The sequence below is a fragment of the Hyperoodon ampullatus genome, assembly GCF_949752795.1.
Source record: "Hyperoodon ampullatus genome assembly, chromosome: 12".
NCBI lineage: Eukaryota > Metazoa > Chordata > Mammalia > Artiodactyla > Ziphiidae > Hyperoodon > Hyperoodon ampullatus.
Window position 1 is genome coordinate 64,988,594 of NC_136925.1, and position 72,089 is coordinate 65,060,682.

At 39.1% G+C, this 72,089-nt stretch overlaps 1 protein-coding gene across 1 annotated transcript; it reads right to left on the reverse strand.

Annotated features, from left to right (window-relative positions):
* Window positions 1-7,311: 7,311 nt before the first annotated feature.
* Window positions 7,312-43,585, reverse strand: TXLNB (taxilin beta; the record flags this gene model as incomplete). The annotated part of the gene is made up of 10 exons (XM_079716632.1): window positions 43,472-43,585; window positions 40,807-41,259; window positions 34,168-34,259; window positions 28,683-28,853; window positions 24,527-24,721; window positions 22,528-22,647; window positions 18,703-18,777; window positions 11,789-11,881; window positions 9,569-9,664; window positions 7,312-8,319 (listed from the first exon to the last, which is right to left on the reverse strand). Exons 2-10 carry the CDS (start codon window positions 41,243-41,245, stop codon window positions 7,312-7,314), a joined length of 2,289 nt encoding a protein of 762 aa, XP_079572758.1. The 5' UTR covers window positions 41,246-41,259; window positions 43,472-43,585.
* Between the last annotated feature and the right edge of the window lie 28,504 nt (window positions 43,586-72,089).

The window sequence follows — 72,089 nt, forward strand, 5'->3', positions numbered from 1 at the left end:
ATGGCTGGTCTTTGTGAATTTCCCCAGACATACCCATAGCCTTGCCTGAGGATGGGACTTGTGAGTCAGTGGTGGCCGTCACCTTGGGCTGGTGGTGTATGCACGTATTTCATGAATAGCTGCCACTACCACTTACAGCCTCACCCACCTGCATGTTTGTTCAGAGGCAGATTGTCAGCCAAAAAAGAATGAGCCCTGTGACACTGCAAGCAAAAAAAGGATTAGCTGTGCAAACAGAAGTCTGCAACAAGACATGATCCTATGAAAAACAAGCTAGCTACATGCCTAAAACCTCATCTATAGTATTTCAGCTTTTCCGTTCCCAGCCTCATCGTGCACACACCATTAACTTGCACACGCCAGAAACTCTCACACAGCCACACACTTATGTAGGCTCACGTCAACTTATTATGCAGAAATATAGTCACATACAATTATAAACATTCACATAGAACTACATTCATACCATACACCTGCACAAAACTACACACATACACTGATACATGTTGCACATGCATCCTCATACATGCCCTCACATTCAGGTACGCACTCACACACATTATACATACACACACATTTCATATAACCTTCCTTCTCTACCAGGAGCACACACTTTCTCACCTGGAGATCTGGGTAGCATTTGTAATAAAAATGCTCCCAGAAGTTTCCTTCCTGCTGTTTGGCTGCTGAAATTTGTGAGACAAGTAGTGGGAGGGACACTCAGGCCTGAGTCAGATGACCAGGTGCTCTGACTGGGAGCTCTGACTGGTGCTCTGACCAGGGGTGATCACAAAACCTCACACATAGAAAGACTTCAATATTTATTGAGAAAAATCAAAGAATTTGTGATTTACCCATTAACCTTTTCTTTGTCTAAATTTTAAAATTAAAAACAACTTTTTATTAGAGTAATTTCTTGTCTCTTTCCCCTTGCCTAACTTCTAACAGACATGCCCAAGGTGATATGCAGATCTCTTATACTAAAACCCTCTCTGGAGAGTAGAAAACCCACATAACTTCCTAAGTCTTTTGAGAATTTATTCGGAGCTGTCAGAAACTTAGAGCTCATCTAATCCAAGGCTGTCATTTTATAGATGAGTGAACTGAGGCCCAGAGATATTAAGTGATTTCTCCAAAGTCACCCTGCTGGTCGGTAGCAGAACAGGGACAAGGGACTCAACAGCCTGATTCCTGGACCAGTGCTATCCTACACTTTTCACTTTGGACTTGACTGATTTTATTCCAGGGAATAACTTCTTGATAAGACTATTAAGAAAACAAGTCTTAACATATAATATACACTATATTACAATAGTCTATGAGGAATTATACTGGTTTGGGTAGAGCATTAGCTGTATTCTAATAAATCTTGCTTATACTATCACCCTGCTAGTCCTCCAATCTGACATATGTTTAACCTTGTGACTTTAGATGTGATGAAAGCATCCCTGTTGTACTATTTCTATAAATTTCAACTCTGACTTTCTTAGTATATGGGATCCCTGAATATTCCATGGTTGGTTGCATCTGCCTGGTAGTTATTAGAGCAATCTCAGGTCACAGCAGTTTTTAGCCTGGCCCTACTTAATAGATATGCTATAGCTAGTGATGGTGACCATCATTTCATTAGAGCAACAAAGCCACTAACTGTCTCATTAACTTTAAAGAGATTAGATTTGTTTTAGATCATTGACCTTTATTTAGCCAATGTAATGATTTATGGTATTATCATATGTTTCCTGTCACTTCATAAACTGGAGTTGGACTTTTTTTTGTTTTGTTATTTAAGGCATTTGTATTTCTCTAGAGTTGGTTTTTGATATTTATATAATTTTTTGAGCTGTGTTAAGTTTAGACGTCTTACTCTAGCCCATGTCCAGTAGGTTTACTTGGAAATTTGTATATGTGTGGTGGAACGTTTAAGTGCATTGCATGGCATAACTTTTTCAAACAACATATAAGTGTGCTGTGTATCTGTATTTGCACAGTCATGCTTATTCTAAAAATAGTATAATATGCTTCCATGTAAGCATATAAAATTTGAATACACAGTGTGAACGCACAAAGCTGGCAGCTATTAACAGCTATTACTCTCACTTGAACTACTGCACCCTCCCCCAAAGACAAACTAACACAACGTTAAATAAAAAAGATAGGTAATTTGGGCTTCCCTGGTGGCGCAGTGGTTGAGAATCTGCCTGCTAATGCAGGGGACACGGGTTCGAGCCCTGGTCTGGGAGGATCCCACATGCCACGGAGCAACTAGGCCCGTGAGCCACAACTACTGAGCTGGTGCACCACAACTACTAAAACCCTCATGCCTAGAGCCTGTGCTCCCCAACAAGAGAAGCCACCATGATGAGAAGCCCACGCACTGCAATGAAGAGTGGCCCCCGCTCGCCGCAACTAGAAAAAGCCTGCACGCAGCAACGAAGACCCAACGCAGCCAAAAATAAATAAATAAATAAATAAAATAAATTTATAATAAAATAAAATACACTATTATATAGCGAATGCTGACAGTGGTTGTTAGGGTGATAGAGTATTGGGTAAATCTTCTCCTTTCTCTATTTTCTAAATGTTCTATAATTGTAGTATTTTAATACTAAAAAGACCACATTTATTATTTTAAAAGAAAGGCACCAAGAAGGAAGACAATAAAACAACAACACTGAGAAACATGTTTGTAAAAATTTCCCCAAGTTGACATTACAGTGTGGAGGTGTGTGAATGTCATTATGGTTCTTGCCCTTCATTATAATCCTGCTTTCACAGAAGGGACCACCAATTGATGTGCCACTTCCTTTATTGCTCTTAATAGTCTTAAAGTTTCATCTTTTTATTTTTTCTTTTATATAATAGCTCTCTCTCCTTCTTTCTTCCCCTCTCTTAACCTATGTCTTCTTGCTTTTCTTGTTATGGTGGTTTTGTGTTATTTGTTATGTCATCCATTGACTGTCAGTTCTGAAATAATGAATCTGACACCTAGGTATCTTTTAATTATGATATGAGGTAATTGAACATTATGATATGCCACTTTTAAAAATTCAAAGTTAAAATATAAAATATAGCCAATATTTTATAATAACTGTAAATGGAAAGTAACCTTTAAAAACTGTATAAAAATTTTAAAAAGTGGATTTAATTAAAAAATTAATTTGGGGTTAAAAAAGAGTAAAAAAATTTTAAATATAATAAACAGTTCATTCATTCATTCAAAAATATTTGCATATATTGCAAATAAATAAATTAATTAAATGGGATCAACGTCTATGTTAACAGAAAGTCTGAGGCTCTAATATCCAGCAGGAAGGACTTGCATTCAGATTTTGCCAAGGTTGATTGTCCTGCTGAAGTGATTTATCTTGTTTCTTATGTCCTGCTAGAGTGAAACAGCTTCTGTGAATAGTTTTTTTGCCATGGATTAATGAATTTGTAGGCTTCTTTTGCTAGTTAAATGTTTCTGTCAAATATCCTTATTCATGAAGAAAATGATCCCTTTTTATACTTTGCCCTTGTCAGGAAACATGATAGTAGGTATCCTTTGAAAATACCGGTGTAAAGACTCACCTATAGGAACAGAATTAAATCTATGTCAAATTTTATACATGTGTGTTGTGTGCATGTGTGTGTGTACATTCACACACATGTGCATCAGTAACTAGCATTTGTGGAAATTCTATCAGGGAATACCACCAAGCAGACTCGACCTCAGGTATTGAGGATACAACTGAACAGTATTGAGGAAAACCTTTATTGCTATCACTTATGAATGTTTCTATTCTCACGGAATGCTCTCATGGTTGATCTAATGATAACTTTAATTTTCAGTTTCAGAAACGGAAATTAGTTAAGCCTTGTGAAAATTTAACCTATAAACTCTACTTGCCTACTTACTTCCTAAATCCCACTTGCCAGTTTATGATGGGAACAAATTTTAGAGACCGGAGTTATCATTTTTATTTCATATCTTCTTTTAGTGAATCCTTTACATTTTAATTACTTTCACTTTTTCTAAATACTGGATTTAACTACTGGTTAGAGCAGGGGCTAAGGAAATTTTCCTGAAATGATCTCTCTCCTCGCTATCTCTTAGTCTTATTGAAAAGCAGCTTCAGTTTTGCAACAAACACATAATACTTTCATTATTTTTTTTAAAAAAAGAGCTATTTAAAAAATGTGTATCTATACCATATGAAAAAAGCAAGGTTTAATCTTCTTTTTTTTCATTCTAGCTAAGCAACCCTCTTCTCCAAGCATGCTAGGAAATGCTGCGTTCCAGAAGCTCCTCCCGGATCAAGATGGGTTGGGGAGAGGGAATAAGCAAAAGGCAGAACAGTGGGCCTCTTCCGGTCTTGTTAGAGAAAAGTCTTGAAGCAGGTAGAGAAAGGAAAATAAGCTGACACCTTCTACACTCCCTCCCTTACTCCTCAGAATATTTCTGAGAGGGCACATGCCAGAGAAGTTTGTGGAAACATGGTCTCACGGGAGACTGGAACTGAAGTGTGATAGGTCTGCAGCAGCGGATGGCCAGGCCAAGGAGCCTGGGTTCTGCTCTCTCATTAGGCCTGGGCCGTCACATTCTCTCTCTCTCTCCCTTCCTCCTTCCCTCTTTTCTCTCACCAAGCACACGCGTGCGCACACACCCACACCAAGATTTTCAAAGTGTTCATTCCATGTACATTCTACTCATAGACCAAAAATTCAACCAAGAGAATATAACCACAAACTTTGTTAGGTATTGTTGAAACATAGAAGTAACATAAGTAAAAATAAATATAAGTGAAAAAATTTAAAATAAAACCACTACTGGAGCATTTGGGAAGAGAAGCGCCTTTTTAGTAAATACATAAATTATAGTTATTTAATTTAGAAAACACCAATAACTTCAGTGTTTCTGGAAAGTAGACTTGGCATCTCTAGAAATAGTTATATGACCTTGATAAAGAACAGAAATTCCTTACTCTTTTGGGCCTTATGAGTTATTGTTATAATTAGTAAGGCCAAAGGACTATAATAAAACATTCTTTGAATATTAAAATAATTCTTCCAAAGCCTATATTAAGCCTTGCAAATTTCAGGCAAGTTATTGTATCTGAAAATCTGCCCAAGATATACACCATAGTGAGTAACGTGTTGCTATGAAAGCTTTTGGATTAAAAAAAATGAACTTTTTAGAATATTTATTAGAATACTTGATTTACTGGATTTCAGCTCGTCTCCTGCCTGTTTCTCTTGCTGAACATTCAGAGTGAGACTTTACTATGATTATCTAATCTTACCCCATTCTTGGAAGTTCAGCCTCTGTAAATAATGGGAAAGGAGACCCTCCTGGATTGTTGTAGTGCATATTTGGCTCTGAATTAAATGAATGTTTAAATAGCTAAGATTTTCAGTTAATGTTGAATTTGGCTGGATACCCTGTGGTTATAAAATTTTAAGCCTTTAAAAATACATGGGTTCTCAAATAGCATATGCCTTTTTCCTGATTTTTTTTTCCTGACTAGCATTTTGTTACTACCCTCACTGTCTGCTTCAAACAAATATTATGTAGTTTATAATTCTTATAGCATATGGTTGCTGCCTACAAGCACTTTGTGTGCTTTAGCAGACAGCCACATGCAACACTGAAAAATGATTTCTTGGATGAGTAGTAGAGAATCTTGCTTTTAACCATTTTTCTACTTGAGTTCAACTTTTAAGGTAGGGTTGGGTTAGATCTGTTTTTTCCCTCCCTCCCTCTCTTCCCTCCTGTTTCTTTGTTGCAGTCTCTCTTTACTCTAGATAGAGTAATTCATGCTGTCAGTATTATTAGAGGTTCTTGTCACGCAATAATAATGTAATACTCATGTAGACAACCCCAGGTGTTTCTAGCTTTTGCGTCTCCTAAATCCTCACCTATTTTTCAAGTCATTTTGAGTAGGGACCCACTTGTCTTTTGCTTTGAACTTCTGGCTGTACAGAATTCATCAAAGCAGAAAATGTGTTGGTTTGCAAGCCTCATCACTCATATTTAAACCCTGTGTGGATTTGTTTTGGAAAAATAATAGCTTTTACTAAGCCATAATTGAGATGAGGGCTGAATGTAATTTCCTGCTGCCAAGGAGAGGGTTGGAAAGAAGGAGCAGAAGTTTGAGAATATAGACTAACTAGGGCAGTGACAGCAGGAGGTGGTGAGGAAACCCTCGGGAGAGAGTGGTAGACAACAGGGAGGCAACTGAAGAGTTGGCAGGGCCAGGTGAATATGCTCTCTCCAGACCTCTAGCTCAAAAGCCGGGGTACCAGAGCACAGACTCTCAGCCTGAGGGCGCTCAATTCCTCTATCCCCACCTCCCTTTCCCACTTCCAACCCTTTCCTTGCAGGAAGCCGTGAGTGGGCTGCTTCACCACATGAGGGTGTTGCAAGGCAAGGGGCCGAGTTGTGTAGGAGAAGCAGCTGCAAGAGGTGAGCAGTCTACTGCTGTGATTGTTCCCCCATTTTTTAGGGCCTCTTTTGGCCATCTTTGTGTCTATGTGCTCTGTATAACCTTGCAATCTAACCCAATGCTGTTCTGTCATTTAATCCATTGGTTGAGTTTATTGACCTACCATTGGGTTACTTATTTTTACCCAACATTATGTAGCCTAATATTTGTGTTCTGAACCTATTTCTAATTCACAGAGCATTAGTCTACTGTACTCCCAGGTGCAAGTAAGAGATAATTTTTTTGATAAGCATCTAAATATTCTGCATGAGAGAAAGCCAAAAAGAGATGATAGAAATGTATGTGTAATATATATTTGCATACATGTGTATAAAATATACATGTATATATAAGTGCATAAGCACATATATGTATATATTCATACATATATATATACACACACACACAATGTATATAATGTTTAAATGGAACCTGGTCATCCATTACTTACTATGGCACTTATTAAACTCTATGGAAATAAATAATGCATCACATTTTCAGTATTTATATACTGTGATGGGAGTCTTTAAACACCAAATTTTACTGTTGATTAAGAAATTGAATTAAGTACCATATTAATGGCAAATTAATATAAATTTGCTACTCATATGTTTTGTTGCCATTTGAGAAAATTATCCTATCAGTGTTAAATAGAAAAGCTCCAAATCAGTTATAAATTGAGAACAAATAGCAAAGGCTGAAGGTACTCCGCATAACATATTAAAATGTCTTGATTCTAAATAAGTCTCTTCCATTAGACGTCCCCAGCCCTTAATGCCTCTTTCAGGAGACAATCTGTTAGGACGATGGAAAGTCGGGAAGAACAGCCTTAGAAGGCAGAGGAGGCTTAGTCGACTCCTTCCAGATTGGTGTCGGCCACTTCGGGCAGCGGGGGCCCAGCTGAGGCCCCTCCTGGCAGCCCTTCTGCTGCTGCTGCTGGGGGCTGCCTCCTGGGCTCATATCTAGACTCCCCAGCTGGCACGTGCTCTCCCGCTGCAGGCAGCGTGGCACGACCGTCAGCCTCCATCACCCATAGAAAGGCCTCTGCCTCAGGCTCCGGGGCCTGGCCGGAAGCTGCTGCCTCTGGCTTCCGGGGCTGCGCGTTGGCCTCCATCTCCCGTAGAAACGCTTCTGCCGGGGGCTCCGGGGCCTGGCTGGAAAATGCTGCCTCTGGCTTCCGGGGCTGCGCGTTGGCCTCCATCTCCCGTAGAAACGCTTCTGCCGGGGGCTCCGCGGCCTGGCTGGAAAATGCTGCCTCTGGCTTCCGGGGCTGCGCGTTGGCCTCCATCTCCCGTAGAAACGCTTCTGCTGCCTCTGGCTTCCGGGGCTGCGGATCAGCCTGTGGTCCAGCAGGGGGACCATTGCCTTGGGCCTGTGCTCCTGACCCTGATCTGAGGGGAGGTTCTGCCTCGTTGCCTCCCTCCGCCTCAGCCTGAGAACTTGGGGGTTGCAGGGGACTCCCTGAATGGCATGCTGGGCTCAGAGGGGCTTGTTCCAGCCCCGTGAGAGCCGTGCCGCCGCCCCCTTGAGGACTGCTGACTTCTGTTTGGATTCCTTTGGACGCCTCGAGGGTTGACTCTGGACGATGAATGACCATGAAGGCTGCGGCCAGATTTTGCACAGCATTGTGAACAACGTTGGCTTCCTCCGCATCAGCCTCTTCACCCACGGAGGTACTTGACTCTGGCTCGTCGTCGTCAGAGGTGAGCTGACCTTGGTCATCCTTTTCAGGCATTTTTGTTTCTCTAATTTTTTTATAGAGTTCGTTTCTCTCCTCTTGTAAAGCTCGGCAGAGGTTCTCCAGCCTTCCAATTTTCATCACGAAGCACTCATATTCTTTAGCTCTCAATGCTTTCTGTGATTTAAACAGACACACACACACACATAAAACGACTTGAAAAGCCAAATTGCCAGGATGCTCTATGGAGAGAAGCAAAACCATTTGTCCAGGAATTTGTCTGTTAGGCTCTGACCACAGGGTGGTGGCTGGACAGATACTTGGTCAGGGACATCACTTCTAGTTTTGTACTGTGTTGGAGACTGGTAGAATTTTAAGCCACGTATTCTTTTCTTTAGAAAAGAGAGATAGCAAAGCTTCTCTCTGCTTCAGTCTAGGGCTTTAAAAATCTTATAATAGATGAATTTTCTGCTTCTAAGACTTAGAAGGCATAAGTAGAAGTTTATGGCAAAATGATTGAGATGGACTGGGTCTTGGCCACCAGCAATGCCTTATCTGTTCTGTAGATAAACTGCTCTATGCTAATCCAGCAACTGTTTGATTTATGTTTATGAATAATAAGCACATCTCTTTGGAATTGGTTGCAATTTGGGATGAATTGTTAGAACAGTAATTATATCCAGAGAAACTCACCACACACTCATTCATGATGCTGCTTGAACTGTTCAGTTCTCCTTTTCTCTAGAAATGTTGGTGTGTTTGTGCATGAAATCATCTTACTCCTTAAGCCCCACCTTTGTGCTACTCTGTACCTTTTAAGACTTTTCTTTTTCCACTTCTTTACGTGGAGAGGGCTTCACCGGAAAGCCCTGCCTCTCAGGTTAAGGACCATGTTATCTTTGCCTTTATGGTCTCAGAATCTCCAGAGCCTGATGTAATATCAGTATTTAAATGCCTGTTGGAGGAATTAAACAATATATCTCCGTATCTGTCTATAAAATAGCACATACCCTGGGTGCTTGGGCTAGTGTCTTCTCTCAGTTATGTTCAGATCAACTAATTAATTTATTCTGCGCCTGTAATGTGTCAGGCACCAGGGAAATTCAAGGACAGGTAAAACACTCATCCTGCCTTTAAGGAATTCACAGTCCAGCAGGTGTGGTGCTGCTTTGGGGACAGCTTTGGAATCAACAAGTAGGCGTGTGACTTAGGGTCACAACACTCTTTATGAGTCTGGACCTGAGACTAAATTACTAAATGGACGTTTGCTCTAATTATTTTTACTACAATATCATATACCACATCCCAGAAAAATTCAGCTCTTTTTCAAAAGTAATTATTTTGTGGTATTAGACCATAATTATTTTCTGAGTATAAATATATTGACCAGACAAGGGAAGGTGAACAAGGGGAAAAACTTCCTCACCTCTTCAATCATGTCCAACAGAGCTTTGTTACAATTCTCAAACCGAGCTTTCCACGTGGCTGTGTCCTTTTCCAGCTTCTTCATTTTCTTAGTGGTCTACAAAAATGAGTGTTTTAATGTTCATTCTGAAGAGTTAATATATCAAAGAAACTATCAGTTCCGTATGTGACTTCAAGAAAAGTCCTTTCGTTACTAGCTGCTGAAGCAAGCAAAAATTCAGTGTCAAGAAATGATGACTGAGTGGAGACTCATGATTTATTTTTGAATCATCTCGGTCAGTGGTGAACAAGCTTACTTGCACCAGAGCCAATTAAGGAGACGGGAAAACTGCTTAAGGCCTTTCTGTTTTGTCATTGCTTTTTCTTTTGTTTAAAATAAAAATAGCCTTATTGAGTTCCAAGAATAAGCTTGAAATTTAGATTATTTACTGTACTGAATGGAAGACTATTAGTGAGAAAGTCAGCCTGGCTTTTCAGATGTTAAAATGTTGATAATATCTGGGCACATCTGAGAAGTAGCCACACAAAGGCAACTTTCTGCTTTCTCAGCCTTCACATTTGTAGAGTGCAGTAGGATTCACAGAATGTGATTACATGCGTTATTGCTTTCATCCTTGAGACAGTCCCCCAAGGAGGGTTCTGTTTTCACCTGCATTTTATAAACGGGGAAACTAAGGTTCAGAGAGGTGGAGGAGTATTCAGGTGAGTTAGCAGAAGAGTAGGGCTGGAGTTATTTCATTTAATGCAACATGTGCAGAGTGCATGCTGGTTGCCAGGCCGGGGCTGGGTGTAGGGCATCCAGAAGTTAACAAAATGCAGCCTGGCTTTTTCAGACCTGAAACTACTCACGTTCCTGGTTATAGGATCTCCTCTCTGCTTGCCTGAAGTGAAGAACAAGGCGTGTGTTCAGGTGCAGTTACCCTGGATGAACCACACCTGGGCACTGGCTGCTTCATGCTAACCTGCCTGAGGCAGGTCTGCTTGGAGGCTAGAGGCTGGGCCCAGGCAGTTGGCCCCTGGGCCCTATAGAGAAGCTACGTGAGCCTTGAGTGCTTTTTTATTTTGATCATTTCTTAACTGAGTTAAACTTTTAAAAGTCATCAGCCCCTTTAGGAATTTGATGAAATCCATGGGACCACACCTAAAGAAATGCAATATGCATATCAAATTTTTTTGCTAATTCTGCTAAGAGTCTATAAATGAACTCCAGATAGAAAACTCCTCCTTTAATATTTATTCCAATCTTAAAACTATGTAATTTTGCAATAAATAACAGCATTTTCCTACTCTAATATTTATTCCAAATTAAAACTCTATAATTAAAAAAATTTTTTTTAAATGGATGGATCCATCGTGGAGTGAGAAAGCTGTAACTTTTAACAAATGTTGGCCCATTAAGTTTGCTCATGAATTGTGAAATTTATCATATTAGTTTATGAAAATTTTTTCAAAGAATGCTTTCTACACTTAAAAAGGGTTAATGCCAGTGCCTGTTCAGAAACACAATTCTGATGCTGATTTTATTTTGGGAAGACACTGAATTAAACAAAATGTAAACAGTATGCCCAACAATAATATTAGCACCTCATATTTGTAAAGGACTTTAAAAAAGTTTAAGACCCTTAAAAATACATTAACTTATTTGAACTTCACAATCTTGTGAAGTAGGCAAGGGAAATCGTTTCTTAATTTATAGATAAGGGGGAAGTTAAGTGAATTGTTCACCGCTACTTGATGAGTAAAAACACACCCAGACTTCATCTCCTCATTCAAGGCCCTGTCCATTATATCTTATTACATATATTCTCTTCTGAGAAGGATCCTATGAAATGGTATTTTCTACTCTAACATTCTGCTTTTGCATATTTGTATGAAAATTAATTTTTTTAATCTTTAAAAGATTAGTTTTTAACTTCAGTATAAACAACATAATATTAAATTTCCAGCTCTTTTCTTTTTACACCTCTCCATGGCCTAGAAAAAGAAAATATTCTTCCTCAGAGTGAAAATGTATCCTAGTGTTTTCAGACTCTTCCTAAGACTAATTCACCAGATACTTACCAATAAAAAAATACAGTCCAAATCTCATTTGCATGTATAAATGTTTCATTACTTCATGAAATGCACTGAAATATCTTAGCAGGAGAACAATGAACCCAAAGGAGTGTTGCCTGTCGAACTAGAAGATGTCAGTATTTCGTGGGGGATAAGCATTACTCACTTTCTCCATTTCCTGTTTGAAGGTGGCAAACACTTCATTGCTTTTTGTCAGTGTGCTCTGAAACTCTTCAAACCTTCCGGAGTAGACAGTAAGCTGTAAACAGGGGAAAGAGTAGATCTGTTTTAGGACTGCTTTCAGAATGCTCCCAGAACAAAACAACATGTCATTGTTTATTATTTGAGAAGAAAAATGATTTAAGGTAATTTTTAATACAATGTTAGTGATATGTTCAATTCTTTTTACTACGAGATCAGCCCAGGTCAGTGAGTGTGATTGAAGTACTTCTTTAAAGAAAAATGAAATAATAAAATATGTCATCACCATTTCATTATAACTTTTACCAACAAACATTTTTTGAGCACTGAACATAAGCACGGACTCTGTGTACAAAAGCATTTAACCTGTAGTTCCTGTTTTTGAGGGACCTGCACTCCTGACAGGAAGATAATCCCAAAGACAACTTGATTATAGGACAGTGAATACAAAGTACCAAGTCAGTTAAGTACTGATCAGAGAAGGAGGTGAGTGTGGCAGGTGATCATTTGAGCCACGTTTTTGTGGAGAAGGTGAGCCTTGAACTTGGTCTTGAAGGAAGCACGAATGAAGACAGGTATGGGCCAGACATGGACTAGGGTTGCTGCCATTATGCAGGTTGTGCTATTATAAGCAATTGTCATTTCCCTTTTTGACATTGTGGTTTTGTGTATTTATGAATACAGTGTTCTAGCCAACAGCAGTTAATTGTCCCTTTTCAACAAAATCAGTTTATTATACCAATTTTTTTATACATGGAAATAATGGGCCTTGAGGAAGAAATGCCTTTTTCTAATTTGCACCAATAAAACATCATACGGGTTAGCTTGGGAGTATGGAGAAGAGGCTTTGTACCTCCACATCCTTAATTCTGAGGCTTGTATTTGGGGTAGGAATAGGGCAGGATAGGGAAGGAGAGTGTATAAATACTTGATTGTTACTGACAGTGATACAATAATAAAATCTTGCTTTTGAAAATAATTTTAGGATAGCACGTTTTGAGTGAGTGGAGATTTAATATGGATGATTCTTGTTTACTAACATGGAAGGTTTCCATTTTCAAATGAGACTTTGGTACTCTTGACTGTCTGGAACAGCCTCAAGTCCTCAGTTGGGCGCCATCTGGCTGGTGGTACTTGTGAGACTGTCCTTTCAAAGGCAGAGAAGAGTGACTGACCGAAAGCCAGTAGGTTGGGGAGTTCCCAGTCTTGGGGATGGGAGTTAGAGGGAGTGTGGGAATCAAACAACCCCTAGAACCAAGAAAATTTGCTTATCTAGAATGGCTCATTCTCACATGATTCAGAATAGCAGAGGTTTTACTGCAGTACACAAGAACAACAAAATAACGTAAAACTTTTCATAGGACACAGATTTTCCCAAGTCAGACAACAGATGACCATGATTTTGAAATCAATCATTAACTCTGTGGATATGTGATAAAACTTGAGGTAACTCTAGTGGCCTAAAATTTTTCTCGTGATTCTTTAGCATACAGATTTTAAAAGACAGGGTAAAGTGGCAGAAGGGAATTCATGGCCAGGAAGGTACCCTAGGGTTTTACACACATAGTGCATAAGACAATACAGCTGACCCTTGAACAGCTCAGGGGGTTAGGGACACTGATCCTCCGTGAAGTGCAAAATCTGTGTATAATTTATAGTCAGCCCTCTGTACTCCCGGGTGCTCATATCTGCGGTTCCCCATCTGCAGATTCAACCAACCTTGGATACTGCAGTACTATAGTATTTACGATTGAAAAAAATCGACGTGTAATTAGATTCAGCACAGTTCAAACTCATGTTGTTCAAGTGTCAACTGTACTTGATCATTATGTGCAATGCACTCTTGACATAGTCTATTTAATTGTTTCATTTTTTCCCAAAGTACTGGCTGAGATCCACTGAATTGATTTCAGGGTGCATGAATAGGTCAGGTCCCTCAATTTGAGGGTAAACTCCTGTGGGACTGGCTGCCTGTACTGCCCGTGGTCTAGTGGTGTAAGGTGGGGACAGCTACCCCCAGCTGATCCTCTTCACCTATCACAAAATCCATTCATTTGTATTTTTTGGCCAAGCCTCCTGTTCACTTCTTTTCCGTACTTTCTCCTCTTTGTTTTTCCAGCTTTTCAGTAATTCCAGCAGAAGTACAGGGGGTTCACAGATATGGTCTCCTGAGCTGGTCCTCCCAGACCCGCTCCTGCAGCCCTCTAGTTGTAGGCTGCAGACAGGAAGGGAAGGAGTGGGCACGTGTGCGGTCCATTTCACCTGCGCAACCTTGACAGGCTCAACGGGGGCAACCACACCCACCCTGGCCAGCTCTCTCCTCATTCTTTGGGCAAAATGTTCTTTTATTCTTGTTTTCCTTTTTTTTTTTTTTATTAGTTTCTGCTTTATAACAAAGTGAACTAGTCATACATATACATCTGTTCCCATATCCCTTCCCTCTTGCGTCTCCCTCCCTCCCACCCTCAAAATGTTCTTTTGGTGTATAAATTGGGTAGATTTTGTTTCCCTTCCCCACGTTTTCTTGTGGTGTGGAGAAGACAGATATACCAGAGTTCTAAGGAGTAGTGTCTCACTTCATTACCACTTCTGGCTTTTTTCTAGTGACTATCAACTTTTTCTCTCTTTTCATCTTTTAAATTGGATAAAATACGCATAAGATTTGCCATCTTAACCATTTAAAGTATATAGTTCAATATTGTTAAGTATATTCACATTGTTGTGCACCCCAATTTCCAGAACTTTTCATCATGCAAACTGAAACTCTACACCTGTTAAACGATAGCTCTCTATTTCTTCCTTTTAGTGACTGTTTTTAATAGTCTGCTTTTCTTCCTATTTGACCTCTTTGTCATAGGTGGCAAAACCTGTATGGACTATACTTTTCTCAAGTAACCAACTCTGACACTCTTTATTGATATGAGCTAAAATGCACACTTCCTGTTTACTTTATGGATATGTGTTTGGTCACATTTTCCCTCTCACTATTATGCTGACATGATGCATGTTTGATATGTCATATTCCCTCTTTCACTTTGGTATTTCAGGGACGCATGGAAGGACCATCCAGAGGTCTTCCTCAGTATTTTTACCAGAGGCAGAAATAGAAACAAACTATTCTAGGGTTAGTAACAACAACAGTTGCCCTGACATTTCACTTTTAAATGGGCGGAGCGGCATACACATTCTTTTACCTGAGCACAAATTGTAATTACAAACATTCATAGCATATATGAAACAGAAGTGTGTCCAGGAATTGTCTTAGCCAACTTGGGAGATTTGGTTTGGGAACTAGTCCAATTATAATAGTAATTGCAGAGGAATCTCCTTTCATCTTACATAGATAAGGTGAGGCCTTCTGAGATTAAAGACTATGATTACCCATCTTTAACAGTTGACTCACTGATCTTTCCCCTGGGGTAGTATTTTGTGTCTGTGCTGCTATGTTGTGTTGGTATTGCTGACTTCCCACATCTACTACCATCTTCATCCTTATCGATCCAATGAACACTCTATTTGTAGCCACAATTGCATCCCATTGATCATCTCTGACATTTACTCTATTGCCTTGGTTTGTATAATTGAAAGCTAGACATCTCTTCCCTAAGTGAGAATCATGCCCCAGATTGGCAAGCTGTTGTTTTATGACTGAAAAGTGACTTCTGCCTAGGAAAACACAATCTATCCTTGATATTTCCTTTGCTCAGATCATAGAAATGGAGACTAAGGCCTCTCCTTCCTACCATCCACCTCCTTTAATTGTCAAACCAAAGGAAGTGTTTGAGTGCTTTGCAAGATCATCTGTGATAGACTTTGTTTTTCAAGGTTTAAACATTTAAAATATAATGCTGATATTTTTCAAGAGGAGCTCATTTAAACATTATTACACATAGGGATTTGGGGCCTCTTATTCTTCGTGATGATTAAGGAATTATTGCAGTTCTGAAAATGCCTTGAAGACAAAAGAGATAGACAAGGGAGGGTCCTTACAGAGAGAGCCATGTGCCATGGAAAGCAAGGTGATGGAGGAGGCACGGTTATCTAGTTTATCTGAGTTCTTCAGCTCTGGATATTCTCTACATTCATAAAGTAGAGCTGAACATGTTTTGAGATCATCTTTTCCAGTGGTTCTTAAACTTTTTTTCAAATAAAGACTTCTTTTGTCTCATATATCACTATGTGGATCCTTACCTATGAAATAATACTAATATTAGCTCATACACTAATCAGTTGTTAGCATTTTAATTAATATTTATCACTAGATTGTGAGTTTAATTAGGCAGGGATTTTTGATTCTCTTATTAAGTACTATATTTCTAACATCTAGAACCATGCCTAGCACTTAGATGCTCAATAAATATTAGTTGAATTAATTATGCTTACTATGGGGGCAGGCACTGAGCTAAGTGTTTTTTGTTTTTTTAATTGTTGAATGTGTCTACTCTTTTTTTTTTAATTAGTTAATTTATTTATTTTTATTTTTGGCTGTGTTGGGTCTTTGTTGCTATGCATGGGCTTTCTCTAGTTGTGGCGAGTGGGGGCTACTCTTTGTTGCGATGCACGGGCTTCTCATTGCAGTGGCTTCTCTTGTTGCGGAGCACGGGCTCTAGGCGCGGGCTTCAGTAGTTACAGCACACGGGCTCAGTGGTTGTGGCTCACGGGCTCTAGAGTGCAGGCTCAGTAGTTGTGGTGCATGGGCTTAGTTGCTCCGTGGCATGTGGGATCTTCCCAGACCAGGGCTCGAACCCGTGTCCCCTGCATTGGCAGGCGGATTCTTAACCACTGTACCACCAGGGAAGCCCTGAGCTAAGTGTTTTGAGTGCATAACTTGAAAACAAACTGCATATACTACATGTTCATTAACTCATTTTCCTTCTATAAACTTAATCAAACATATGAATAACTGCCATCCATGCTGCTAAGCAAAAGCTGATATAATGTCAGAAACAACTACATTTTAGATAGTAGCTGCTGCCTTATGTGCTGTTAGGTTTTGGAAATACTGAAAAGTAATGGGCCTCCCAGAGGTCAGAGGACTCCAGCTTGGGATCATTGATCCATTACAACATCCTTATTTTACAGACCAGGAAATTTAGGTCCAGGGAGGTTTAGGTGAGCTGCACAGAATCAGACAGCTTCACAGTAGAAGAGCCAGGACTCTGACCCTGGTCCCTGGGTTCGACCCAGTATTCAGGGATGAACGAGGAACACTGGCAAGTCTAGAACCCTGGGTCATACTTTTTCAAACTTGAGTGGGTATAGGTAGGAAATTGGACCACACCTTTATGTTATTTCACAGGTCATTAAAGACCTAGATTCTGATACCAGCCAAATGAGTCACTCTCTAGCCCAGAGTCTAATGGTATTAATCTATTCTTCATTTAGCATAGAGGAGTAGAGATTGCTTATAACAGATGGAACAATGAATAGCTTCAAGTACTGCCTGTTGTACCCCTCAAGGCTCTGTGCTGTGAATGGGACAGAGATAGAGCCAGAAGCCCTGACTTGCTTCTCTGGACTCTCCCCCCAGCAGCACCCCCATCACTGGACAGTGAGGTCACACCTCCTTTCCCCCCTGCCTGCCTCTGGTTAGAAAACTGCCACTGCCTGCCACCCACCCCACACCATGATATGATGTGTTCCGTGACTGCCTAAAGGATGACCTTGAGTTTGTAACTTTAGAGTTTAGTCCTTCGATTCTATTAATAGTGAAAAAATATTATGGTTGGTATTTCTATGTCATTAATATTTTAAAACTATTTCGATATATTAGTGGGGGAAACAATTCATCATTGCGTTTTGTACACACATTGGAAAGGTGTGCTTTAGGAAGGTTAGATATCAAAATGTTATTTATGTTTTTGTCTGTGTAGTGGTATAATTAGTGATTTTAAGTTTCTTGTTGTTCCTACTTTCCTTTTTGAAAAATGAACACGTATTCATTGAATTTTTTCATTCATACAGTGAAGAATTTTTTTTCACAATGAACAAATATTCAGCCATCAGCACATAAACATTTACAAGTGAATTATTCAAATCTTAAATTAATGCTGCCCAGTTTGGAAGGCTTCTGATTTTCTCGCTTTCTGTGAATTTGCTCTGTGAGATTTTACAGTCCCTTTAGCACTTGGGCATTTCTCCCAGCAGGGGAGCTAGAGCCCCTCTGTGGGCCGGCCTGTGGCAGGATGGCTCTCCTGGAACCTGACAGGGAACGTTTGCCAGCAGGGACAGAGCCCCAAAGGGCACCAGAACGATGGACAGGTCTGGCTTTCCTCCAGAGCCAGCTGTTGCATGAGGCTTTATTTTTGAGCCTGAAATACGAATTCCCATAGTCTAATCAAAACATACACATAACATCACGAAGCCAAATCAGAATGGTTTCTGACGTCTGCCGTCTCTAATCATGTGCCACTGACCAGGCCAACCTCTGATAGCACAAAAACGTGGGTGCTGACTCTATTTTTCTAACTTCCTTTTATTATAAATCATGTCAAACAAGTAAGGAAATTTTCAGTCTTGACAATTATAGATGGTGCATCTGGACCGTTTACATTTTACCCTTACCTTGACAGGTTAATGGGGGAGGAGAGAGAGGACATATGAACAGGTAGGCGAGGACCTGGCCACCAGCTTATTCTGGTTGACCCTCATTTGTATTGATATGTCAGCAGACCTTTTGACTAGAAGTTGTTGGTGCAGAGCATTTACTTTTCTTAGATATAATATTGTACTTTTATTTTTACTTAAAAATAATAAATAAGAAGTTATTCTTCATTTCCAACTCCTGTCCCCACTTCCCCTCCCACACGGAAGGCCTCTTGCAGACTACTTTGGTTCACAGCAAGGAGGGCACACCCATGCATTGTCCCCCTACTTCACCTGAGCCTGCAGGACTGTCTCTTGTTCCTTCAGCACTTTGGCCTGAAGTTTCCACTCTGCTGCCTGGTTCAGCAACTGTGAGAAGAGAATGCATGGAAAGACTGTCATCTTATCTTTTAGATTACCATTTGTTGTAACTTGTGTGTAAACTTAATTACTTGCTAAGTAATCCTCTTAAGTAATTTTGGGGGAACTTTGTAAAGAATCTAAGAAAGCTAAGAAGACAACTAGTTTAAAAAGTTTGATTCTCAACTAAAAATAAATGATTCCAATGGAAAAAAAAAAAAGAGGAAAAAAGTCTCCAACTCAAGCATGAATCACACGAAATTCAACCTCCCACCAAATTCTGGACCCGTCTGTAGCAATTCTGGCCAACTGTCATTCAGCCTCTGCTTGAACATTTCCATAATATTCCCACCTGGGGCATTGTTGTGAGCAACTGATCCTTTATATTAAACCCAACTGTTCCTTTATATTAGACCACTGTTCTCCACCATAGTATGCATCAGAATCTCCTCAGGAGCATGTTAAACTGCAGGTCCTTCTCAGAGAAAATAAGTTAGGAAGTATAGGATGTGATTAGAATCTGTACTTAGAGCAAATACCCAAGATGGTTTGGATATTGGTGGTCCATGGATTATACTTTGAGAAACACCAGGTTAGAAATTTGACCTGTTACTCCAAATCCTATATAAGGTTTACAAAAGAAGTCTCACCCCTCTTCTATAAGGCAGCCCTTCAGATACAACCAAGGCCCTCATGTCAAACACGATCAGAACTGGAACTCATGGGTTAAACTGAAAAAGTCGTTTTAGGCGTAAAAATGACACATACATATGTAAGACATGTTATTTTAACTTAAGATGTATGTTCATTTATTTATCAGTTTTGATGTAGGGCTGTGATCTTTGTTTTGGGTATGTATCTTCTGATTGGAATTCGGAGGGTTTTTGCTTGTTTTTACGAAAATCATATCTATAATATGGCATATAAGATTGATAATTTTTTTAAAACAATACTGCTAGAACCTAAAGACCTAAGATATTTGTAAAGCAGCTTGATTGGATAATTCTCTAGAGTTTTACCACTTTCTTCCAGTCTTTTATAGTTGCTCACATCTAAGTTGACAATTGTGGTTTTGCTATTGGCCTACATCTAGGCTTTCAAATCATTAAGCATAGTTTTTTTTAGAAACAACTCTTTCTTTTAACACATATTTCATCAGTTTATGTATCATTCTGTGGATTTACATAATACAAAACCAAGGATAACTGGGAAGAAAAGGTTTGGGAGCAAAGACCCGATTCTTAGTAAGCTCTATCTTACTGAACATGGGCAACCACGTGTAGATATTCCAGAGTGGCTAACTAGCCCCAGGATTCAGCATGCTGTGGGCACCTGTCAGCGTGCTTCCAGAGAACGGTGAACATCATGGATAACCTGGTTAGTCAGTCAGGTGGCTGTCAGTTAAGAAGTTTCTATTTTATTTCAACATAGGCTGATATAATTTTTTTTTGTTTATTCATGTTGTAAAAAAAAATGTTCATTTTTGCTATCAGAACCTAAAATAATAAAATCATTATTTGTAAAAACTTGGAGGCATCTTTTTTCTTATCCAAGTTAGTCTTGACCTCTCCATTTGTAAAAGGGGGCTGTATATGTCCCTCCATGCCTCCCAGTGAGCAGTGAGGATCAATTACTATAGAAGTGCAATTGACTCACTGTAAGAGAGGTCTGAGGCAGCTGCGGAGTGGAAGACCTGCAGCGCCCCCTCTGGCCATCTGAGCTGTGTGGCTGCCATGTACACGGCCGGCCCCTGCTTGACACACGGGGGCCCTGTTGTGATGGGTGGTTCCCGATGAAGAAGGAAGAAGGAGGCTGCCTGTTCTTCTTGAAATGAAGAACGGCCCCTCCCCTACCCCGCAGCTCTGACTTGATATTTCATCACTTTCAAAAAGAAGTGTCAGAGCTGGAACCCAGGAAGGTAGCTGCTAGCTTTGAAGAACTGAGGGGGACTACCTTTCTTTGACTTGTACCTGCTGTTTTGCTAAATCAGGGAAGGAAAAGAGGGCAGCATGCTAGTTTCTTGCTAAGGTTGAGTCACTCCGTGTCTGCCCCCCAGTCTCCCTCACGTGAATCTTTGCCTAGGTGTTCCTCTGTCATGCCTCGTATATTAAATACCAAAGGTACTGATATTCTGTAGGAAGCATATTTTACCTGAGAGTAATTACATCAACAGTGGAGTATCCGTTTTCTTGGATTCTGAACAATAAATAAATGCTTTATTTCTTACTTTGAAAGCTAGGTTGTAGATGGATTTAATAAATTAATCTTTTTATTAAGAGCACATGGACATCTGATTTGAAATTATGCAACGTCCACCAGGTTATGTTCTCCAGAATTCATCCTTTTGTTGCCAAGTTTGAAAACCGAAGTTTTAAAAAAACTGCTATTTTAACAAATTGAAATGATTATTGTCTGATTTTAGGTAAATGCAGAGCTTGTGATCAATTGTTAAATGGCTACATTTGAACAACTGGTCCATTGACTGTGTCAAATCTCTCTCTCCTCAGCAACAGACACGTGCTTTAACTCATGCCTCTGAAACACACCTCTGAGTGTGATGTACTATCACAGAGCTTGGGCTCTGGGGACAGATACACTGGAGACGTGACCAACACATCTTGGTCACTTAGCAGTGTGTGACCTTAAACAAGTCACATATCCTTTTTGAGCCTCAATTCTCTCATCTGTTTTGGAGTGTTTGGGGTTAATGAGATGTCAGTAAAAGCCACCACTCAGTTTCTTAAACCAAAAGCTCAGGAGTCATCCTTGACTCCTTCCTTTCCTCACTGTCACCATCTTCCTGTTCAAAGCCTTGCCTGTTGGTTTTACATTAAAAACATAACTTTTATCCACATCCAGCTCTCCCGCTCCACTGCCACCTCCCCAGTCCAAGCCGTCATCAGATCTTGCCCAGATTGCTGCCTAGCTCTCTTCTTGCTTTCTTGTCCCTCTTTAGTTCACTCTCCACCTACGAGCCAAATTCAGCTTTTGCAGATGCAAAGCAGATCATGTCACTTCCTTTGCTAAAACTACCCAGTACTTTCCTATTACATTTAGAATAAAATCCAAACTACATTTCAAGCTTACAAAGCTATACCATTTGGCCCCTGTTTACGTCTACAATTTTATTTTGAAATTTTCTCCCATGGGTCAACCTGCTCTTGCCACCCTGACCTTTTCCACTTTCTGGAGGATGCCACTCTGGTTCCAGCGTTAGGATCTTTGTCTCTTCTGCAGACACTGCTGCTGGAGACCTCCTCTCTGACTCGCTCTTACCAGGCAGGGCGCAGCTCAAGCGTCCTCCTCTCGGTAGGCCTTCCCGATCACCCAGTCTAAAGTAGGTCCTCTCTTTCTGCCCCATTCGAGGTTCCTCCTTATTTCCCTGGTAGCACTTACTATTATCTGCAATTATCCTTCCTTATTTGTTTTCTCGTTTATTGCGTCTCTTCCCAGTTTGATTCATGCTGGAGTGTGGCCTTCTCCTTCTTGGTCACCGCTACACCCCAGCACCTAGAAGGGTGCATAGCTCATGAAAGGTGTTTGAAAAAGGTTTGGTGAATGGATGCACGACTGTTTTCGGTAAAAAAACAGCGTAGGTACAGTGTTTCCTACTGGGCTAGCCAATTTCATTCTCCAGGGAAGCTTAGGCTCTTTCTCCATCAGTCTAGCGCTCTATGACCGTTGTCAAGAACAACACTCTCAGGGGTCCTCTGACCCCGAGGCAGACCAGACAAGCACACAGACTCAGGTGATAAGTACATATTCCTTTTCACGTTTGTGTCGTTCCTCTGCTTCCTTCATCATTTCTTGCGCCTGCTCGAGTTTTGCATCCACCAGCTTCTGCTGCAGTTCTCTGTGCTTAAATAGTTTGTCCAGGTGCTAAGGAAAAATAAAGTGCACGTTATCCAGCTTGACTTATTATTGGTGCTGAAAAAAATGTAAAAAAAAAAAAGTAATGTTGACCTAAACACGTGTTCGCTGGGTTTTAAGATTTTAAAAAAAGGGGAATAAATGCATTGGCATCAATTACGGTTTTATATGAAAGTCATAAATTGGTGGAGTCCCCTGCATTTTGCACTACACAAAAGTGGCTGCAAAAGGTGGAGGTGCCAGAGTTCAGCAATGCTAGCTCCAAAAGGTCCGAACAGCATTTTTCTAAATTTGGTAACTATTAGATATGGCACTAGTAATTATGCTAGGCAGCACAGACAATGATGTATGTTGCAAGGGCTACAGCACTATCACTTGGTATTTTGGCTCTTTCTGTGAATATAAAGCCACTTTTAATCACAACATTAATTCAGTTTATCATGGTGAATTCTCCTCTACCTGCTTGTCTCAAAGGGTGGTGAGGAAGCCCTGAGGTGACAGCCTGTGGCCTTGGGTCTGGGACTGAAACAGGAGCCCCTGACATCAGCTCTGTTTCTCTGGTGGGCAAGACAAGGCTGAGGGTCACAGGTGAATTGACACGCAGATGTGCTACTGCCTCCTCCATGCCTTTTGACCTCTTGACTACCTTGGTGAAGAGAATCTTCCAACTCTACCTCAGTGTGGAGAATTTCTTGGTCATTAGGAGGTCCCATTGGCAAGAGGACATGTGGAATTCCATCCTTGGGCCTTACCTAGAACCAATCCTAGGAATATACAACTAGTCTACCAGGCCATTCCCATATGAGATCTCTCTGAAGAGTATGGACATTTTCTTTTTAGCTCCTTCCCTTTTGTTTTCTCCTGGACCTCCACTTCGGAGCAGGATTGATCTTCGTGACAAGATAAAATGGTAGCATGGCATCATGGCTTACTGTGAGGAGTTCTTGATTTACCTAACTGCTATTACCACCTTCTATTGGCTCAGGTTTTTTCTTGATAAAACCTTAGCATGTTGCCAACAGGGCTACTTTGACTATGTTATATTACATTTTAAGGCAGATATTTAAAATTTGGGTGGGATGGGAAAAGGGATATGATATATCAAAATACTGAGGGGGCATCTGGAGTCTTAAAAACATATTGAATATTAAAGTTTAATTTTGAAATAATAAAAGATCCTTATAGTCCCCCTAATGTAAACCATTGACAACAAAACTCTTTGGTTTTGTTGTCTTGGCTTTTGTGTCTATGGATAAGTGATTGAAAACTCTGGCTTTTGTGTCTATGGATAAGTGATTGAATCTCGTAGCCTCTGCTTCCCATCTATAAAATGTGGATAATATGTTATCATCTGGTGCATAAGATTGTTGAGACAATTAAATGACATATTGTATGTAAAGTATAATACTTAGCACATTGCCTGGCACAAACTAAGCATAAATAATAATGCCATTATTACTATAATTACTATATAGTAATATTTTATATATTATTTGATTGTGGGGTGTATACAATGCAGACTTTTAATTTAGATGACACAGTACTTCTTAAGAGGGAGTGTGTGAGGTATTTCTTGGTTCTGTAGAGAGAGTTTCAAAAAGGCTGAGAAATATTATTTTCAGGAATAACTGTGTTTACGGCCCACCACTTTCTATTTGTTACCTTTGCTTTGCAGTGATTCCAGTTTTGAAGAAATCCTGTATGACTTTCAGCCAGGTATTTTGTAATACCATCTGTTTTTATTTTGGCTAGTAAAAGAAATCCAATCCTAAATATTAATCAGTCGAGAGGGCTGGCCATAACTTTGTCATTAACCAGGTTCCCCACCTTCACAACCCAGATCCGGTTTTATATGCAGTGCTTCTAGGTTGTTTGATGTGGTTCTCACCTCCTCTCTGAGCTCATACTGATCAATGATGCTTTTTAGTTTCTCTGCAAGCTCAGTGTTCTCCTGACAGAGCTTCATATTTCGCTCACTCTGCTGCTCGATCTGGGCCTGGATATCTGTGAGGGTGCTCTGGAAATGACTTGTGATCTCCTTCCTTTTCTCTTCTTCCTCACGTGCCCTCTGAAGGGTTTCCTCCTGGGGATAGAAAGCAAACTCTTTTGTTATGCTGGTTTACACGCACCAGGGTTTACAGAACTCAGGGTTTGGTCAATGAAAGGAGATTAGTGTGCAGGGTAAGAAGGATGTTTTTTCCTCAGCTCTCTAGAGGTAACATTGCTCAGCCCCAAAATAAATGTTTGAGCAAAGGTTTCAGTTGTGAATACAGGGTCACTCAGAGCAGGTGCAGCAAGGGCCTTGAATTTGATAGCTGGTGATGAGTAGGCTTGTTTTAAAGACAACGGGTCCCCTGTTGAGTGAATAAACTGCAGGGATTTCTAACAGACATGCAGCCCTAAGGTTCTGATCTCTTGGCTGTAGCCTGGAAAAAAAGGCCACTTGGTTTTACTGATTGATGGGACATATCACGTGTTCCTTTGGTTTGGTATAGAAAGAAGAACAATAGATCTTATGCCTCTATAAAAATGATGGCATATTAATCACATAATTGTATTGCCCAAGTTTTTTAAATATAAGTGGTCACAATATAAATTTTTTTTAGTTAAAAAAAAAAAACTTTCATCAAAAAGCTTGAAAAGGAAACTAAGATAACCATAGATGAATTACAGCAATTCAAGAATGTAAAAGGAAATCTTAGAAAATATGCTGGATATTTTTTAATATATATAAATTTATGTATTTATTTTTGGCGGTGTTGGCTCCCTGTTGCTGCACGTGGTCTCCCTCTAGTTGCAGCGAGCGGGGGCCACTTTTCGTTGCGGTGCATGGGCTTTGTGGTGGCCTCCCTTGTTGCGGAGCACAGGCTCCAGGCGCGCAGGCTTCAGTAGTGTGGCTCGCGGGCTCCAGAGTGTAGGCTCAGTAGTTCTGGTGCATGGGCTTACTTGCTCCACGGCATGTGGCATCCTCCCAGACCAGAGCTCAACCCATGTCCCCTGCGTTGGCAGGTGGACTCCTAACCACTGTGCCACCAGGGAAGTCCCCTGTGCTGGATATTTTTTGAAGGAACAATCATCCATTGTGTCACATAGGGTAATTGAAATGTTCAGTGTAAATTTTGAATTTGAAAGCAATATTATGTTTCAAATCTTCTTTAACTCTAAAATGAAATATCTAATATTCCCCTCTTCTACTTTGTTAACATTTAAGATTTGAAAATTAACTTTTATATCATTTCTGTTCTCTTTTCTCCTAAATCAGAAGTCCCCCTTCATTGGTAACTGCTGACAATGTACCCAAATTTCCCCCATATCAATATTGAGAATTATTTGCGTTGTACTTATTCCTCTCATTCTTTTAAAATAAAAGGGCTTAATCTTGCTACATCATACCAAAGATAGAGACACTGCTGACAAGTGAAACAGACATTTTAGGATTCCTTTAGTTTTGATTAATTGTTATTATGAAAGCTTGCTTCATTGTTGGCAAGTAAAATTATACTGCATTTAGTTGCCTACCATGATCAAATTATGTAACAGGATTTTTAAAAAGAAATGCTGATTGAAACAGAGGTAATTGTGCAAATCGTTATTATTACAGTAGAATAATGTGATCAAAATAAAAGTTGATGCTGAAAATACAGGCTCTGGAAATATTTTAATATATCATTACGTATCCCCTTTCTTCACAATATTTGCATATTTTCTAACTCTAATATGACTCCTGATATCAGAATCATAATTTATTCATGGTATAAACAGTTATTGAGTGGAAATTTCTTAGGGATATTTTAGAAGAAATCTACACTTCCTAATCTGAAGAAATTAACTATCGGAGATGTTATTTCCCTGAACTTTGAATACTAACACTTACTATATGTATTTCATTAAAAGTGATTTTGGCGTCTGTTAAGAGCAGTTGAATATACATGTGATAGTGATTGTCTCCTTATTGTTCCCGATTAGTTTAGAAGCCAACAACCTCCTAGTCGTAGAATTATACTCCATGATCTGAATGTCATTTGCATTTATAACTATTCCATCCATGAATGATTGAGTAAGTGAAAGGACCACCCCATGCTACCCAGCGAGTCTGAGTTTTTCACTGGCCACTGGCTAGAGAAAGAAGGTATGGCTGTTAATATGGCATTAAACGCATGTCAGACCATCATAGCACCCAATCCTGGCCCACAGAATGGCGTCTTGCATTTTACATTACATTGTTTTTCAATGAGAGAAAAATAAATGTACTGCAATCATAAAATTTGAGTCCACTGGTAAAGAAAATGCAATCATTTGGACAATGTCTGAGATAAAATTTTCTTTATCATGCACAAAATTCAAAGTGAAAATTAATAATGAAAAGAAAATTGAGGGGCAAAATCTGAAATAACTAAGAAAACTTTTCAAGCATCATTGTGCATCTTAGAACCTGTGCTGTGCCTGGGACACAATCCATGGGTATTCAGTATATGTTTATTTAATGAATCAGTAAATTATTAATTTACATATAGACATATGAATAGCTTGAACAAGATGATTCCTATAGTCAAAAACTGATGTAATTAAAAGAAAGAAGTAGGCAATTTCACAATTATAGTAGGAGATTTTTTATACCCATCCCTCAGCAATTGATAGAGCAACAAGACAAAAATTCAGTAAAGACATAAATGATCTAGAGCTAATTTTTACTTATGGAACATTACACCTAATGTGTATGTAAAAGCATTCAGCACAAGTCCTGGCATAATAATGCTACTTAATTCCATTTCCATAACTGGAAGCCATTACTGAGGGTGTGTGGGTATAGCTACAGGATCTCCTGCCACTTCCGTCATTCTGTCTTTGAATGCTGTCCAAAGAGATCAAGCCACATCATTCCATCCACATCATTAAAGGAAATTTAACTTTTATCTCCTTACTATACAACACTACTGAAAGCCAGGAGATTTATGTAAGCACAGAGTGCTATTACTTGATTACATATCTGAAGTTGAGGATGATGACCCCTTTCTCATATAACCTGGGTTTCGATTGTCCCAGTGCAATGATTAAAGAGATGCCAGAAGCCCATCCCCTACAACTCGTAATTTGAGAGTTAGAGTTCATCACAGTGGCCTCTCATTTCCCAGATATCGGAAAACAGTTTTGGAATATGAGGAGCCATTATCTTCTTCTATTTTTCTTTCTAACTCCATTGTAAAAACTTAGCGATGATCTTAATCTCTCTGTTTCTTAAAGTATCTTCTTTTAAACACATGTAATAATAACTGTCTCACAAGAATATTGCTATCTAATTAATTCTTGTTTGTCAAAAGCTTTAGGATCTTCAGCTGGAAAGGGGATTGTGGATGCATGCAGTATTATCTTATAGAGCCCTACATCTTGCTTCACTGGATGGAGCTAGTGTCTGTGTGTAATCAAATTAACCACACTGCTAGAGGCTTACGCTGTAATTAATGAAACCCATGCAGACTGACTGAAGTGATCAGTCTATTATTTTTAGATTGAATAATTAAGCTTGAAGAGCTTCATTGTTTTTTCGAGTAGCTTCTTTTTTCAGAGGACTATTGACATTTTAGCTCTGAATCTTGCCTTATTCTGTCAGTTAGCTTTGTGTCAATTTATTTCATGTCATGCAGATTTCATTATCGTACAAAAAATGTTGAATTTTTATAAATTTGTATTTTAAAGAGTAGAACTAAGGCCTACCTTAAAAAACAAAACAAAACAAACTCAACATAAGGAAGAGGAATGGCACACATTTTACTAATGTTCTGCTCCATATCAGGTCCTATGTGAGCACCTTACACGTGTGGCCTCATTTAATTTTTCCCTGACCACGCAGCGAAGTTGGTATAATCCTCATTTTATGGATGAGGTAACAGGCTTGGGAGGTAAAATAATTTATTGCAAGTTACAGGTGAGCAAGTGGCAGGGCTAGTATCTGATTCTAAAACTCACACCCTTACCATAAGTAGCAGAAGCCTGTGCCTACCAAGCATGCAAGAAGGTGTGTTATGTGGGGCCTCGGTGACACATACCTTCAGTGTCTTGTTGTGTCTCTGCAGCTCCCGGCACAGACCCTCCAGTTTGCTTCGTGCAAGGATAGCTTTGCTGTGTTCACCTTGTAACTGGTCCTTTTCTTTTTGGATCTGTGCCTGTTTCTTCTGTAGGAGTTTTAACTTCCTCTGCTCAGTGCGATGCTCATCCAGCTGGATGTGGGGATGCAAATGTGAAAGAAAACGGCAGGGATCTCTGTTGAGTTGATAGAAAAGGACCCAAAGAGGAAACGCCTAAAGACCACTGTATGGTTGTTTGGAAAATGTTTTGCTATTATCACTGTCCCTCTGGAATCAAAAGAACTTCATAAATGTTAACTTGGCAGTACTTGTAGATATGGTTTTAAGAGCATAACATTTATGGGGTTTTTTCCTTCACCATTCTTATTATTGATCTCTTGCTTTGATCTTCTTGGTGGTCTAGAAACAGTTTTATCTTTCTTGAGTCTAATGAAGTCAGTCAGTATAGAAGCATGTCTCAGAATTCATGATAATACCTTGCGTTAGGAGGATAGTCAGTGGTGTGTCTGCTTGGTTTACGTTTAGTTTTCACAATTCTTTCTCAAGACAAGCTTTAGTAACTATTTTTAAAAGTAGGAAAGCGAAAAGCAGCTTCCTAGCAAACAGAAGATGAAGTCTGTGGTTATGAGAAAGGGGGAGTGGAGAATGTACCCCTCGACTACTTAAGGATTGATGATCTGTCACCAAAGTTTCAGAAATAGCCACTGCACAACCCAACAGCACACATGGCAAGTATCCTTAACAAGCCTTTTTCCCTGCCCATCTCCCTCACCCTCTGTGCTTATGGTGAATAAACCATGACACTTGTATCTGCGGAGCACAGGTGGGGCCTCTTCTCTCCCTCCTCCAGCAGCCACAGCTAAAGTATCGAAATCAAGGGCGGCATGGAAAATGAAACCAATGAACCCCTGGGCTTTCCATCTCGGGATGCTAAAGTTCTGAGGTAGGGTTGCCAGGTAAGATGTAGGACACCCAGTTAAATTTGAATTTCAAATAAATAGGGAATAAGTTTTTAGTAAAAGTATATCCAAAGTATTGCATGGAAGGTACTTTTACTAAAAAGAAAAATGTTGTTGGTTTACCTGAAATGCAAAGTTAACTGGGCGTTCTGTATTTTTATCTGGTAAACTTGGCAACACATTTTTATGGAAATCTAGTTGGAATGGGGGGAATTTGGGGTTCAGCCTCCAGAGACTAGCGTAGTAGGAGTGTGGATCCCAGATTGATGATCAGTGTGGCCACGAACAAGCTGGAGCCTTTTTCCAGACCCATTTCCTCTGCTGCACTTAGTTCCCTTAGAACCGGAATGGTGCATAGGCCAGGAGGGTACTCGTCCTAATGATGACCTTGTTGGCTAATGAAGAGGAAAAGGCCTGGGAGCCTCTGGGTGCTTCTGGACCCCAGGTGCTCCTGGTACCTCGCAGAGCCAGATGCAAATGGATACACACACAACGTGAGCCCTGATACATGTCTCAGTTACCCTGTCTTGAAAAAGCATTTGTTCTTTCTGAACTAGATGAACAGGACAGCCACACTTTCTTCAGTTTACATCTTATTTTAATCCTTTCCTCCCTCCCTCCCATCAGCCTGAAATGTCCATGATAAACCCTTGCCAGATTAAGCTGGGGGTATTCATACATGATATTCTATCTTCATACCTCAGGAAATTTTTTACTTATTAGTGAGAATTAGCATCAGGAAAAACTAAGTCCATATTACTATAAATATTGATTGAAATTGGTATCCCTCTTGAGGTTCAATTGGAAAACCAGTTATATTTTATTATATATTTCTCATGCTAACCTCATTTTGCACCATAGTTATTAGACAGGGGTGAAACTTCTCATACTTGTGTTCGTACTTTACATGACCTATTGTCCTTTCTTGACATTTATATGTTGTTATTATTGTTATTGCCGTTTTGGTTCAGACTTTACCTTTGGAAGATTAAACCATTTGTCAGGGTTTCTCAACCTTAGCACTGTTGACATTTGGGGACAGATCGTCCTTTGCTGTGGAGGCTGTCCCCTGCATTGTAGGCTGTTTAGCTGCATCCCCAGCCCCTACCCACCGGATGCCAGTGGCACCCCCAACTGTGACATCCAGAGCATCTCCAGAGACATTGCCTACTGGCCCATGGTTGGCAAAACTTCCCCTGTTTGGGGGAACACTGCCCTATGTGTGGATTTATCTGAGCATCAGGAGGAGGATACCTTGCATGTGTTTCATAAGTTGGAAGAGAGGATTTGTGCTATACCTCACTGGCCATTTAAATGTTCCAGTTTTAAGGCAGGATCATACACATCTGAAATATAGCTAGGTCTGTCTTGCTTTGCTCTAAATAGAACCCCTTAACTTGCTGACGATTTTTTTTTTTAGAGTGTGGCTAATTTTGTTCAATACTTCAGATTTATGTGAATGCATATGGGGTTTCTTAATGAATGAAAGCAAACATATTGCAGCTGGGTCAACTTCAGTCAAATGCTGGCCTTGTGATTTAATAATACCCTTAGACATGTGTCTTCTGTACAATTCTAACAGGCATATAAGATTTTTATCTGGAATTTCTCTTGTTCTCTCTTTCTTCTTTACTATTAAGTTAAAAAAGTAAAATTAATGCCAAGTAGTTAGTAACGTAACTACTTTTAAATGGAGGAAATTTGCAAAAAACATTTCTTCCAGGTCATTTCTTAATTTAGTCATGAGGTGTCCTTATTTATTAATGAACTTATCCTTATTTATTAATAAATACAATAGTTGATGATATTACAGGATTTAGAATCTGTAAGGATGAGTGAGCTAGGGTGACAGTTGGATTCACAGCCTTGAATTTAATGATTTATTCTATGTTAACACTTGTATTTCAGACACTCTCTGTATTAATATCTGAATCAGTGAGCAGGGAAAATAGCTTTTAGTGTCCAAGTAAAAGATTGAAATTCTTCATAATTTTTCCTTTCTGAAAAGGATATGTGATGGGGTTTGGGGGTCAATTTTCTCCTATTCATTTTTTCTAGAATGATATTTTGAGTTTAAAAGTTTATTATGGGGTATGATACAAATGCCAAAGTATAGTTAAGACTTGAATTGAGTAGAATTTCTGGAAAAATAACCTCTGTGGGGTTGACTTCTTGGCTAGGAGAGTGAGTGGGCTTGGGGAGTTCCTGGAGACCAGGGTGAACAGCCCTGGCTCATGAAGAAAATCTTGGAAAGACTGGATAGGTGGTTCTTTCCCGATATTCTGCTGTGGGGCTACAGCACCATAAAGAGTAGTAGTCTAGAAGATGCCCAGTTCATCCAAGTATGCAACATGGCACTAGGAACTAAATATGAATGGCCTTGGTATGAGTGAATAAATTGAAGGGCAAAGGGAAATCAATGTAGTAATTATTGAAAAGAGCAAGGGTGGACAGGTGAGGATGGGGCCAGATTTGGGGGAAAAATATTAAATTTGACACCTACCATTTTATGGCACTGAAATTGCTCATGAGTGGTTAACAGCCAATGTTAAACAAGTTGCAATAAAATTGATACACTAATATTTGCTTTATAAATTTCTGTCATTCTTTTGGAAAACAATATAGCCATTAAAAAAAGCATTTATACTGCTTGATTTAGTAATCCCAATTCTGAAACTTTTTCCTAAGATCATAAAAGAGAATGAACAAATCTCATGCATGATGATGTTCACTGCAGCAATATTTGGTAAAACAAACACTGGAAGGAGTCTAAATGTCCCCAAATTAGAGAACCAGTAGATAAAGTCAATTAATGGAAAATTACCTAGCTTTGACAAAATATAATTATGAGGACTACAAACTACATGGGAAAATGTCTGTCATATGAGCCAAAAAAACAGATACTAAATTATATGCACCTTATGATGGTAGTTATACAAAAGGTATCTCTGAATGTATAGCAGAACGGGAAAGGAAGACAGATAAATCAACAATTGTGTTTTAGATTGTAGGATTAGAGATATTTTTACTTGTGTATTCAGCATTTTCCTTATATTATTGTGATGTGGTTTATGTGATCAAAAAATAATTTAAAAGTATTGTTGGTAGAGTTAAGCAATCACTAGTCATTCAGGTTTTCAGAATTTCTCTGGGTCTATTGCATGACAATTCAGCATAACAGGATGCCTCGAGGAACAAGGAAGAAAGGAAAGAATAAATAGGGATCACAGGGCTAAAATTAGAGTAAAAAAAGAAGGAAAACAAGCCACTCACTAAACTCTACTCCCTCAATAGGGACAAGATGCAGCCAGAGACCTGAGGGTTTGTGGGTCTCAGTTTTGGAGACCTTCTTTTAAAAAAAAAAAGGAAAAAATTAAAAAAAAGAGAATTATGTTCAGGGCCTCAGAGGGGCCCATGCAAGTGAGAGGCACTGACTCTTAAGCTTCTTTGCTGTAAGGTAAATCTGCCTTCAGGGGCAGTTCAATCTACTGCCTGGAGGAATTGTTTTGTTGTGTGTAGGGGCTTAAGTTTCATTTTCCTGTCACTGCTTCTCCAAAAGAAATAAGAAAGTGGAAAAAAATGAGGAGAAGAAGCAGAAATGAGAGAGAGGTACATTGCCCAGCCTCACTTGAGAGGACACCACATCTCCTCAGTGGGTCTCGTACACCTCAGGGGTGGTGCATGGACCTCAGGGGTGGTGCACGGACCTCAGGTGCAACTCCTTTAGCCAGTTTTTGTGAGGGTTCACTGAAACTAGGGGGTCTGGCTTCACTGAACCCTCCTCTTTCTTCCAACTGGCCTATTATAAGAGTACTGGCGAGGAGACCATCCACTTCACAGATTCTCTGAAGTCTGGGAGTGGCCTCCCTTCCTGCCAGTGGTCCTACCTTATTGAGAGGGAGACTGCATGGGAGGACCTATATCCGGAAACAAAACAATCCACGTCAAATGCTTTGCCATCGTGGGGGACAAGGAGAAGAATGTAGATCAAAGAGAATGAATGAATGAATGAATCCATCAAGTCATCAGGAATAAACGAGCATGTGTCACAAACTGAGGGGTGGGATTAACTCAACCCTTTGCCTTCCTGAGGGGACCACCCCCTCAAAAACTCTGTGTACAAGAACCGGATGAAGGTTTACCTTTCTTCTAGGGTATTTCTGTTTTATTGCAAAGGCAAAAGGAACTTTTAAATATTCACAATTTTTAATTATCTATGATTCTCTCTTCCATCTCCCGAATTATGCACATAATTGAAGGTGGAGTAGACCCCAACTGTATCCTCTTTCTTCCTTTTGCTGTTATTCCTCAGTTTTTCTGTTTCTTTTTATTATTTCTTTCTCTTTTAAAAATTCTGCCTGTATGAATTCTGGCTTTGACTTGTCTGAGGTAACCAGATATAATGATATACCTGAAAAACTAACAGCATCCTTTTCTCAGCTCTAGCTTGAATCTTTCTGACAAAAAGGGCTAATCAAAGAACTTACCAATTCAGCGTACTTCTTGAATAAAAAATCAAGCTTTTCCTCAGGAGTTTGCAACTTGTTCAGATTTTGCATTAGCAGATTGGCTTCTTTGCCTTAAAAGAAAACAAAAACCATAAAGACATTTTAAAATATAAGTGCTGAACTTGATGTCAGATGATAAGAGTTAGAATCTCAGGTTGTCTGCTTGTTAGCTGCTATCCAGCCTTGGCCAAGCCACTTCACTTGTCTGAGCCGCAGATGTAATTTTGGTTTTTTTCCCCTGTATGAAGGAATGATACCCATTTTGCAGAATAAGTGATTAGATGAGAAGTTTGTAAAGATGTGTGGTACAGTGTCAGGCTCATGGTAGATTCTCAATAAATGTCTGCTATAAGGGTAGTCCCCAAATTTTTATCCCAAGAATCCATTCTTGTTACTTCCCCCCATGTTCTAAATATTCCAAGGGATTTTGAACATTCTGAAAATATTCAAAAGAATAAAAAACACTGACTTTATGAAAGAATAGTCATCCACTTCCCCATGTTAATTATCTAAAAAAAGAAGCAAACCAGCCTATCCAAATATCTGACTACTGTGAAACAGCCAGGATTAATAGATGGAGCTGTTAAAATTCCAGCCTGAAGCAGAGAAACATGACAGTTTAGTCTGCCCATTTTTTTGGTTTTGTTCCTTTAGTACCTCTTTGCTCTTTCTTTGGGGGGGAACCAATTCTCTTGTTTCTGTGCATGAGCCTACTCCATGAAGTTGGGTGGAATGACTCTGATTGTATTTCCTAACAAGTGGGGAATAAAGTCAAAATATAGAGAAAATGGACCCAAGACATGCAGGGCCTTTTTTTCACAGGCCTTTTTGTGTCTCTCTGGCTGCCGATTTAGCCTCCCCAGGTCTTCCCTTCTCTCATCCAGGCCTTAATCTCTGTTGGCAGTTTCATTTTCTGTTTCCAGTCGGAGTTTATGCTACATTTAAAAACTCATCTGTTCATGATTATTTGACAGTGAACCTCAGATTCTTTCTTTTCTTTCCCCATTGTTCTTCCTTTTGTCCTCTTCAGCTCAAACTGCCTGGTTAGCCTTTCTGTGATGCCTGGAAATCTTGTCTTTCAGTGCCCACTGGGCTGAGCGTTGTAGGCAGGAGCCGGACCCTGAGGCCTACGTGTATGTACCACTGAATGTATCTTTGCAAACAGTAGGGTCAAGGCGGAGCAGCTTCCCCATCCTCACCCACCTGTGACAGCCACCCTTTCTAATCAGGGTTGGGAGGTCAGACCATACAGTGGAGCCCAAGTTTCCTGATATAAATCTGCTTAAGAATATTAACAACTTTGACAACCTCTCCCCCAAGAACAGCCATGTCTCCTGTGCTGGAATTTTTGCTTTCATCCTGGAGAGGCAGATATATCATGGAATTAGGATTGCCAGATGAAATACAGGACATGGGACACACTCGTAGTAAAAAAATAATGGTTTGTTTATCTGAAATTCAAAGTTCCCTGGGCAGCTTGTATTTTCATTTGCTAAAACTGGTAACTCTAACGGCATCAAAGAATTTTAGGTCTAGAAGGAACTTCAAAGAGCACCCAGACAACTGGTTAATTTTATAGATCAAGAATCGAAAGCCCAGAGAAGTCCAAAGTTACATAATCAGTACTGGCAGAGCCAAGACTTGAATCCAAGGTTTGTCTACTTTCTCTAAATCACTCCACTCCCATGTGGAATTTTGATGCCAGGGAAACCTAGAGAAATTAAAGGAAACTTTTTTTTGAAAAAAGTGACCTCATTCCTAACAGCTGGTTTCATCTATATTTGCCCAGTGAGTCAGGTCAGATTAGAGACACAGTCTGAGACAGGGGAGAAGGTGGGGGTGAGTGGTGCCCCGCCAGCAATCCAATATGGCCTGTGGCATAACACTGCCTTTAAACTGGTAAGCTCTGTGCTCCGCCGCCGCCAGGCGTGGCTTTGAGTGATTTCTGTAGCAGCAGGGACGGACTTGTGTTGGTCAGGCCATCCCCTCACCCTTGTCTTCAGTTCGTGCTCACGTGATGACTGCTGGCCTGAGTTGGAGGATCATCCGTTAAAGGCAAGAGACTGCACTGTTGGTCAGATTTGGCCCAGGACCCCGCACAGTGTTTGGCCCATGGCAAGTGTTTAGTAAATCTTGGTAATAATGGAACAAAGCCAACCTGTGCACTAATATCAGGTAAGTCAAGTAAACACTGTCCAGAAGACCACTCTGTGATCAGCTAGAGGAAAGACAGGTCTTACTCTCCCCTGTGACATTTAATGTATGCTTAGCATACCTTTCAGTGTGAGTATTGACGTAGAAAACCGTATCGTGTCTTGAGTGAGTCCAGTGGGTCTCTTTTTCTCTCCACGTTCAGTATGTTCTCCCCCTTTTGTTTTCTTTAATGATGAGAACAGGTGTTTTTATTTTAATTGTCACACTCACTGAGGTGTCTTTCTGCTCTCATATTCTCTTATTTTGTATAGAAGTTTAACATTCAGATGCATCAGTCTACCCTTCAAAAATGATTTCAACAAAAAAATCCAAGAAACTGGAGACAAGCATGTATGGAATACGTAACTTTGTAACATCAGAGAGCTTCATTTGTAAACTTCCATTGGTTTCACTGGACTAGAGTGCTGTGTGGGATTATGTTGAGGAGGGGGATAGACAGAGACCCACTCATCTTCTAAGAAAGGCTATAATTACAATTTTAGGAAATGGGGTCATTTGGTGACAGTGTCAGACACAAGAGGAAAAATCGGCTTTATGTGTTTAAACTGCTAGCAGTTTCTTAGCTATAACTATAAAGAAAACTTTCTTAAAAAGAAAACAACTTTTAGCCTAATAATAAGGAGATTATTCCAGGGAAAACAAAATAAAGCAAAACCTTACAATAAAAAAGAATAATATCAGAAAAAGCAGTAAGAAATAAATACATCCATTCCCAACTTGGGTCAGAAGAAAGTACTAATCATTTTGCCCAAGACAAATTTTTTTTCTCTTATTTCACTTACTCCTCTAAACCCTCCTCTCCTTTCAGGATCTGGCCTAAGTTTGAGCTTCTCTGTGAATCTACTCATGGACCCTTCAGTCTCTGTGGATTCCTCTCTCTCCTAAATTCTTCTGGTTTCCTACCATTTCTTCCAGAAAATTTAGCATTTGTATCAAAGCAACAGTTTATTTCCTTCTCAGAGTGAAACTAGAGAAAAATCAAGCTAAAATCTTATAAAACAGACTACCTGGGAAGGTGACCATTCTAAGGCAGAGTAAGTCAATGGCCCAAAAGATTTTAGAAAATCAATGTCCTAGTCAAGATGCTACTCAGAAGGTAGAACTGAAACTCACCTGTCACTGGAAAGGTGAAACCAGTGAACTGAACTATAGCTCAATTAAATGCTCCTCAACCAACATACCAATTATTTTTATATATCTTTGGCCCTGTAATATTAGTGACTTCAGGTCTGCATCTTGCTTTCTTTATGACTAATCTCACAACCACATCAATTAGTTGAATAATTTTTATTTTTGGCAGACTTTAAAACTCTCTAGGCTTTAATTTCCCTCTCAGTAAATCAATGGGTTGACTAGATAGATTCTGAGCTCAGAATGGACCTGTGGATCAGCTTTGCTTTTCTCATGGGTTTATGCTTCAAACCTATGAATTCCTACTCAATCAGTTATCAGTCTAAATATCAGAAGGGATATTACATTTTATCATTGTTTTGTGCTTCTTACTATGTGGGACTTGTGCAGCCCACATAACGTTGACAGAGAAGAGATTAATAAGACACTTGTGGGCTGGAAGATGGGGTGGGGGAAGGCAGGGGGACACTTAGATGTTAAGAGGACATGTCATGGTGCCGTCTAATGTGGAATCTGTTTTTTGTTTTAGTCAATGCCAAGGAGAAAGTGACTCCACCAACTAAGGAGATTTTAAAGTGTTCCCTCAGCTGCTCCAGTGTATAATGTGTTAACTGTGGGAGGATATGCAGCCTGTAAAGGAAAAACAAGTCTTGAGTGCTTGGGTTGTAGAGACATTTCCCAAATATTCAAAGGTGTTCTGTGAAAGAAGGGTGTTTTTGGTCCAATAAATTCAGGAAATGTTGTAAACTGTGCCCATCACTATTGGAGATTTTTCACTATTGTATATATTAGAGGTCAGAGAATTCTGGCAGTTAGGAAACAAGCTTGGTCTGAAATCTCAAATATCCCAAAGTACATACTTTGGAAAATTTGGGGTTAGAGAGTCAGAACATTTCGGTATCTCAAAAGTATCAATAAAGCAAATGTTATTTGATAAACATACAATAATTAAAGACTCATCTTTGATCAAATATGTAAGCAAAGACTAAAGATATATCTTCAGGTATGGATTGAATGACATACTAATATTCTATAAAAGCTCCAAATAGTTTCTAAAAGAAGACCACAGCCGGCACTTTATATTTTCTCCAAATGGGTGGAGGAAGAACTTTCTGAAGCATCAGAACCACTGCTTCCACAATCTGTTTGTGTCAGAATTACCCAGGGTGCCTTGGCCCCAGTCCAGACCTACCAATTCTGAATCTTTCTGCTCAGCAACAGCATTTTTGACAAATTCTGCATTTGATTCCAATGCACAGTAAGTTTGAAATCATTGGTCTAGACCATAGTGTAGTATCATTTAATTGATAAATAGCCAAGAAACCTGTTAAAACCACTTGCAGATAATTGAAATGATGTTTAAAAATATTTAAATTAGCTTAAAAATATTGTTTTGGGCTTCCCTGGTGGCACAGTGGTTGAGAATCTGCCTGCCAATGCAGGGGACACGGGTTCGAGCCCTGGTCTGGGAGGATCCCACATGCCTCGGAGCACCTAGGCCCGTGAGCCACAACTACTGAGCCTGTGTGTCTGGAGCCTGTGCTCCGCAACAGGGAGACCGCGATAGAGGCCCGCACACCGCGATGAAGAGTGGCCCCCGCTCGCCACAACTAGAGAAAGCCCTGGCACAGAAACGAAGACCCAACACAGCAAAAATAAATAAATAATTAATTTAAAAAATATATTGTTTTAACTCATAATATAGCTGAAATAGTACAGTGTTTAGAAGAATATACTGATAGTGTTCAGAGGAACAGCATGAACGTGTCAGCAGCTTGTACACATGTAATTAGAGTGGACCCGCCTGGGCACTCTGATCACAAACATTGGTTCTGATAAACACATTCAGTTGAACTTTGGTAACTTATAGAAAGTGGCAGAATTAGTTGTGAAATTTTTTTCTTTCTCTGGGAATTTTTTTGATTATTTGGTAAGTATGAGGTTAATACAGACTTTGAAATAACTCGTGGAAGACAGAGTAGAAACCAAAATTGGTCATCTTTAACTTCACCCCTGCTTTCTTCATACCTATCCCCCCATTATAACACATACAAATTGCTATGTAGATGTAGTTTCAAAATGATAAAGCCAAAGAACTTTCCTGGTTAGGAATACTTAAAATCATTTACCTCTGCGATGTGATTTTGTTTTATCTTACAGAAAGTTTAACAATGACTAATGCAAAAGGTTATTTCTGAGATGCCTTGGATAGAGAAGAAAAAATAGCTCTGTAACACAGAGCAACTTTATTCTGTTTCCCAGAGTTCCAAAACCCTAAAGTGATTCTGATCTTGCACTTTAGAACTTGGTGTTATCTGGGTTGATCTTTATGCTCAGTAGGTAAAGTAGCTGTCTGAATGTGTCCTTTAGCCTTCTTGAAAGCACTGCCAGCAGTGGTTTCACGTGCCAAAGTAAGGTCCTGTGACAGCATAGACATACTTTGGGGTTTACACGTAACCTGTTCACTGGAGTCTGAACCCAGTTCTGACTCCAGTGCCCATGATCTGTTTTACTCTTCCACACTGTCTTCCAGAAATGAGTAAGATGTGACCACTGTCTCAATAGATTCTCCCTCCAGCTTGGGAGGCAGGTATATAAACAAATGATTGCTGCAGAAAATTTCATGGAGAGCAATGGAAGGTGATGCTAACGCGACCTGGGCATGTTAGGGAATGTATCACATTGGAGGTGGTGATTGTAGTGAGTGTTTCAGTGAAATTCACCGAGACAGGCAGACGCTCCTATGTGCAGTAACATGCTCTCACTTATAGCTGAAAAATTAACTCTCTCATCCGTCTTTCACAGCCATTTTTGGTGTTACCAATCCTCCATGCTCTCCTAACAATTTTCCTGTGCCTGTTGTAGCACTTATCCTATATAACAATTAGTGTACACGTCTGTTTTTCTCTCCAGACCTAGAGCTCCTTAACCAAAGACTTTTTTATCTTTGTGTACCTCATAGAGACTAGGCATTAGTAAATATTTGCTGAACCAGTGAACTAATGAGAATAAAATTGTTTTCTGAGATTTTCAACATTCTATAATTAATACATTTCTGAAGAGCTTTGTTAAATTAAAAAATATTTTATATATGTAGTAATGGAACACACCACTAAGGGGCTGAGGATAAGTACAGTAAGGTACTGGTGATCCTGAAGGAAGCTATTGTGGTAAAATCCAAATATGAGATGTGGCTCTTAGCAAGATTGGAGGAAGTGCCCCTTTTTGGGAATAATTCAAAGAAAAGTCATGCATTAGAACGTAACTACTTGCCTAATCCTTTTAGAATTTTCTTCTCCAGTTTTTGCTCTTTATTGCTGACAGGCTCTTTGGCTCTGGGCGGCTCTCCAGAGGCCGGAGGTTCTCTCTCCGTCTCTTCAGCGGCCTCCTCGCAGTCCCTGTCCTCACTGTCGGGTGGTGCCGTGTTCTCAGGCTGCTCCTTGGGCATGGTGGGACCCTCTTTCCCTGCCGTGCCGGCAGCAGACCCGTACGTGTTAATGATGTCTTCCAGCTGTCGGTTCAGTTCTTCAGAGATATCATGGACTCCTCGTTCAGGCTGCACACCTGCCTCCTCCTCAGGTGCTGGGAGTGGGGCTGAGGAATCCTGATCATCCTGCTTCTCCAGGCCATTTTGACTGGGCAATACTGAACTGTCCCCCACAGGTGTTGACTGTGGCTCCCCCGACAGCTGTACAGACCGATTGGTCTCCATACTGGGAGTGGTATCTGGTGGTAAGCACAGCCAGCGTTGATGTAGTTAACCCAGGTACAGGTAAATGGTAAGGCTATTCCCACATGGGCACCTACTAATTACAGTTTCTAACATAGAATGAATGTACTTCCACAAACCATCAATATTGCAATTAGTTGAGTAGGAACAGTGAGAAGCATCTTTCCAAATCGAGTCATACTATTAGCATATTTTTGGTTTTGGTCTTTAAATTCCGATAGTATCTCCTATTATTGACGTTAACAGAGTAATTCAAGATACCGTTTTTCATGGTCGTATTTGTCATTTTGCTTAGAATAGCCGGTTTGTGTTACCATTCTCTTATATAATTCTATGTAGATTTACAATTGTTATAAATACATAGATGTATACATTTAATGTTTAAATTTAAATTGGTGCTTTTTTCCCCAAAGTTAAAACATTGAATACAAGAGCCATTGACCTTACTAAAATCATTCATAATGATAACATTCTAAACTCTATTTTAATCCATATTGATTAGTATGAGTCCATTAATATAAATGAATTATTATATTGGATACAGGAGATACTGGCTTGTCTAGTATTTTCCTTTTCCCAAATGAGCAACGTGTAATTATCAATCAGAAAAACACTTTTTTTCCCCCTGAGGTTCAAACCAGCCTCATTTTTGGAATAAGATAGAATGAGGAAAGGTATAAATTAACTAATGAACTTGTATGGAAACATGGTGATGCTCATAATAACAATTCCTTGAGTTTCTATACCTTTTTGTTCTGATATAAAAACTGACTTTCTTTTAGAAAAAAAACAGATTACAACTTTCTTTTCTCAGTCAAGGAGGTCTAGGATAACAATACTTTTTAAGAAGTAGAAATGTCTAAAAAGCAGGGAGGGAATGAACTAGGGGAATAATCCAGGTATAATATGGGCTCTTTGGAAATAGGGGGTGAGGAATGGGCTGAGGGTTTCTGGCTATCACCATTTCTAGTGTTGCAGTACCTTTGGCTTAGACCTTTAAGTTATGGTGCGTTTTATTTGTAAATAATATTTAATGGTGATGCTGCTAATTAGCAGCATACAATTATGACAGGGTCCTAATAACACACAGGTTTTGCTGTGGTGGTGGCAGGAAAGCGAAAACTAAAACATACTGCTCCATGTACTATGCAGCTTCCTCCTCTGGTTCTTAGGGCAGGCGATGTCAAATGCTCGAATGCAAACAAGAACAGAAAATTCAATGTACAGACATTGCCACCTACCTGTGGCCCTCACCAAGTACTCATTAACTTTGAAGGAAGTACTTTTTTCTCTCAATTATTTTAATTCACCATCTTTATTATCAAACGATGCAGTAAACAGCTTCATTGTCTTCATCACTGGAATTCTTTATCCTGACCCTTGCTTGTTGGGCACACACATCTATATATAACTTATGCTTCCCCTGAACTTGGAGAAAGACACATGGCACCTGCTGTCCAGCCAGAAGTTATTTTAAGCTCTTCTAAAAGGAGCCCTGGCCTTTAGCACTTCATCTTTGGAAATCAAGGGAAGAGAATACTTTTTAAATCAAATTGAAAACAGTAAACATTTATTGGTTTAAATCCATATGTGGGTTTTAAAGTGTTAGGGAGCCTCCTGAGGATGAAATAAAATCTAAAGTAAACCAAACTTTAAAACAATGAATTTAAAACCGACTGTCCGTAGGAATTTTAGTGTTTTGTTTGTATTTGATTTATTCTTCATTCATCAGAGGCCATAATCATTGATTTTTTTTATATTAAGTCCATGGATCTCCTTTAAACTCATGCTCCACATTTACTTTAAAACAGAATAACTGAGCTGTTGTAAACCACAGGACAACTCAATTCCTAAAAGTAGCCTTAAGACAAATCCACAAGAGGAAAAAAACAGTCAAAGAACTCTGTTACTTTTAAATTCTCTTTCTCTATCCATCAGTTTTACAGCAAGAAATTATTTCTGTTTTACCTTCTATAAACTTCATTGCCCGTCTTTTGCCTCCTCTGAGAGAGAATTTTTCACTTGTCCTGGCAGTCCCAACAGATTCCCCCACACACATCCCTTCCTGAGCAACACATTTTAATTGTAAATAGAACAATGGAAAGTTCTTCAACAGTTCCCTGGCAGTCTCAAAGTTGCAAGTTTCGAACACCACAAACCGCACCCTACATCATCTCACAGGGCTCGGGGGAGTGTTTGCATACTTACCAGAAGGCAAGGCGCTAAGCAGAGAGAGAAAGGAGAGGCAGGAGGCAGCAAGCTAGTCAAGCAGCAGCAACAGCAGGAGACAGGCGGGGGCTGAGTTCTTAGGAGGGAGAGAGAAACCAAACACACACACACACACACACACACACACACACGCAGCAGGGGAGCAGGGAGGGGGTGGGGAGGGGAGAGGGACATCCTGTGACACAGCAAGAGAGAAATACACTCAAGCTTTAGTAGCTGTCTCCTGGGCAAATGTCTTAGAAAAGAGAAGCAGCTGGTACATCTTATCAGACTCCATGTTTTGTCCTTTAAAAAATATTTAAACTCTCAGTACATAGCCCCTTTGCTAGCGCAGTTTTTCACCATTGTTGTTCTTTGGGGCAGAGATCAGTTTTTCTTATTTCTTGGTTTATTTCCAGTGTGGTCTATGATTCATCTTCTTTTTTTACCACCTTCTTATGCTAGCTTAATTAGTGTCAAGTTTCTTATAGGAATCAAGGAAAAAGAAGAAACATGGCATAACAAAAAGGAGACGGTAGAAGCACTTTAATTCTGATGTCATTGTTTGGTTTCGTCCTAAAATTTGAAATAAAAATTTAGACAGCTCTTTTGGCACTGGGTTTAGTGCCATCTTCATGTACATGCTAATTGGCGTGACCTCAGACCCCATGTCTTACTCAGGTAACTGCCTTTACTCAGGTAAGCCCTGGGGAAGCAGTTGCTTTTTCTTTAGTTGCAGGCTTTCCCACCTTCCACAGTGACTTTTCCAAGTCTTTCCCACCATCTCAAGCCTTCAACCTTTTCCTTAATCCTCCTCAGAAAAAGAACCTCCTCTTCATTCACCATATAATGCCTCTTTCTCTTAACCTACGTCCATCCCCCTTTTCTTCTCTTTCTGGAGAATGTGTTCCCACACTTTTCCAAGTTGGGTTCCCCCATCAGAGTTTCTGCTCTTGGGACTGGCTGGGCAAACTGATACCCACTGTGTTAGGCAGAATCATGCCACCAGAAAGACTTCCACATCCTAATCCCAGGAACCTGTGAATATGCTATGTTACATGGTGAAAGAGACTTTGCAGATGTGATCCAGTTGAGGATCTTGAGATAGACACATTATCCAGAATTACTGGGTGGGTCCCTTGTAATCACAAGGGTCCTTGTAAATGAAAGAGAGAAGCAGGAGGGTCAGAGTCAGAGAAGAAGATTTGATGATCCAAGCAGAGGTCAGAGTGATGGAGGGACACAAGCCAAGGAATGTGAGGAGCCCCTAGAAGCTGGGAAAGACAAGGAAGCACATTCTTCTTGAGATCCTCCAGAAGGAATGCAATTCTGCTGACACCTGATTTCAGCCCAGTGAAACTCATTTTGGATTTTTTGACCTCCAGAACTGTAAAAGAAGAAGTCTGTGTTGTTTATAAGCCATTAGATTTGTGGTAACCTGTTATAGTAGCAAAAGGAAACTGAAATATCCTCCTCCCCAACTTTTTTTCGCCCCTTTCTCCGAGTTCAGGGAAGACATAGGTTATAGATAGATGAGTACCCAGTAAGTGGAGGTCAGGATAAAGAAATTCCAGAGAGGAAGACAGTGAAGCTGTTTACTGCATCATTTGATAATAAACTTGTCGAATTAAAATGGGTGAGAGAAAAAAGTACTTCCTTCGAAGTTAATGAGTACTTGGTGAGGGCCACAGTGAGTGATATTTCATACTGGATTGTAGCAAACCAGCCCAGAGAGATATCTCAGTAAATACAAACAATAAGTCAGTGCTTCTCAAATTTAAGTAATGTACATATGCTCTTAACAGAATAACTTAATGTTGAAATTAATTATATATAATATATAATTATATATATTAGTATATATTAATTATGTATATAATATATATAATTAATATATAATATATATTATATATTAATTATATATATAAACTTCTGATACTTAGTTATTATATGATACAATTAAAAAAATATTATTTAGAAAACCCTACAGAACCAATAAATACAATTCAAACTAACAACATTACTTTTATGTGACAGATAATATTTTGCTGAACCCAAATTGCTACTTGCAACATGAATATGGTACTGGCTACTGGTCCTTTTGAGTTCCTGGCACTCTTCTACAATAGGCTTTATGAAATGACTCAATTTCATCAACACTTGGTCCATTCAGATTACTACATAAGTTTCCTTCATATGACCTGCCATAATTTCAACTGGACTTCCTTTGATATTAATGCATCATTTATTGCTCTTTCTCATCTTCCTGCAATTATTAAAATAATTGGTGCTAACTTAACTAGATGTACACATGATAATGAAGGCACAAAATGAACGATGTACATGGTAACACCGAAATGACAGCTACCCAGATAATCCAGAATTGACTTACACAGGCATACCTTGGAGATATTGCGAGTTAAGTTTCAGACCACCAAAATAAAGCTAATATTGCAATAAATCAAGTCACATGAACTTTTTTGTTTTTCAGTGTATATTAAAGTTATGTTTACACTGTACTGTAATCTGTTAAGGGTGCCATAGCATTATGTCTAAAAAAACCCAGTGTACATAGCTTAATTAAAAAATACTGTTTTGATCAAACATGCTAGCCATGATCTGAGCCTTCAGTGAGTTGGAATATTTTTGTTGATGGAGGGTCTTGCCTCAGTGTTGGCTGCTGATTTATCAGGATGGTGGCTGCTCAAGGCTGGGGTGGCTGGGGTAATTTCTTAAATAAGACAACAGTGAAGTTTGCCACACTGATTAACTCTTCCTTTCACAAATGATTTCTCTGTAGCATGCAATCCTGTTTGATAACATCTTACCCACAGTAGAGCTTTCAAAATTAGAGTCTGTCCTCTCCAACCCCGCTGCTGCTTTATGAACGAAGTTTATGTAAAATTCTAAATCGTTTACTGTCATTTCAACAGTCTTCACAGCATCTTCACCAGGAGTAGATTCCATCTCAAAAAACCACTTTCTTTGTTCATACATAAGAAGCAACTCCTCATGTTAAGAGTTTTACTGTGAGATTGCAGCAATTCAGTCACACCTTCAGGCTCCACTTCTAATTCTATTTCACATCTGCAGTTACTTCCTCTACTGAAGTCTTGAACCCCTCAAAATCATCCATGAGGGTTGGAATCAACTTCTGCCAAACTCTAGTGAATGTTGATATTTTGACCTCTTCCCATGAATCATGAATGTTCTTAAAGGTATCTAGAATGGTGAACCCTTTCCAGAAAGTTTTCAATTTACTTCACCCAGATCTGTCAGGGAAATCTATCTCTATCAGAGAAATCTATCTCTATCAGAGAAATCTATCTATGGCAGCTATAACCTTACAAAATGTATTTCTTAAATAATAAGACTTAAAAGTTGAAATAATTCCTTGATCTATGGACTGCAGAATGGGTGTTTTGTCAGCAGTCATGAAAACAACACTAATCTCATAGTACATCTCCTTCAGAGCTCTTGGATGACCAGGTGCTTTGTCAATGAACAGTAATCTTTTGAAAGGAATCTTTTTTTCTGGGCAGTAGGTCTCAACAGTTGGCTTAAAATATTCAGTAAACTATGTTGTATATAGATGTACTGTCATCCAGGCTTTGTTGTTCCACTGATAGAGCACAGGCAGAGTAGATTTAGCATAATTCTTGAGGGCCGTAGGATTTTTGGAATGGCAAATGAGCATTGGTTTCAACTTCTCTTCCTAACAAGAGAGTCAGCCTGTCCTTTGAAGCTTTGAAGCCAAGCACTGACTCCTCCTCTCTAGCTGTGAAAGTCTTAGATGGCATCTTCTTCCAATATAAGACTGTTTTGTCTACACTAAAAATCTGTTTAGTGTTGCCACCTTCATTAATTATCTTAGCTAGATCTTCTGGATAACTTGCTGCAGCTTCTATATCAGGGACTTGCTGCTTCACCTTATAATTTTATATGATGGAGACAGCTTCTTTCCTTAAACCTCATGAACCAACCTCTGCTAGATTCAGACTTCTCTTCTGCAGCTTCCTGACCTCTCTCAGCCTTCATAGAATTGAAGAGGGTTAAGGCCTTGCTCTGGATTAGGCTTTGGCTTAAGGGAATATTGTGGCTGGTTTGATCTTCTATCCAGACCACTAAAACATTTTCCCTAACAGTGAGAAGGCTATTTTGCTTTCTTATCATTCATGTGTTCACTGGAATAGCACTTTTAATTTCCTTCAAGAATGTTTACATTCACAACTTGTGCACGAGACTTAGCTTTCAGCCTATCTTGGCTTTCAACAGGGCTTCCTCACGAAGCATAGTCATTTCTAGCTTTTGATTTAAAGTGAGAAATGTATGACTCTTCCTTTCACTTAGAGGCCATTGTAGGGTTATTACTTGGCCTAATTTTAATATTGTCATGTCTCAGGGAATAGGGAGGCCTGAGGAGAAGGAGAGAGGCAGGGAAATAGCTGGTCGGTGGACAAGCAACACTTATCCATTAAGTTCCACATCTTATATGAGCGTGGTTTGTGGTGTTCCAACAAATTACAATAATAACATCAAAGATTACTAATTACAGATTGCCATAAGAAATATGATAATAATGAAGAAGTTTGAAATATTTGGAGAATTACCAAAATGTGATACAGAGACATGAAGTGAGCAAATACTATTAGAAAAAAATGGTATCAATAGACTTGCTAGATGCAGGGTTGCCTCAAACCTTCAATTTGTAAAAAATGCAATATATGTGAAGCACAGTAAAGCAAAACTCAATGAAATGAGGTATGCCTGTACATATTAATTACAATTAAAATGAATATACAAACACACTAACTAGTGGCTCCCAAGAATCTATCTGTAACCTGGTAGAGGCTCAGAGAACTGGAGTAGACAACTAAAAAGACAAATTAATAGAGCTCAGTGCTTTATTATAAAATCAATCTTTGAGCTAATGTAAGGAATAAATTTACTTTTTGAAAATAACATTGTTATGTAAGTATTACAAGAAAATAGTTGAAAATGATACTAAAAATCTTATCATGAGAAACGGTATTCCTTTGTTCTCCCCACTATCCCTTCCTCCAACTTTGCCATGCTCCCCAAAGCTCCCCAGGCAAAAATATTAAACTATTACAGATACTGCTTCTGTGATTTACTTTCTCATTTGTAAATAAGATGCCTAGATTGCTATCTGTCAACTCATCAGTTTTTGACATTACCTATTATCTTCCCATAATGATAAGTAAAGATTTAAATTATTTACACCACTTTTCCTTTCCTTATTTCTCAAGAAAATGACATCTCAATTTTTAATTCATATTCTATGTTCTCATTATTGAAATAAAGTTCAATGCTAAATCAGGTAGAACATTGTGATAATCGTTCCATTCTTTTGCAATTTTCTGTTTTTCCTGGAGTTAATGATTACCTTTTCTTTTTATTTGTTTGGTATTGAGAACACTCTGTCTTCCCAACCTGTACAAGAACTCTGTAAAATACCTCTCTATGCAATTTCCTCCAAGATCAAATCTATCAGGTAATTTTATACATTCTGATATTTCTTGGAGACATCACTTCCACATATGAACACCCTCAGAGCCTTGACTTCCTGCTCTGGTCCAGTTTGGTAACTTTCTTGGTCTGCTGCACAGCTGTGGTCCTAGCACTTCCTTTGCTGTCATCCTGGGAATTCCCTTTACCTTTCTCATGTTTCCTAATTTCCATTCTTCCTCTTTCTTGGTTTACTTCCTCATTTAGTGAAACATATTGTCTATTGGCTTCCTGAGAAAGCATTTATGGGAAACTTTGTACTCCTCAAATGCCTTTTTGCTACTCTTGTACTTACTCGATTAATCGGTTAGATATAAACCTTTTTACAAAATGTAAAAAAAAATGTTGGATAAAACGTTTTTGCATCTCTATCAAAGTTTTTAAGGCATTATTCCCTTGTCTATTCATTTTAAATTTTTTTCTTAAAATTTTATTCCTGGTCCTTTGTATGATCTATTTCTTTTTTCCTCTCTGGAACCTCCTAGAATCTACTCTTTATCTCTGATATCATGAAGCTTCACAATAATAAAATTTGATGTGGGCCTTTTTTCATTTATTGTGTTGGGTGCCTAATGGGTTCTTAAATCTGGAGACTCATGTATTTAACCTCCTTCCCGCTTTATAATTTGTTCCTCACCTTGTCCTCCTCTGGGCCTCATATCCCTGAGTCCAGAACCTTTCTGGTTAACTTTCTCCAGAGAACAATCCTCAGGTATCCCAAAAAGGTGGAGAGAGGTTACTTGACTTTGTGATGTGGAGTTGGGGACCCTTCGGTTTAACTGTTCTCCTAGTTAAAAAACCAAATAGAAAAACCAACCAAACAAAAGACTAGCCATCAAATGATCCCATTGTAGTCCCCTGCCTTACTGTAACTTTTGATAGTATCACCACTTGCTGAGTATTAACTTGAAATTCTTTAGTAGTCTTTTCAGAGTCTACCAGGCAAATTAGCTTGCTTTTCACTTTCTCACTGCCTTTCCTGTGGCCGTCCAACCCCGTTTCTGTCAAGCACACTTTTTCTGTGGGATCATTTGCCATTATGTCTTGTGTTGTAGTCCTCATTCATTGTGGTTTGGGGTTTACGGATTCAGTTCTTCTGATTTCATTGATGTTAGAGTTTCTATTTCTGTTTCTTGTTCTTGTTTGCTAGTGAATTTTAGAGGAGAAAGAGGTCAGAAAAAAATCTTTATAATGTCATCTTGGATTCAGGGAGATCTACTTAACCATTATAATAGTCCAGCAATGAAATGAACTATCTTCCAAAGAAAGAAGCTCCAGTTTTGGAAATATCCAATAAAGCCTGGTTGTTCTTTCTTTTAAAGATACTGAAGAAGAAATTTCTGCATGGTAGGAGTAGTGGGGGAGGATTAGATTAAATGACTCACTTATGATCTCTTTCAAATATAAGAGTTTATGAATTCTACCACGGGCTTAAGAGAAGCAGAAATCATATAATAATTATGGCTATAATCCTGAAAATTAGGCAGCCTCCATATGAATTTCAGTTCTGTCTTTTACTTAGGCTCTATTTTAATTTCTTCAGATTTTAATTTCTTTAGATTTGTCTTGGGGTAAGGAGCAAGTCTGTACACTCTGTTTTCCTCGGCAGACATCACCTTTGTGTTTCTAGAATAGGAGAAAGCGTGGGTTTGTGGTCAAGCAGAGATTATTTTCAATTAGTCTAAATACAAAACCATGCAGCAAGTTACAATATTTGATTCCTATGGTGATACCTCTTTAATTTGTACTAGTTGTGTGTAGATGGTCTCCAGAAGTGAAATGTATGATTCACACCCTATGAAAAGAATTTAGTTTTATTACTTTAAAGTGATAATTAGTTAAACAAGGATTGTTTCTGTTAAAGGGCTATGTGAAGTAGCTTTCACAAATAAAATAAATCATTTGTAATTTGCATACGTATTGGGTGCCCCACTTGGAAAGAAAAGCTCCACTTCTTAAGTGTAAAAATATTTACACTTAAATATTTTTTCATGATAACAATTTAATCATGAATTTCTTCTTATAAATAATGCAGATAAATTTTAGAGTAAGCTCCTTTACACAGATTTTCTAATCTCAATTTAAAAGATTTGCTGCATGCATTCCACAAGGGAGATTTGGCTCATGTCAATATTTTGTTCAAGGAAGGTCAGAATAAAATCTGTCATATTGCAGTAATATTGGATTCATCTCTGAAGAGTCCCTCCCTACTGCATTGCTGAATGTAGTAGAGACCCAGGAGCATGGGACTGTGTACTGCCTTGTTCACATGAAATGTGTGCACTGAGGGTAGAGCTGAGTTTTCATGGCCACCAAGGACTGCAGCAATGACATTCTCCAGAACAGGCTTCACTGTTCTAACCTGCCGGCAAGGGGGCTGGAAGACCATATGGCTGAAGCATGGTGATGTTTCTCCCCTCCATCCTGTCTAAACCTGTGTCACCAACAGTTTATCCAGCAGAGTTCTAGGATACTATTTTGGGTAGTGGTCTGCTTGTTGCTGCAGCTTGGCAGGAAAACCCTGCTGGCATTTGAATACTCTAGCATAACTCTGGGGGCAGAATTCCCGAACTCCAGGGTTACAGTCACTTCGTGGTGTCCCACTTCCTCTGGCTCATGTTCGCCACAGGAGACTTGGGAAATATATCCCTTTTGAAAGAACTCTGGTTATAAGATACCAAAATTAATGGCAAGAAGGCAATGATGCAGACTGACTGAAATGTCAGTTGCTGATGTTCCCAACTTTGAGGACCTGTGGTTTTGCACTGGGACTTGACTGTCAGGTGTATTTCTTTCCTCCATCCCCTCTTCTCTTTCCTCCTTGTTCTGGGGTTTGATGGTTATAGTGGCATCTGCAGAATCTTGGCAAGGGAAGGGATCCCACAGATCATCTTCCCACCTCCCTTGGACTCAGAGGTCCTGTCCAGAGCCACCCTGATCCATCCTCAGGTAGATGAGATTTGACGGAAAAAAAATCAGCCCTTCCTAATAAGACAGCACTGCTTGCCAATAGTTAAATAAAGGAATCAATTCTCCAAAAATGATAGATCCATGGTGTTTTGCCGTTCGAGCACTGTGCCTCCTTTCAAAGGTTTGCCAAAGGCATCTCTTTCAAATAGCTATTTTTTTGAGGTTTGGTAACTAACACTTTTAGTGTTCTTTTTTTTTTTTTTTTTTAAGATGTTGGCGGTAGGAGTTTATTAATTAATTAATTAAATATTTTGCTGTGTTGGGTCTTCGTTTCTGTGCGAGGGCTTTCTCTAGTTGTGGCAGACGGGGACCACTCTTCATCGCGGTGCGCGGGCCTCTCACTATCGCGGCCCCTCTTGTTGCGGAGCACAGGCTCCAGACGCGCAGGCTCAGTAGTTGTGGCGCACGGGCCTAGTTGCTCCGCGGCATGTGGGATCCTCCCAGACCAGGGCTCGATCCCATGTCCCCTGCATTAGCAGGCAGATTCTCAACCAGTGCGCCACCAGGGAAGCCCCTAGTGTTAGTTTTTGATTGATTTGATTTTGATTTTCTTCCCTAAGGCTCACGAGTTCTCCTTTTCCCCTACCTGAGTGTCATGAGGCTCCACTTCTGCTGTTGATCACAAAGCAATTCTAAGAAGGGGTCTAAGGTTGAAATTATGTTTAAAGGAAAGCCTGTCATTTTGATGTGTTAAAAAACAGGGGTGTGGTGGTCACCTAATTACGATGCGGTGAGTACTCTTTTCATTCCTTCTTGCAGTGCAGTTCTTATCAAAGAGTATGGACCTATTTTAAAATTCTAAGTGTGGGGTCTTTTTCTCCACAATAAGTTGATGTAGTTTTGATAGAATCTGGAACAACAGAAACCCTGAGAAGGCAGAGGTGGTCAGCGGGTTAGAAGGCAGTGAGCAAATGGTTAGAACTCTGATCCTTTGCTTTTTAATCCTCTTTATTATGTCACCTCCTTACCTCCCTCTGTGTTGCAGGGATGCCTAGGCTTTGTTATTTTAGAAACAGACTATTAATTGAGTTTGTCTGTCTGCCTCCCTAGTCTTTAAGAACACTTTCCTGTTCTAAATATCTTTTGTGACTGGTTGTCCCTAGATTCGATTAATTTACCACGTGCGGGCCTTGATTCAAGTTCAGGAACTGGAAAGGAAGCACCTCACCTCTTCCATTCATTCATCTTTAAACCATTTTGTAATCCATTCTGTATCAATTTGAATTGTACCAAATTAATCATGTTAATCAGTTAATCTTGTTTATCAGTTATGATCCTAAATTGTAGCTGAATCCTGACAGAGCTGCCTTGTTGCCTAACTCCAGGGGTCACTGTTCAAACAAGATAAATGTGGGCCCCACTGGTTTTCTGCAACATGATGGTCCTAGACTCAACCTGGAACTATGGCCAGATGCAGTCATGGTATCCTTGGAAAGGACAAATTCCTAACTGCCTTCCCCACCGATATGCAAGAGAGATTGCAGAATCATTAAAAGCATGAAGAAAAAATGCAGGGGAATCCTCTCAGCTATCTGTATGGTGCCACCAAGTGCAAAAGATGACTTCTTTAAAGACTTTCTTGTGGGAAAATGTAACTATTATTAAAAAGTAATGAAAGCCCAGCTGTAAACTTCCACTCTTAGCCCCAAATCTACCTTCCTATGAGGGTCCCCATTGGTGAAAAGAAGTTTTCTATAGATTGTCTGGAAATAAGATTAAGTCCCTGAGATGGATCACTACATCCCCATGGATTAGAAGAGAACAGCCTAGAAGTAATGGGTTTGGATCCTCACCTAAGGAAGTGCAGTCCTGCAGTGTCCCACACAGAACGGAAAAAGGGGCCTCGCCAGAAGTCTGTTCACAGAAATCAACACTTCCACTGCCTGAACCTTACTTTTAGAGTCACAGGATGTAGATAAAAATGGACTAATTCCCCCCAGAGTACATATTTAAATATGTATAATCATAAATAAGTGTGTGTGCATTAACAAAACAAAACAGAAAAACAAGAAACAGAAAAGCAAGACAGAACAAACCATACTTGGCAGGCTACTAATATATTTAACATTTTTAAAATTCAAAATGTAAAATTCAGAGATCTTAGAATCTAAAGAATGAGTATCTTTGGGGGGGGGGTAAGCAACAACAAGCAAACAAACAAAAACCATACACTTAATTGAAACTATGAAGCTTTATTGGTAAGAAGCATATCTGTAGAATTTGAATATTTTGCTTGAATGTGTTTAGTATATTTAGCTAAAAAAATAGGATGACATATAAATTTATGTATATAAAGTTAAATATTATATGAACTAAGCTGTTTTAAACGAACACTTTTTTATATCAGAGACTTAAACTCAAGAAGAGAAATTTAACTTTGTACAAATAAGAAAAAAATAAGGTCATGGAAAGGATCAGAATCTTGGGCCTGAGTCTGAGAAGGGAAAAATGTGATAGTTTTAAAATCTGTCCTAAATAGTAAAAGTCCCAGTTATAGAAAAACAGGGGTTGAAAAATAGCAACAACAAAAATTAATCTGGTGGGTTTTTAAATAATATTTATTCCAAAATTTGGTGTTTTTTAAATTAAAAACCTGTTAAAATTTCAAAGGGTAACCACACCTATATTGTATAATGGAACTGGTAAATTAAATGTGATGTCGTGTTTTTTCTCTATAAGTGACAGAAAAACTGAAGTGAAAATATGCAATTACCTTATGTAAAGGTACATAGTATTTCTATTGAACTGTCTCATTTTGATGCATTCTGCTTGTTTTCTGATATTCTAAAGTAGTTTCTGGAAGATTGAAAAATGGAGTCCAAGACTGAAAAATTGGAGTTCTACACCAGTGTCATCTGTAATTAAAGATATGTGTTTTTGATACATGAAAATTTATCAGATGATATATTCAAAATAAGTGAATTTTGGGTCATGGGTCAAAGGAGAGACTTTTAGTCTAAACTTCAAAACTCTTGAGTTTACATGTAATGTTATTTGCACACAAAGTCTTTCTTTGATCTTCCTGCAGAAAATTAAACACTTTGAATTGGCCCGGGCTGGATGGAAGTGGTATTCACTGGGACAATCACTTAGGTTCATTCATGCAAATACAACATTCCATGATATATCAGTTTGCTAAGGGAATGAGAAAATGTTTTGTGTTATATACAAGGAAGTGCTTTTGGCTTAGGAAAGAGACCAGGGTACATTTAAAGAGTTTTATGATAAGGGCAAAATTTAGGAGAGCTAAATTTTAATTTAATTTAATTAGTAGAAATTAAAGAGAAGTGGGAAGAATCAATTTGCCCAGCATCCCCTTGGATAAATGAATTTGTACTTTTAATTGTGCAGTAAGTTATAATGGAGCACATAGGGAAATGTTTCCATCCTCTCAGAGTGAACTAGACTAGCTGTTGGACTGTCTTCCAAAACTGGGTATTAGAACCAAGAAGGGTAGTGACCCAAAGCTTCCACTTCTGACAGTGCAGAGCTGGCAGTGATGAGGATGCAAAAGACCTCAGACTCAAAACCAGTTGAAAAAAGTGAAGCAAACTATCTGTCGAACAAGCACCTACATAGCCACGGAGAATGAAGGCTGAAGAGTGAACCTATAACTGAGTAGCTGGAAGGATCCCATCCTTCCTGGGATCCCTTCTCAAAACAGTACGGCTACCCAGAAAATACTGAGTTTTAGTTAGTACTTTATCGTCCATATTGATATTGGGGTGGGTATCTTGGAACTCTTAGTTCAATAAGGAAAATAGGAATTATTCTTGCTTGTGTAAGAGAAAAAGTGCTACAATTATAGAATCCCTCAAATTACATAGGAACATTGTAATTCTAGAACAGAATTAGAAATATTGATGTAAACTTTAAAAGAAAAATTTGTACCTTTGATACTGCAATAACCTAGGGACAGTGGTACCCCATGTTGCACTCTATCACCCAGTTCTTGCTCTCTGTATTTTTTCACTAAAGGAAACTAAGGATCCTTGGAGAAACATCTCAGTCTATGCTTGGCTTAGAAATATACCAGATAGCTTGGATCATCTTGTGCCAGAAAGCAAGAAAGCTTTCAAAGATTAATAAACTCATACCAAAAAGACATAGGAACCTACCTAAAAATCTACCACTGAAGCTACTGCTGGCCAAAGTTGTGACATTAAAAATTATAATAAATCTTCCAGTTAACTTAAACACATTTAATCTATTAAAAAGCCACGATTCCCCAATGATGAACAAAAGGAAAAAAAATTACATTAAGTTTTGGAAAGAAGATGAAGGGACTAGAATTTATTACTGCTGAACCTTGTCATTTATTTGGTGTCCTTGGCTCATTTATTGTGTCTATAAAGAGTATAGAAATTAGCTAATGCTAAATACATCAGTTGGGAGGCATTTTCTGACGCAAGGTGGGATTGTCAGTAGAAGATTCTGTTATGCTGTGCCTACAAGTCAGACAAATGCCACAGGAAGTAGCCACAATTCATTTGTATCAGTTTTAAAGAATGTGAAAGAATGCAGCGCCTGCAAACGTTGTTCTAGGTAAGTGGAAAAGGCAAACATTACCACAAGGCAAAAAAGGAGGTCCATTCAACCGAAGGAGCAGAAGCCAAGCCTGCAAGTGCATGTTGAAAACGCTACAAAAGGCCCAGGACAGGACAGCTCTTCAGATAAAAATAAATGCAAACAAAAGAGAAAAGCCTGAGGTGGCTAATGAAGAAACTACAGGAGACTCCTCTGCAGAAAGCAGAGTGGCTAAACATGAAGGCAGTCTGGTCTCTGATGAAGCAAGTGAAAAAGAAACTAGGTCCAGCTGTGTAAACCAAGTCTTAGCAGTGATCCTCATGTGTTTCTTTTTGTTAATCTCAAGGTAAACATTTGTATCAATTCATTTATAAATGCAAATATTTGGTAGCTCTAGGAGGACGTTTGAAAGGGAAGAGTCTCACCTCTTATTCTATTTTTTTCTTTTTAACATATTTAGGTAGGTGGGTTTGTTTTGTTTTCTTCTTAGTGCAAACCCTTGTTAAAAAAGTGAATACTGTTTTGTTTGTCAACTTAGCATTCGATAGGCTGCAGGAGTGCAGTTTTAATAGCCTACAATATGACATGTAACTAAATAGCAATTTGAAGTCATAATCATGCATTCACATGACAAATATTTTAAATGACTTACCTTTTTTACCCATTTTTAAAAGTAGAATTGTTCCCACAAATGCCTGCCTCCTGTCCTTAGCTCTTCCATTAGAACTGTGACATCTCTGATAGTGGTAGTCCAGTTTTCCTTATTACTTTAATAATGTGTTGAGAAAGATTGGAAATTTTTGAGTATGTGGTGTATATGTATTAAATTACAAGTTGGAGGGAAATTAGGTCTAACAGCTTATCATTATTTTAAAATATTGGTATTTGAAATCCTCTAAGAACAATTTGTCTGCAAATTTTAAGATAGAAAATCATTGGAAATTTGCTATGGATTATAACTCATGAACTTAAAACTTTTCAGTATTAAGAATTATTTACAAATAATTTCATAACATCTGTGGGCTGATTATGGAACAAAAATTTCAATTATGAAAAAGATTAAGTGGAAAGGCATCTATATGTTTTATGTTGTTATCAGTTTATAAGTCTTTAGAGTCAAAGACATATTTACATAGTTTAAGAATCCCAAACACACCAAATGGATAGATTCCAATAGGTAGATGAGAGAGTTAGATACTGTAAATCCAGGAAAGTGGACTGGATGGTAATCTTGATCAGAGTTATGGAATATTAACATAGTAACTATTAGTAGAGTTTGCATGTATCTTCAGCTCTTGGGAACATGTATCCTCAGGTGTTGGGAATGATCCATATCCTCCGTCTGTCTCTAAATAGTAAATAACCTCAGTTAATTAGGAAGGGAAATATCTTTTGTAATAAGTATGCATCTGTTAATCCCCAGAACATTTAGAATTAAGTATGGAAAACTTAAAAAATCAAAATGATTTATTAATATTAGTGTCAAGTAGGGAGCTATAAGATGTACCTAGGAAAATATTCATGATTATAACATTTCATTGAGTTTCATTACAATGATCTATTTACCCATATCACCACTAGACTGTGAGTTCCTTGGGAACAAAGATGGTGTCTTTTATCTAAGTGTTCTCAACACAGTGATGGGCCCAGAGTCAGTGCTCAGTAGATTTTTACGAGTAAATAAATGAAGTCCTTAAGGTTGTAGACAGATTTGGTTCTTGCAGTATCTTCTTCCAAAGAGATCAGAGGAAAGTCTGTCTCATTTCAGTACTGCTGAGCTGCCCCCACTTTGAAGGCTCTTTCTGGTAGCCATTTCAGAATGTAGTGGAAATAGAGGAAAAGATTTCTCTGATGTTTTTGATGTTTAGTCCAGGTCATGTTTACAGATGGGAAGGGTCAAACTTCAGGGATGCTCCAGAGACACGGCCCTTGACATTCTCTGTGAAAGGATGTGCTGTACAAAGGTCTGCCTGCCAGCAACTATGCTTGAATGCCACACGGTTTAGGCATGGAGACAGTTTTCCTGTCAGACCCTGACTAAGCATTTGTTATGCGGAGCGATGGATCATAAATTTCAAACCACTTCCGCATGACAACCCTTAAAATGTCTGAAAACCGTATCCCTTTTATCTAACGACTCCTGCTTTCTTCCGCTGTTCCTCATATGACACAGTCTCCAGACCTTTCCTGCACGGGGTTTTCCTCTTTTAATTTGTCTGTGTTTCTCCTACGTATTGTCTCGAAGATCCAGAAATGAGAACCTTATGGCCTGACTAAAGCAGAGAGTGGGGAACCATTGCTGTCCTTCTTCTGGGCACTGCACATCACTGTAGTCAAAATGTTGTCATCCACCTGGCAGCCTTACTCTCACCATACTTGCAGTCAGCTCAAATCCCCGTGTTTTGTTTTGGTTGTTTTTAATGTGATATGTTTTAATTTATTTTATTTTTTATTTTTTTATTTTATTTTATTTTTTTGCGGTACGCGGGCCTCTCACTGTTGTGGCCTCTCCCGTGGCTCCGGATGCGCAGGCTCAGCGGCCATGGCTCACGGGCCCAGCTGCTCCGCGGCATGTGGGATCTTCCCGGACCGGGGCACGAACCCGTGTCCCCGGCATCGGCAGGTGGACTCTCAACCATTACGCCACCAGGGAAGCCCCTGTGATATGTTTTAAATATGATTTTCCAGTTCTGTATTTGTGTATTTTGAACTAAATTGCTATTTTGAACCTAAGGATTTAACTTGTTTCTCTATTAAACTGATAGGTTTGGCTCATTATTCCAACTTATTTTGACATTTTGGAATGGTGGTTTTACCACTAAATATTTTACATTCCAAGCTTTTGCCAAGCATTGTATTATATTAGGAAGGAGGATTTATTTTGACATGTAACTGTTTGTTTTAACATAAAGGATGAGTGGTGCATATAGATATTAGGAGACCAAAGTGGTAGATAGCTGTGAACACTTGCTACTCTGTTGGCTGCCCAACATCCAAATCTTCTGTCCATTTCAAACCTCATTCATCAGTGAATCAGGTTTGTTTGGGGGCAGGGTTCTGCGTACCTGTAGTAAGGTAAAGGGGACCGTTTCCTTCGCGACAGCTAGGAGTGAGCACATGACCCAAACTTGTCCAAACACGCTCCCAACTGGAACTTTGAATCTGGGGAGTGATGCAGGGAACAAAGATTATTTTCTGGGGTAGTGGTAAGTGTCCAGTGGGATGGAGAGTTTCCAGCAGTCCCAGTATTACTGCAAGAGATTTTAGCAGCATAACCTTAATCAGAGCATTTCTAAGCCAAGTCTCTTCTGTTTAGATTTCCTTGATTCTTTATCATTTCCCAAACCTGATTCCCCATTATTTCTTAGATTTAGTAAGCTAACTGTAAATTTCCTTTCTGTTTAAGTGTTCCAGAATCAGTTTCTATCATTTGCAACAGGATCTCAAAGCAGTACAGTACACAAAGAACACATCACAGGGCTTTGCCAGATGCACATTAAATGGTGATTTCTTTTCCTCCTTGTTCCCTTCCCAGTTGTATTATAAGCTCTTTAAAGGTCTATTTCTCTTCACTAACCCCCTCCAAAAAGGTGCTTACTATGTCGCCTTATACAAAAAAAGCAGTCAATACTGCTTCTTGCCCAAATTTCACACTTAGTAAATTAGAACTCATCACTGATTCTTCAAAGGATCTAAACAGCGTGGGTGAAAATACAAAAATGCCCTAGCAAGCAAATTGAAAACAGAAGTGGTGCTATAGTTCTGGCTAGTTTCTTTGGTTACAACGTTTATAATGCTTAGGAGGTGGGAAGAGTTAAATCTGTTTTGTTTGTTTGGTTTGGTTTTTGACCTAACAAACAATATGGGAATTCCTTCTTGAAATTTTGCTTGGAGCCATACATTTCTAAGAATGGTTCTGATAAAAAATGACGTTCCTGTGTACAAAAGAGGGAGAAGATTTTTAAACTGTGGTAAATTTTTTTTCTTTAGTGAAGCGTTTGAAAATAATTTCCTTTCCTTCCTTGAAGACTGTAACAGTGAGAAGCCATCTTAGAAGCTGCCATGCACAGGGAGGTTGAAGCAGTCCTTCTTTGCGGAGGTGACATCTGAGCTGAAACTCAAATGACCCGACAGAACTGGCCATTCCAAGCCCCAGGGCAGCGGGTGCAGGCAGAGGAAGGGCAGGTGTGCCCCTGGCATCCCTGTGCTGGGTTCAGCCTTCCCCTTCGCCTTCCTCACCCAGACTCTGTGCTCCCCCAACCTTGTTTCTTTTCAGACCCGGGAAGTGACAGTCAATTTGGAGTAAAAAATCCTTCATTGGAGATGTGCTACTTCGTGTGAGATAATCTTTAACATTATTAAACAGAATACTCAGTGTCTCAGGCTGAAGCACTTGCCTCGGGGTTCCTCCAGCCCCGATCAGAGATATCTGAAGGGAAATGATTAGGTTCTTGACTTTGAAATGCTCATCATAGTGTTCCTTCCCAAACGGGAGGTGTCCATCCTAACTACAAATTCCTACCCCTGCAATTCAGTCTCTCAGATGTAAATTTCTGGCAGTTTGAGAATGGCCATTCTATCTCTCCTCCTAATTATGAAGTCTTCAGACCAAGATCCGGCCACCCAGCTACCTAATGAAGAAGCGTTTTAATTATTAAATGGGACATTTATATGTCCTTTTTGGGTAAATTTTATTATCATTGCACTGGAAACTAAAATGTCATTCTGTTTCACTTCCAGACATCGTCAGGTCTTATTACCTTTGTTTATAAGTGTCATCAGCAAGGCCCATTAACATTCCCGGGAAATAAAAATAGAATCTGGGTAATAAACACGCCTAACCTTTTTCGTTTCCTCCGTGCTTAGTCTAGTTTCACTTGCTCATAGGGTGCTGTATGCGGAGGTCTTGCACTCGCCACTTCAGGCCAGAGTTCCTAGTGCCGAAGGGCTGCACAGACCCGTCAGATCAGCGGGCCGTGTGCAGAAGCCCCTCCCACCCCTACCTCAATTCAAAATGGCGGCGGCAAGTGGTGTGCAGAGATGCTGCAACCGGCGCAGCGATCTGGAGTGTGATCAACGTGCCTGCGCCAACCCCAGGAGAACTCTGCCCCCTCCCCGCTGAGGACAGCCCTATAATGCGGCCCCGCCCGCGCCTGTCCTGGAGAGCGTATATGCTAGAGTATGCTCTGCTCTAACTTCTTTGCTCAAGGAAGAAAGCTTTGCTTTGCTTCTGAACCAAACTCGGTCTCGTCCTACTGGCTCCAGTGACACTGGGCAGGAGGACCCTCGTTGGGGCCTGATTGGAAATGTTGGTGACATAAGTACTGATACATAATAACTGATGGAATCATGATTTAAATAAGTTGGTCAAGAGCTAAGTCCAGAGGAGCTGAGCCAGCCATGTATTCTTTCTGCCTTCCCTGCATCTTGTGTCATTGGGAACACGGGTTGACGAGGTGGCCCAGCTGCATTTTGAAACTTTGAATGGTAGAAGCTGAAGAAACTTTTTTAAAAGTAGCCAGCATTTCTGCTTGCTAACTTAGAGGCACAGCTTATCTCTGGGCCGTACCATTCTTGTATTTTGCATAAAGCCTCTAGAAGGGATAATCGAGTCATACAAATGAAAATCAAGCATCTGTGGGTGGATCTTTCTGCAGAGGACATTGTTGCCGAATGCTCTGTCTAGTGATACAAAGTGCATGGTGTATTCAAGCCCAGACCATGCCTCTGAGACTGAATTTTTGTGGGGTGTCTAGGGTAATGAATTTAGAATCTGCTGCTGACAATCCTCTTGCATGACCTTGTGAAACTGCAAATGCTCTTCCACAAGTAATTTGTGGTGGTTAGCTTTTTTTTTTTTGCATGGGATGCACTGAGCTGGAGAGAACTGAAGGAAGGCCCTCCGGAAAGAATCTTGACCTCAGGCTGGAGAAAAAACAGTCAAAGAGAACAGGACTGGATTTGCTACAGCTCCACCTGGACGGGACTATTTGTGTCCTAAACGTCACCAGGAGTTAAGACAGAATCTGGGATGGCTGTCACTGCATTGTTCTGTTCTGGTGCCATTGTTCTGTTGGGGTTGCGATGCAACACACTCCTGCGGTCGAGGACTAGACTTCCCTGTGAAGGAGACATTTCTTCAGTCCTCCTTGAGCTAGAGGAGCTAATCTTAGGACCTTAAACTTGAGGAAAGGTAAACAATCTTTCTTTCTCATCTTAAGTGATCCTGGACCCGTAGGCACAGTTATATGCAGAGCATTCCTGGGGTTAGGATAGCCAAACCCTTACTCTGTTCAGGCTGGTGGGGACACCCATGGAGAGCATGAAGGCAAGTTGAGACTGAACTGTGAAGGTAGCATTTATAAGAGACCCTTCCATTTGGTATCTGTGTCAGAGAAACTACAGTAATTTTGTTAAATGCTGCCGTCTGAACATAGCTGCATCATGGAAGGGTCTGTCTCCTAGGCTGGTTGGGTGTTAGCAAAGGCCATCATCCAAGGCGTGTAGCTGCTCCTGCGTCATGGCGATCTCAGAACGTGGATCAGGAGAGAAGAAAGGAAAGTGTACCTTGACCAGGAGTTTGGGCCGAAAGAACCACATGCAGGATCAGCTGTGGCGCACATGTGAGAAGGAGCTCAGTGGTGCTTTCAGAAACAACTGAGGAGAGTTTGACATGGGGAAGTTTTATGCTGGGAGGGTAAATTTCTGATAGAAACAGAACTGAAAACTTATGTTTTAAGACATCTGTGTGGCAGGAAGCCGTAGTATTCATGTATAAGAATTTTTTCCCTTCAAAATGGGACTTCAAACTTTTCAACTTTACCTGGAACAATACAAAGTAGTTCTTTTAGTTTTTATTTTTTTTTAACTTATTACTGGCATGAAAGAGAGTAAATTATGAGTAAAATTCACAGTCTTTGCATTCTTTGCATGACATCTGCATCCATGTAATTATTTGTCATACCTCTTGAGACTATTACTCATATGAATGAAGTAATAAAGAAACAATTATTTGAATACAAATTTCATACAAGTAGAATATTTATAGCATCCCAGAAAAATTTAAGTTTCAAATTCTCTTTAAGTAGAATATATTATTAAAAACTGTGAAAAGCAAGGATGGATATCTAGGCAAGGGAATTTGAAATTCTTTATGGAAATAAAATAAATGATAGAAGAAAAGAATTTATACCAACATGAATAAAATATCTGTGGGCCAGATTTTTAAAAATCCTAATACCTTTCTTGTAACTTTAGAAATAAGTCATTTAATCATAAGGATAATAATGGATACTATTTTAGACACAGAAACTTTACAGAGAATTTGGATTATGAGATGAAGTTTAGAGATTAAAAAGAAACAATATATAAGGCTATAGGCTTAAATAAATGGAAAGAAATTAAAAAGCTACATTATATAATTAATGATAATAGTAAAATCTCTTTCAATTGAAATAGTAAGTGAAAAATGACAGGGAGAAAATATGTTTAGTAAGAATATAGAGAATAATGTAAAAATCTTATTAGAAAGTTTCTACTTCTAGCTATGGCAGAGTAGTTTATATCAGATCGACTCCCTTCCCCTGACAAGAACAATAAAAAAAAAAGATAGTAAAAAATTTTTAAAAACAAAAAACAAAAAAAGCCAAATAGCATTTGGAGGCATCAGAGAACAACTAACAACCTGTTAGGATTAACAGGATAAAACCCTGGAAACAAGAGCAAGACATTGATGTAAACCTGATGTTCTTTATTGATTATCCTGTGAAGCCAGTTTCCAATAAGAAAGTGGCACGGGTGTGAAGATAAGCAGAAAGAAAAGTCTCAGAACTTTTGGTAGGCTCACAAAGTTGGGTAGGCAAAATTTGGAGCTCAGTATGACAAAAGTAGCTAAGACTTCAGGGGTCAAGACCCTGGAGAAAAGGGAATTGCAGATAAGTAAGCTTGATATTCTACAATTTTTTTCCCTGTAAGTGTATTTGATAAGACACACACAGTGAGAATATAAGCAACAAAGCAGAAAGTGGAAGCTAAGATGCTAACTAGAACTTTAGGCAGTTTCACAATGTTTGAGAAATAGAAAAACTGGATTCAGATATTTCCAAAGACCTCTTGGATTTTAATCATCTTATATCTGATTGGATCAAAGTGATCTGTAACTCCTCTGTCTTCCAGGAAAAACAAAACAAACAACAACAACAACAACAAAAAACCAACAACCTCTGTAAAGAAAGATATCATCCAGAGCCCTTATAATTCATCACACATGCCTGGCATTCAATAAAAAATTGTCAGGCATCCTGAGAGACAGGACAGAATGGCCAAAAACAAAGAGAAAAAACAATAAAAACAGACCCTAGGGTGATCTATGTATTGGAGTTATTAGATGCTTTTAAATAGTTGTGATTGGGCTTCCCTGGTGGCCCAGTGGTTGAGAGTCCGCCTGCCGATGCAGGTGACATGGGTTCGTGCCCTGGTCCGGGAAGAGCCCACATGCCGCAGAGCAGCTGGGCCCGTGAGTCATGGCCGCTGAGCCTACACGTCTGGAGCCTGTGCTCTGCAATGGGAGAGGCCACAACAGTGAGAGGCCCGCGTACCGGAAAAAAAAAAAAAAAAAAAAAAGTTGTGATTGATATATTTAAGAAAATAGATTAAAAAGAATTTTGCCAGAGGACTGCAACCTATAAACATGGTCCATGGGAATTCAGGAGTTGATAAACACAGTTATCAAAAGATTTCATCAAATGAATTTAACAGTAGATTAGACAGCAGAATATTACTGAACTGCTAAGTAGAAAGTATGGAATAAAAAAGATGAAAAGTACAAAAGAGAACAAGATATATATGGCAAATGGTGAGAGTAATTCTTGCATATGTGTAATTGGAGCCCCAGAAGGAGAAGAGGGAGAGAATGGGGGATAAGCAATAATTGAAGAGAGATTATCTGAGAAATTTCCAAAACTGATACAAGACATCAAGCCAAAGATTCAAGAATTTCTATAAAACGAAAGCATACCTAGGCACTGCTTAAGATTAAAGTCAAAGAGAAAATCATGAAAGCATCCAGAGGATAAAACACATCAGCTCTGAGGAGAAAAAAAAAAAATGAAAGTTGGATGACAATGGAATGATATTTTTGACATGCTCTAAGAAAAAACCTGCCAACTTGGAATTCTATAAGCAGTGAAAATATCCTTCAAAAATGAGAGTTTAATAAAGACATTTTTAAAAAACAAAATCTGAGGGCTTCCTTGGTGGCGCAGTGGTTGAGAGTCCGCCTGCCAGTGCAGGGGACACGGGTTCATGCCCTGGTCTGGGAAGATCCCACATGCCGCGGAGCGGCTGGGCCCGTGAGCCATGGCCACTGAGCCTGCGCGTCTGGAGCCTGTGCTCTGCAACGGGAGGCCACAACAGTGAGAGGCCCGCATACCACACACACACACAAAAAAAAACAAAAACAAAATCTGAGAGTGTTGCCAGTAAAATTGATTGATGTAGAGATACCCTCAAATATTAATTTATATAAATGAGTAGACTAAAATGATGAATTCACAGAAGGTAGTTAACTTTTTGGGGGGTTTAAGAAAGTGCAGCTTTGTTCAGGATTTATTAGGTTACTTTTCTCCTTTTTAAAAAGAACAACATGAGAACAAATAAATCCTTTGGAAGAGTACTTCACATTAACTAATGAATGACAATAGGGCCATTTGTAGAATTTGACAAACAATTGTAACAGGAAATGATGGGCAAATTTAGAAAGGCTCAGCAAAACACAACATACTAAAATGGCAATTAAGTGAGTAAAAAGTCAAAAGATTATCGGATTAAAAAATAAATTTCTTCAACTTTATAAATATTTTGCTTATGGCTATAATAGAGAACTGATGTATTTTATAATTTGTGGTGATTATTAAATACAGTGCTTTATGTCTTTTTTAAATTAAATTTTCTTAAAATTATTGAAATCTAATGTGATATTCTGTACTTATGCACTCTTCCTTTAGGATTCTGCTCCCAAATAATTTCTGGAAACCACAAAGAATATTTACCCAATGAACGAGACAATCTCCTTTATTGCTAGTTTGTTATGACCTGCCAGTTTCAGTCCTGCAGAAATACAGTGTTGCCAGTAAACTCAGTTTCCTTCCATTTTAGGTGACAGTTGCTCTGTCACCTAAAATCTAAATCTTTGGACCTAGGTTAGAGATGAGGCACTGGAAGTCTGAGGAAAGTTTTTCTCATATTTTAGTTTTAGTAAGAATGCAAAAGAAAGTTCCAAATGTTTCCACTTCTGAAAATCATACAGGGCAATAAGGAAAGTGCAAAAACACTCTACATCTGATCATAGTGGTATTAAACTATAAACAGAAAATGTCACTACAGAGCCTGCAGATATTATATATATATATATATATAATGATAAAATGGGAACACTACAAAAAAGCTCCATGCACATAAATTTAACAATTTGGATGAAATGAATGAATTCTTTGAGATTCAAAAACTGCCAGAACTCACCCAAGATGAAATACGTAACCTGAACAGTTCTATAACTATTAAAGATATTGAATTTAAGGTTTAAGACCTTCAGAGAAATAAGTCTATGGTCTCAGATCATTTCACTGGCAAATTACACTGAATATTTAAGGAAATAGAATGAATGCTATGTAATCTCTTCCAGAAAATCAAGGAGGAAAGAATACCTCCCAATGCATTTTATAAGATCATCATTACCCTGATACCAACACCCCACCCCCCAAAAAAGAGAAAACTATGGATCAAAATCCCACATAAATATAGATATAAAAATTCTCCAAAAAATATTAGCAAGTTGAACCCAGTAATATATAAAAAGAATAATACACCACAGGCAATGAGGCCTGGGAAAGCAAGGCTGATTAAATATTTGGAAACCAATCAATGTAATCCACAATATTAATAGTGTAAAAAAAATAATTGTATCAATTGATACAAAAAAAGAACAACTTTTGACAAAATTCAACACCCATTCAAAATAACCTGAACATGAATGTTTATAGAATTCTTCATAATGGCAAATACTGGAAGCAACTCAAATGTCTTTCAGTGGATAAATGGATAAACAACCTCTGGTACATCTATAGAATGGAATACTACTCAGCAATAAAAAGGAACCAACTGTTAAACATGCAGCCACTTAGGTGAATCTCAAGGTGTTACGCTGCATGAAAGAATTCAATCTCAAAATTTATAGACTATGTGATTCCAATGATATGACAGTCTCTAAATGACAAAACTGTGGTGACAGAGAACAGACTAGAAGTTAAGGGTAGGGAGGGTGTGACTATAAAAAGATAGCACAGGGGAAATTTTGGGGGGTGATGGAACTGTTCTGTATATTGATTGAGGTGGTAGTGACATAAATATGTGCTAACATTTGTGGAATGTGGAATTTTACATACCCTCCCCGAGTTGAATTTAACTGTATAATCATCTTTAAAATAATAATTTAAAAACACATTATAGCTATATAGTCAGAAAGGAAAATGAATCTTCAAGAAACAAAGAAATCCTACAAACTCCATGTTCTATGAAAGTACGGTCAAAAGCAATTGAGGTCAGCAAAATCTTCATGGGAATCCTTGATGAAGTACTGAGTTTATAGGGAAGAATGAGTAGTGTGAAGAGGGCGAATTTGGAAAATATTAGAAATTACCATCAACATTCATTTCTAAAGGAGAAAGCACTACTCTGAGTGAGTAGGACTGAGAATAAATAGGAATAATTACTGAGGGAGATGGAGAATATGCCGTGGAACACACAGATGGGAGACAAAAGTGGCAGATCTCAGGAAGCACCACTTTCTAAAAAGGAAGACAGGAGTTTGTTTCTCTGGGTAACTGTGGCCAGTGAAGGAACCATCACTTCTACCCACGTATCATTGACCAAAACTAGTCATATGAGCTTAACTTCCAGGGGAAGTACAAATCCACCACAGGCACAAATAATCGCCATAGTTCACCTCTCTGGTAATTAAATTCAGGCCACTTTCCTTCCTGCATGCCAGATACACTCAGCTCCTTTCTGAGGATGACATCCCCCAAGTCCCCCCAGTCATGATATCAAATTCAAACTCCAGTATGTCTGAGTGGTGTAGGATTGTCTCTTCATTAGGGGATGGTTCACAGGGGTTTCTACATCAAGTCCAAGTGTGGCTCTTCTTAATCTGGAAACCTATGAACTGAATGACAAGATATCTGCCTCCTACTCCAAAGTACAATGATGGATTAAGGACAGGGTAATGCAGAAGCACTCCAAGTAAGAACAGGAAGTGAAGGGAGAGATACTCTGAAGATAGTGGCCCAAAGCTAGATATACTCTATGTAAGCTGTATATTGAATGGAGTATGGTTCCCTTCATAAAATGATGTCCATGAAAATTTATTAACAATGCTTTCCTAATGCAGTAAGGAAAAATTGATCAAGATTTCTGGAGGTCAGTATGGCAAAATGAAGCAAAGGCTTTAGAGATATTCATTCCCCAGTACTTAGTATTTTTGCTTCTAATAATTTAGCCTGAATAAAATAATCAGAGGATGCAGATATTTACACCCCAAAGAATGTTCATTGCAGACTTATAATAATACCAAAAATTGAAAACAACTGAAATACCCACAGGAGAAAAATAAAATTGTTACATATTTATGAATTGGGATATTTTGAAGTTCTTAAGGACATGGGGACATGCTCATAATACAAGGTCATGGGGAGAGATGAGTTAAAAATTGTCCTTGTAGAATGATATTTGTATATATGTGAGTGCTTTTGTATATATACACATACAAAGGGAAAAATTTGAGGAAATATGTCACTGTGCAACTAGTAGTTATTTCTTTATTGTTGGTGATTACGAATAATTTTTATTTTTTCTGCACACACTTCTGTATAGCAATGTGCCCCATGCCCAGCTTTATATCTCTATTGTTTGCTTTGTTTACTCTTTAGAACTCATCTAACATAATGGATGTTTACTTACTTTGTTTTTTCTACATCTTCTCTTAGTCTGTGTGCTCCATGGGGGCAGGAATTTTTGTCAGGTTTTCCCCTGCTGAATCCTCCATAAACATTTGCTCATTGAACAGTGAGTGTCCCAAGACAGAGACTCTTGGGACAATCAGAAACTTTCTTTTTGATGTCATTTCCCTAGGTCCCTTTATCTCCTCTGGACCTTTCTTCATTTTCAAATGCTAAGCCAGGATTTCTGTGAGCGATCTGGGGTAATTTCAGTTGTCTTTTCTTTAAGAAGCTTCATTTTGGGTCAGTGACTGTGCTTTTCCTTCACTTAAACACACAGAAAATAATTTTCTCAGTGTTGACCTTTTTGGTCAGCACAAGATGAAGTAGGGATTTGGATTGGTGTGTGACTAGAGCCTCTTTGTTTGCAAGGAGCCTCTAGAGATTATTATAGTGATCCGAGGAAAAAATGTTTACTTTTTAACCTACTTATATAATAATAAGGACACATGTACACTTGAGCTGGGGATGAACAGGAAAGTCACCAAGAATCATGAGGCACATCTTTTCTCTGCACATCTGTTCCATTTTCCTCTCTAGGCTTACTTACCAACTTCCGCTGCTTACTCATAACTTGTTTCCTCTTCAATTTGCAAGGACCTTAGTCTACCTCAGGGCTTCCTTTCAGTTTGCTCCATCCCCTACTTCTGACTGAGTCAGCCTCTGATTCCCAAAATTGATCCAGCTCTGGTTTTCAACAGGGGACAGTGCATGGATTGCTCTGGTCTGTGCCCACCCTATGTCCAGTCTGGTGCCTGTAGGGTTTGGAAAGGGTTCCATAAACCAAAGTATGCCCCCAGGAGCATAGGAGGTAAATGGAAGCCACCCTCCACTGTCATCTCCATACAAATGAGTTCTATTCAAGTTACTGTTTATTTAAGTCTTACAACTCCACTTTTGACCTTGCAAAGCGCTTTAGGATACTGACATTGATTTATAATCCCCATCTTCCATCGCCTTATCCTGGCATCTGATGTTGAACATGCAGGCTTAATGCATGAGCTTAGCTTTGTTTTTGGAAATCCCGGACCAAAGTTTTTAGTAGGTTGGCCTTCAGCTTCCTTCCTAGCTCAAGGGACAGAGAGTAGCCTCTGTTTTGAGGAGTGTATTCAGTGTATTTTTATTTTTGTACTGTGACTAGTTCAGGACCACAGTTATAAAATGCCTTGCTGCTTTTATTATTGTGGTGGGGCTCAGGGAGGCTGCCTCAAGACGTGCCACCTGGCACGTGGATTATTTTGAGCTGAAAACAAGCAAAGCCCAAAAGACTCAGGAAGAACCTTTGAACTTCCCCCTAACTGCCTACAAGAATGTAAGACAGGAGGCCTGTCCCAGGAAGGAGCTATCACCTTGCATAACTACAGTAAAGATTAGGTGTGGTGAACAGGGAGGAACCTAGCAGAGCCCATTTGATCCAAGTCCTCTCTGTGTCCCATTGTCTTTGGATGGCCCAGCAAACATTTGTTTACCAAACATGAACTGTTTTTATCTTCCTGTGAATGACCCTACTTCCTCTTGAAACCTCAGACCCCTGCCCCCTTCTTCTTAGTTCAGAATATATGTACCTCACCCTGCTTTGCTATCTCTGCAATTTTTCATACTTATGTGGACTCCCCGTGCACATGTAATAAATTTGATTTCCTCCTGTCAATCTGCCTTATGTCATTTTAATTGCCAGCCAAAAGAACTAAGAGAGGAAAGAGGGGAAATTTCCCCTCCCCTGACCACTGTTTCTGGAGGGAAAATTTCTATAAAAATTACTCTAATTTAAATATAAAACATTTTTTTAAAAAAGATTAGGGCTTCTTTTGAAAAAACAATCCTGAGTTCAGTTCAAATGTATGCCCATATTTTACAGAGTCAGGAAATATTAAGAGACTGTTGTTCCTGATCAGATGACACAGAGAAAATTCTGGAATACTAATATTCCCATCACATGGATGAACCATTGCTGGAGTCTTGTCTTCTGCTGAAATAAAGAGACAGATATGGAGAAATATGTGGATAAGAGAAGAGCCCCACAAATTTGATATCTGAGCATGAGTAACATGTCATTTTGATTCTGAACATCATCTATGGCTGGAAGATAAAATTAGTTCCTTTTTTTCTATGCTTTTATGATAACCGTGTTTGATTCTTAATGTTCTGAAAAATGCTAATTTGTGTTTTTCACAGTGCAAACTAAAATATATTTCCTTTAAGAAAACAACAGGCTGAACCCAACCGTAGAAATTATATTTACTTTGTAAATCAAGTTTGTTTCTAGCCTCTGCCTCTGTGGTCAGAGACCGAAACAGTGTACTAACTGCAGTAGTTACTTCCTCATTCTTTCAGGGGTGTTCATTTTTATGCCTGCTTATAACCACAATTTCCCTCAAATACAAACACACAGAGTCAAATAATTTGACATTTAATTGTAAAGCATTTTATATTATAGTTAAAAAACATAAATTTTTGTCTTAAAAGAACCCCAAACTCTAAGCTGCATGATTCTCTAAGTCAGTAGTATTTCCATCTGATGAAGGAAATAAAGTGAAGCA